Here is a 72,089-nt window from a genome sequence, read left to right as displayed (position 1 = left end):
GAGATAATATAGATGGTTAAGAGAATACACAGGAAACAGACTAGTAAGATTGCAATTTTAGTTCTGCTTCTCTTAGTTATATGACAGCAGGTAATAACCTCAGATATACAGATGACACCACCCTTATGGCAGAAAGTGAAGAGGAACTAAAAAGCCTCTTGATGAAAGTGAAAGAGGAAAGTGAAAAAGTTGGCTTAAAGCTCAACATTCAAAAAAAAAAAAAAAAGAGAAAAAAAACAAATGAAAAAAAAACAAAAAAAACCCCAAAAAGCTCAACATTCAGAAAACAAAGATCATGGCATCTGGTCCCATCACTTCATGGGAAATAGATGGGGAAACAATGGAAACAGTGGCTGACTTTATTTTTGGGGGCTCCTAAATCACTGCAGATGGTGACTGCAGCCATGAAATTAAAAGATGCTTACTCCTTGGAAGGAAAGTTATGACCAACCTAGACAGCATATTAAAAAACAGAGACATTACTTTGTCAACAAAGGTCTGTCTGGTCAAGACTATGGTTTTTCCAGTGGACATGTATGGATGTGAGAGTTGGACTGTAAAGAAAGCTGAGCACTGAAGAATTGAGGCTTTTGAACAGAAGACTCTTGAGAGTCCCTTGGACTGCAAGGAGATCCAACCAGTCCATCCTAAAGCAGATCAATCTTGGGTCGTCATTTTAAGGACTGATGTTGAAGCTGAAACTCCAATACTTTGGCCACCTGATGCGAAGAGTTGACTCATTTGAAAAGACCTTGATGCTGGGAAAGATTGAGGGCAAGCGGAGAAGGGGACAACAGAGGATGAGATGGTTGGATGGCATCACTGACTCAGTAGACATGGGTTTGGGTGGACTCCGTGAGTTGATGATGGACAGGGAGGCCTGGTGTGCTGCAGTCCATGGGATCGCAAAGAGTCAGATATGACTGAGCGACTAAACTGAATTGATATATGTATGTATATATAAATGAATCACTTTGCTATATATATATATATTTACACACACACACACACACAGATATATTATTTTCTAGATTCTTTTTCATTACCCCTCATTATAAAATATTGATTATAGTTCGATGTGATATACAGTAGGTCCTTGTTGATTATCTATTTTATAGACAGTTGTGTAGATATTTTAATCCCAGGCTAATTTATCCCCTTCCTCCCCACTTTTGTAACAATGTTTGTTTTCTATGTCTGTGATGCTATTTCTGTTGTGTAAAAAGTCCATTTGTATCATTTTCTTCTTGTGGTTTTCATTCTGTTGGCCCTCTGATGGATAAGGTTAAGAAGCTTATGGAAGCTTCCTGATGGGAGAGACTGACTGAGGGGGAAACTGGGTCTTGTTCTGATGGGCGGGGCCATGCTCAGTAAATCTTTAATCCAATTTTCTGTTGATGGGTGGGTCTGTGTTCCCTCCCTGTTGTTTGACCTGAGGCCAAACTATGGTGGAGGTAATGAAATAATGGCAATCTCCTTGAAAAGGTTCCATGTATACACTGCTGCACTGAGTGCCCCACCCTGCAGCAAGCCAGGACCCACACCTCTACCACAGACTCCTGGACACTCAGGGTCAAGTCCAGGTCAGCCTTTTTTGGGGTCACTGCTCCTTTCTCCTGGGTCCCAGTGACACAAAGTTTTGTTTGTGCCCTCCAAGAGTCTGCTTCCCCAGTCCTGTGTAAGTTCTGGTGGTTCTATGGTGGGGTTAATGGTGACCTCCTCCAAGAGGGCTCATGCCATACCCAGGTCTGCTGCACCCAGAGCCCTTGCCCCTGCAGCAGGCCACTGCTGACCCGTACCTCCACAGGAGACACTCAAACACAGTTCTGGCTCAGTCTCTGTGGGGTCGCTGGGTTCTGGTGTGCACAAGGTTTGTTTGGGCCCTCCGAGTGTCTCTGGTGGGTATGGGGTTTGATTCTAAATGTGATTTTGCCCCTCCTACCATCTTTCTGGGGCTTCTCCTTTGCCCTTGGACGTGGGCTATCTTTTTTGTGGGATCCAACATTTTCCTGTCGATGGCTGTTCAGCAGTGAGCTGTAATTTTGGCGTTCTCTCAGGAGAAGATGAGCGCATGTCTTTCTACTCTGCCATCTTGCTCCGCCATACCTAGATATATTTGTTTTTATTTACTTGGCTGCACCAGGTCTCAGTGGCAGCATGCAGGATCTAGTTCCCAGATGAGGAATGGAACTAGGCCCCCAGCATTGGGAGTGTGGAGTCTTAGCCAGTGGACCACCAGGAAAGTCCCCACTGTACTTTTAACATACATGATTGTTTGTCTGTTTTTACTTTCCTAAAATATGGGGATACCATTTACATTTTTTATATTTGTCTTTTTAAACTTAACCGTATAGTTGTGCATTTCTTCCATCTGCACATGTGAATGTAATTGTTCTTAGGTGTGCAGTATTCTATTAATTGGCTAAGCCAGAATTTATTTAGCCAGTCTGCTGTTGAAGAACATTTGGGCCATTTCTAGTCTTCCTCTATGATGCCACCATGAAATTCTCTTTCTACAGCGATGCATCAGCCAGAGTCTGAATATATAGGATTAATTTTAAGAAGTAGAAGCACTGCCTAACAGAACATGTACCTTGTAGCATTGACAAGTCTTACCTAATTGCTCACTGAAGTGGCCTCCCGATTTCCTCCCAACCCATCTCAGGAGAGACCTCAGCTGCGTCCTGTCTCCTTTCCCCTCTAACCCCTCCCTCCATCCTTGCCTCTCACTGCCAGTCTTTTGCACATTATTATCACTGCTGCTGCCCTAGGAAACCAGATGCAGTGTGAAGTTATTTTCTCAGTTATGCTTCCTAAGAATGAAGGTGAGATAGAATTCATCCTTTTAATGTATACATATGAGTCAAGGGTTTTCTTTTCTACTATTAAAAAATGTGGGGGTTTGATGCTGAAGTGATCACCACAGTCTATGTTAGAACACTGCAGTTGTCCCTAAAATTGAACAGGGCCCGTCAGTAGTCACTCCTTCTCCTCACCCAGCCTCCAGCTTCAGTTCAGTTCAGTCGATCAGTTGTGTCCAACTCTTTGTGACCCCATGGACTGCAGCATGCCAGGCTTCCCTGTCCATCACTAATTCCCAGAGCTTGCTCAAACTCATGTCCATAGAGTCAGTGATGCCATCCAACCATCTCATCCTCTGTCACCCCCTTCTCCTCCTGCCCCCAATCCCTCCCAGCATCAGGGATTTTTCCAATGAGTCCGTTCTTTGCATCAGGTGGCCAAAGTATTGGAGCTTCTGCATCAACATCAGTCCTTCCAATGAATATTCAGGAACTGATTTCCTTTAGGATGGACAGGTTGGATCTCCTTGCTGTCCAAAGGACTCTCAAGAGTCTTCTCCAACACCACAATTCCAAAGCATCTTTCTTCAGTGCTCAGCTTTCTTTATGGTCCAACTCTCACATCCATACATGACTACTTGAAAAATCATAGCTTTGACTAGATGGACCTTTGTTGGTAAAGTAATGTCTCTTCTTTTTAATATGCTGTCTGGATTGATCATAACTTTTCTTCCAAGAAGCAAGCGTCTTTTCTTTATTTGCACAGATTTGGCTGCTCTGGATATTCTATATAAATACAATCATTCAATATGTGTTTTTTAGTGAATAGCTTCTTGTATTTAGCATAATGTTTTCAAGATAATATTTTATTGTATGGATGTACTACACTTTGTTGATCGCTTCACTAGTTGATGGGTTGTTTCCACATTTGGACAATTGGGAATAATGCTGGTATAAACATTCATGTACGGATTTATGTGTGAACCTATGTTTTTTAGTTCTGTTGCCCATATATGTTGGAGTGGAATTGCTGAACCTTGTGGTAGATCGTGTTTCAATTACCTGATGAACGACTGCCAGGCTGTTTCCCACAGCAGCCTTACCATCATTACTTCCCCATCGACACAGTATGAGTGTTCCAATCCCTGCACATCTTTGCCTCCACTTGTCTTCTTGTCCCTATGGTCTGAGCCACCCCAGAAGGAATGAAGTGGTTTTGATTTGTGTTTCCCTAATGATTAATGATGTTGAACATTTTTTCAATGAACACCTTTTCATTGAACATCATTTATTTCCTTGTTGGTCATTTTTATGTCTTTGGAGAAATGTGTATTCAAACTGGTTGCCAGTGTTTTAGTTAGGTATTTGCCTACATACTATTTAGCCATAAGGGTTTACATATTCTATATACAATTTTCTGAGTAGATACATGCTTTGCACTTTCTCCCATTCTGATTGGGGAGGGGGTGGGGGGAGGTGGCTTCAATTTTCTCAATATTTACTTATTTTTAATTATATGTTTGGCTGCACTGGGTCTTAGTTGTGCCATGTGGGATCTAGTTCCCTGACCAGGGATCAAACCTTGGCCCCCACTGGAGCACGGAGTCTTAGCCACTGGACCGCCAGGGAAGTCCTGGGGGCTTCGATTTGAATGGAAAAACCAATTTACTTTCGTTTCTTATGCAAGTTTTGCATTAGAGTTGCCTTTCAAACTAACTTGATTTAGTTTTAAAGATAATCACTTTTTTTCAGTTTATCTACTGACTACAGACAATTAAGAGGTTTATTTTTATCCATAAAAATAGAGTGTAGCCATAACTCTGAAAAGAATGTTGTTGAAGCATTACTTACATGTAGACTTTTCTCATTAGTTGAATGGGAGACTTGCTTGTGATTCAAACTATTTTGTGAGGCAAATTGTTTTTCCTGACAATAAGCTCATCATCACAAGAAGAAATATTGCTTGTCAAAGCAAGCTCTTATTTTGTTAGATTACAAAGAATCGGGGCTGTGCAAAGAAAATTAAAAGAAATTAAAAGATGCTTGCTCCTGGGAAGAAAAGCAATGACCAACCTAGACAGCATGTTAAAAAGCAGAGACATTATTTCACCAACAAAGGTCCATCTAGTCAAAGCTATGGTTTTTCCAGTAGTCATGTATGGATGTGACAGTTGGACTATAAAGAAAGCTGAGCACCAAAGAATTGATGCTTTTGAACTGTGGTGCTGGATAAGACTCTTGAGAGTCCCTTGGACAGCAAGGAGATCCAACCTGTCCATCCTAAAGGCAATCAGTCCTGAATATTCATTGGAAGGACTGATGCTGAAGCTGAAACGCCAATACTTTGGCCACCTGAGGTGAAGAACGGACTCACTGGAAAAGACTCCGATGCTGGGAAAGATTAAAGGCGGGAGGAGAAGGGGACAACAGAAGATGAGATGGTTGGATGGCATCAGCGATGTGAAGGACATGAGTGAGTAGTCTCCAGGAGTGGGTGATGGACAGGGAAGCCTGGCATGCTGCAGTCCATGGGGTCGCAAAGAGTCGGACATGCCTGACCGACTGGTCTGAACTGAACTGACTAAACTGAAAAATAAAGTCTCTCACTGTTTCCATTGTTTCCCCATTTGCCATGGCAAATACCATGAAGTGATGGGACCGGATGCCACGATCTTAGTTTTCTGAATGTTGAGTTTTAAGCCAACTTTTTCATTTTCCTCTTTCACTTTCATCAAGAGACTCTTTGCTGTAAGGGTGGTGTCATCTGCATATCTGAGGTTATTGATGTTTCTCCTGGCAATCTTGATTCCAGCTTGTGCTTTATCCAGCCTGACATTTTGCATGATATACTCTTCATGTAAGTTAAATAAGCAGGGTGACAGTATACAGCCTTGATGTACTCCTTTCCCAATTTGGAACCGGCCTGTTGTTCCATGTCCAGTTCTAACTGTTGCTTCTTGACCTGCATACAGATTTCTCAGGAGTCAGGTGAGGTAGTCTGGTATTCCCATCTCTTGAAGAATTTTCCACAGTTTTTGTGATCCACACAGTCAAAGGCTTTGGCATAGTCAATAAAGCTGAAGTAGATGTTTTTTCTGGAACTCTCTTGCTTTTTCAATGACAGAATATGGGCTTCTTTTTGAAGTGATGCAAATGTGCTAAAATTGACCTTGATGATGTTTGCACCTCTGTGCAACTGCATCGATACTTGTGAGTATAATAAAAAAATCCAACTGTACACTTTGAATGAGTGAATTATATGGAATATGAACTACATATCAATAAATCTATTTTAAAAATATGAAAAGATATTCAACTTCACTCATACGTAGAGAAATGAAAGTTAAAAACAACAGTAGCAACCATTTTTCATCCATCAGATTTGCAAATATTTTCAAGCCTATAATATTTAGGACTCGGTGAGGGTGTGGAGAAGCTGTGCTCTTGTACTGTGGTGGGAGTAGAAATTGAGGGCAACCTTCTTGGAAGGAAATCTGGTAAGATCTTTCATGATTTAATATATATATATAGATCTTTTGATGTAGTCATTCCACTCCCAGGAATCTATTCCTCTGTACAGTTATCAAGTATAAAAATGATTACTGAAACATCAATTATAATAATAAAATTAAGAAACAACTAAAAGTAAATTAATAAAGAACTGAGCAAAATAAATTATAGATCCATATAAATTATGAATACCATGAAGCATTAGAAGAATAAAAGTGTAGAACCTTATGCATATATATTATGCTTCTGTTTTATACAAAAAAGGGAAGAAAATAAGAATAAAAAAATACACATATGTGTGTTTGACATAAAGAAGGATACACAATAAACTAATATAAATGTTTACCTGGTTGACTGGGGACTAAGTACATGGTAGATAGAAGCGCATGTGATATTTTTCATTGACTACCTTTCTACATTGTTCTACTTTTGAGGTTTTTGAATATCTAACTTAAAAGAAATTGAATTAAAAATTAAGACTGTGACTGAGATAAAAGAATAAGGCTTATCTACAACAAGTAAATTACAACTTGTACAAGATATGTTAAGTGACAAAAAAGTCACAGAATAATATGTACAACACTCTTTTCATTTATTTATTTAATTAACAAATACTTTTGGGTCCCTAACTTATGTTCTAGATCCTAGTGATATGGAAGTACATCAGGCAGCCAAAGTTCCTGTTATCATGGAGGTTACATTTTAGTAGTGCATAGACCCTCACAGATGGCTCAATTCTGAAGAATCCACCTGCCAATGCAGGAGACGGGTGTGATCCCTGGGTCTGGAAGATCCTCTGGAGAAGGAAATGGCAGTCCACTCCAGTATTCTTACCTGGGAAATCCTATGGACTGAGAAGCCTGGTGGGCTACAGTCCATGGGGTCACAAAGAGTCTGACATGCCTGAGTAACTAAACAACAATACAGTAGGCAAACATTTAAATAAACAAGGTTAATTTCAAACCGTGATAGAAGCAGAAAGTAAAACTAATGTTGACAGAGAGTGACATGGGCTGGGGAATAGTTACTTGATGGGTATCACAAAGACTGAGAGTCATTTCCTAGGCAGGTTGATAAGGAGTCTAGGGGTCCCCAAGGAGAGAGGGGTCTGCAATTCTCAAGGAGGAAGAAAGGACAAACTTTTTTTCTTTCTCCACATTCCTTAGGATTATATAACAATAATGTATCCTGCCTAAGGACAGTCTTTGGATTCAACCTTCTGTTATCTTAAAATGTAAATTATGGGAGTAGACCTGGTCTTTACAAGGATGTATCCTGCCTGAAGACAGTGTGGTGGATTCATTTTGATATTTGGCAAAACTAATACAATTTGTAAAGTTTAAAAATAAAATTAAATTAAAAAAAATGTAAATTATGGGAGTAGGTCTGATGAGGTCTTTACAACCTCCAGACATTCTTTGGATTCATTGGAGAGTATATAACTTCATTGCTAACACTAGCAAGTGGGTACTCTTTCTGCCCTCTTCTGATGCCTATGTCAGAAGCTTTCTCTATCTCCTTTATACTTTAATACAACTTTATTACACAAAAGCTCTGAGCGATCAAGCCTCGTCTCTGGCCCCGGATTGAATTCTTCTCCTCGGGGGGCCAAGAATCCTGGTGTCTTCGTGTGATTCAACAACAACCTTTCAAGACCTCTCTGAGGAAATGACATATGAACTGAGTCCTGAGTGAGGATAACCTGGGAGAAGTAAGCGGTTCAAAATGATAATGTAGTGAGTGCAAAGGTCCTGGAGCAGATTGGCAAGTTTGAAGATCTAGAATATTGTCTGTACAGCAGGCAGAGCATGGTAGGGGGTGAAATCAAAGTGCTAGTCAGGGGACAAATCATGGGTTTAAATAAAAGAATAATACATATGTTTGTATACAAACTGAAAACATCTGGAAAGAGACACAAAATCTTATTAACATTATTAAGTGGCTATTTTGTGGGGATAATGGTTAGTAGGATTCTAATTTTCTATACCACAGCAGGATCTGGATTTTTTTAAGGGGGAGATGGTATTCTAGCTTTTTAATTTACCCCCTTTTACAGAGAACAAAGTAGAAGAGATAATACAGGAGAATCTGGATTTTTAAAAGTATTTTAAAGTGCAAAAAAAGAATATGTTTCAAGGGAAAAAAATGTTAATAGAGTATTGAGTAAGAATCTAGGAAGGTGAAAATTGTACCCAGAAGCTTGATGATTCCTTTGGTTCTAGTCCCTCTAGCGGCAAGCATGGGGCAGTCCTGGTGACTGAGTACAAAGCACAAACATTCCATTTCCAGCTAACGTATCTTTAACAGAACTCTGAAACACTCAGACGTTTGAATTCTTGAAAGCCTTGCCAAAGGATGAATGGGAAATATCCCAAAATCTCTACAGTGATTGTTACAGTCATCTACTGTATATCCTAAAGCAATGGACAAGTAGTCTTTAGAGTTCAAAAGTAAACCATGAGGAAAACGCTCCAGTGCAGCAGTCTTACAATGGTTGTGGCTTAAATATTCAGGCCCTGATCACCATCTCTTCTGAGCCTCTGCTCAGGCCTATCTTGCTTTGTCTGTTCTCCATGTGAACAATCTGTATCTTCCACCCATCTTGGTCAGCTCATCCTTCTACAAAGGTTCCCCGACAACTCACCTTGTGTGTGTGTTAGTTGCTTAGTCGTGTCTGAATTTGTGACCCCGTGGACTATAGCCTGCCAAGCTTGTCTGTCCGTGGGATTTTCCAGGCAAGAGTACTAGAGTGGGTTGCCATTTCCTTCTGTGCCCCGTCCTTAACTCATCCCTTGGCATTTCCTAACATAAAAATAACTGATGTTTAGGGAGTTGTCATTGGGTACCAGATATCATGTTAATTAATGTTACCCTGTTCAACCCTCAAATCAACCCTGGGAGGTGGTGCTATGAGCGATTCCCTTGTACAGATGGAGAAGGTAGACCTGAGGCATTGGGCCATACGCCTACGTATGGCTGGTAAGTGGTAGCTTGGAACTGAATCCCTGTCTGACTCAAGACCACAAACATTTAGCTAGTACTTGAATATACCTGAATATAGTTATTTATTTGGATACCGAACATATAATCAGTGTAGATCATGAGGCATAAACTCAGATGTGTATAGGGACCAGGATGTGAAATACGGGGCCTTCTTGCTCTATTTTTTGTTGCTCTACATTTGAAAAATGGGGATCAAAAATATTTCACTTTCCTCTTAACTTTATCATAAAAATATGCGATAACGCCTGGCAACTGATTATTAACTTCAGTATCAGAAAGCAACAGAGAGTATGGAGACTGTGGCAAACTCAGCAGCATGGATCTCACATAAAGGAGGTATTTATTCCCAGCTCAGCTTCAGAAAAATGCTGCCATTGGGAGTGGCAAGTGAGGTGAAAGTCACTCAGTTGTGTCTGACTCTTTGTGACCCCATGGACTACATAGTCCATGGAATTCTCCAGCCTAGAGTGGGTAGCTTTTCCCTTCTCCAGGGAATCTTCTTAACCCAGAGATCAAACCCAAGTCTCCCGCATTGCAGGCAGATTCTTTACCATCTGAGCCATGAGGGAAGCCCAAGAATACTGGAGTGGGTAGCCTATCCCTTCTCCAGCAGATCTTCTGATCCAGGAATTGAACTGGGGTCTCCTGCTTTGCAGGTGGATTCTTAACTAGTTGAGCTACCAGGGACGCAAGTGAATCCCAAGTCATCAGATCTTCCGATTTTTTAAGAGAAGATAGGACCCTGGAGTTTTATGCAAAATCTCCCAATTTTAAAATGTTGGCAATGAATTCACAACATTTTAAGAACATGGTTTGGCAGGACTGATTTGATCAGTGGGTGACAAGTTCATTCTTGTCTCTAATTGCAATGCAAGTTCCTTGTGAGAAACTGCAAAAACAGATTTCTTTTCTGTCTCTCACAGTGGTAGGCACCAGCCAAGTACTCAAAAGATTTTTGCTGAGCTTTGAAACTGTTCATGAGTATTATTCTATATTTAGATTTCAGTTCCTTTTGGCAAACATACACTGTACTGTGAATTTATCAGAGCCAATGGATTCTTTGAATTTACTAAAGAGGATGATGGGGCCTATGACACGAAGTATTCATTAGAAGTTTCTTGTTTTTATTCCATTTGTACTTGGAATAATCCTGGTATCCGATTGATATCCTTAGTCTAGGTCATACCTTGATGCACATTTTAATCTCTGGTGATAGCCTTAAAAAAAAATACCCATGCCTCAACCCCAGGAAGTCCATTTTAATTGCTCTAAAGAAGGGTCTTGGCACTGTTGTGTATGTAAATGTATATACACATATGTGTATAAATATGTGTGTGTATATATATATATATATTCACCAAGTGATTATTTTTGGCCAGGTCACATGGCTTATGGGATTGAACCCGGGCCCCCTGCAGTGGAAGCCCAGAATCCTAACCACTGGATCACCAGGAACTTCCCCACCAAGTGATTTTAATGTGCAGCCAGACTAGAGAGGGTCACTGGTCTGGTATCTGGGAATCAGAACTCATAAGACCAGATAATCTTGATCTTACTGCCAGAAGTTATCTCATGAGTTATTTGGCCCAGTTTCATGCCCTTAAGTCACTATTTTCCTAAAATTGCCGTTATATCTTATTTGACTACTATACTGCTAATATGGCTTCCCTTGTGGCTCAGACAGTAAAGAATCTGCCTGCAACGCAGGAGACCTTGGTTCCATCCCTGGGTCAGGAAGATCCTCTGGAGAAGGGAATGGTTACCCACTCCAGTATTCTTACCTGGAGAATTCCATGTACATAGAGACTGGCAGGCTATAAGTCCATAGGGTTGCAAGAGTTGGACACAACTAAGAGACTAACACTTTCACTTTACTAATATATTTGTCTGTAGTTCTATTTGAGAAGAGGAGGAAAAAGCTGAAACCTCAGGGAGATATTTTAGTGCTTGTTTCCCAAACATAATTGAGTGATTGTTCATGGAATTTCTTTCTGTTTAAAAGAAATCTGTGATAATAACAGGAGGTCTAAACTAAAAACCTGGTGATTTCTGCCTCACTAACAAGTGACATATTAAGCCATTTTTCAATAATTAAAAATGAATTATTTTTTAAAAAGAGAAAGCACACATATAGTGAAATTACAAAAGTTATAGAAGTATAACGTTTACCTTCCATTCCTGTATTTGGATCATCAAGTCTGCTTCCCTGAAGGTAAGTACTCTTATGGGTTTCTTGTGTATCTTTCCAGAGACACTATAGTCTACAGTTATTTTTAATTTTCACATTTTGGCTTCAGATAGGAATCTGTACTTCAGTCATTCTCCTTTTAAACATATCTTTCCATATTTCCTTAAGAGCAAAGGTGCTAAGATTAGAGTGGAAAAGAATGATCCATGCTGAGTGTTAGAATTTAAAAGAATCTCAGAGGTCATTCTGTCCTTTGCTACTCCTGGATTAACAGGGACTTCAGCTGGGGGCGTGTCAGAAATGCAGAATCTCAGACCTCTCCCAGACATCCTGAAGCAGAAGTTGCATCTTCACCAAATCCACGTGATTCATGTGCACTTTTAAGTTTGAGAATCATTGCTCTGGTCTTGAATTCTCCTTCACAAATCGAGGTGGTGTGGCTCAACAAGGAGCCAGTGGAGAGCTGATACTAGAAATCAGGTTTCCTAACAGCCTTGTCAAGTGCATTTTCTGAAATGCTGAAATTCTGGCCAAATAATCTGATGCAGTACTTTTATGCATTATGTTCACTAAGAGCTTTGGAGTCGGACACAGCACAGTTCAATTGCTAGCTTTATTCATGGCATACAGTAGGAGCTCAATAATGGTGATTATTCTTCCTGTTGTTACTGTTATTTTATTTTTAAAATTAATAAGTAACTTTGAAGAGCAGTTTTAGGTTCACAGCCAAATTAAGCAGAGTTCCCTTTTATCCTCTGTCCCTCACTATCAATATCTGCACACATTAACAAGAGGATTACTAGCATTTGTCACTGCACTTTGCACTTGACTGAAGCTTCAAAGCAATGTTTCAACAGCCTTAAACGAATCATTTACAGATTCTATTTTACTTCTGATTTAACAGAAAGACTTTTTCTTTTCTTTTTTTTTTTAAAAATATATCCTTTTCCTGTCTCAGAATGTTCTTTTGCTCTGGCAAGCAGGCCTGAAAGAGTGAGGTTAAGGTCTTGGCAGGTTCCGTTTTCTTTCCACTGAATATTATTACGCTGGAACGGAGCAGCAGATTCTGAAGAAAAGACATTGAGAGGTAGGAGCTAGATAAAAAATGAGATTACGTTTTTAATCAGAGCGCTCAGCTGATGTCCAAACCCCAGCTTGAGAAGGGAGCAGGGGCCCGTGTTGTGGGAAATCAGAACGAATGATTGCAGGCTCTTTCTGGAACTTGGGCTTTGGCGTCTTGGAAGTTCGGGGTCGGAAAGACCGCAAGGGCAAGGTGCCGATTTCATTCTGCATAGCAGAACTTGGCGCTAGACTGGAAGGAAAACGGAGTAGCTGCTAGGAAAGCTGCTAGTCTGAGAACGACTCTCAGAGTTGTCCGCGTGGAGCCCACCTAATTTCTATGGGCTCCCTAATTTCTGTTCTCGCTCGGAGCTCCTAGGGCTTGGAAACTTTTCTAGACTTTCCGTTTGAGCTCTTATATAGCTTTTTTTTTCTCACTTAAAAGCCTCTGAAATCTGTTTTTTTTTTTTTTTTTTAATGCACTTCCGGAGGGACATTTACGGGAGGCCGGAAGTAACTGGGCTTTCCTTTGTCACTCCTTTTACACGCCAATTTCCGCGATGTCTTGTGGGAGCTGTAGTCCTGGGACGGCGATTGCCGCCTGGGTTGTAGGAGACTGGGCGGTTTTTCTGGTTCCGAGGCTGGGCCTCTCACGGGCCACATGCGAAGAGCTTTCGCTAAGTTAAAAATCTCTGTGTGATTTCTATATTTGGTATATGTATTTTTTTTAAGTTAATTTTTTTTTCTTTTTAATCAGCTTGTGTAAATTAAATTGTATTTGTTCTTTTAAAAAGCATCCCAAGGGAATTCCCTGAGGGTGCAGTTGGGTGGGGATCCCTGCTTCCACTGTAGGCGGCCTGGGTTCCATTCCTGGTGGGGGAACTAAGATCTCGAAAGCCGGGCCAGCAAAGAGATAGACACAAATTATTAAATAGAATAAAAAGCATACAGAAAACAAAAGTGGTAGGATGACTATATTGACTTCACACTAACAGTTCTGAGAGATGTAAACTGAAATTAAAGGCTTTCTGTACCTGCTCAGCACCCTCCCTTAAAAGGAATCCGTAATTTGATTTTTAAAGAAAAAAATCAGGTGCAAATGTACATATAGTTGACCCTTGAACAAAATGGTCTTTGAAATGCAGGGATCCACTTATACAGGGAATTTTTTTTTTTTTTGGTCAATAAATATATGAATTATGAAAAACTGTGCAAAAGAGGTAATGACATCATACTCTTCTTAAACTTTCTTTTTCATTTGATAATTCATCTTAGAGATCTTTCCATACTGCACAAAAAGAGCTATCTTACTCTTTTTTAAATGCTTGCATGGTATTTCATAACAAAAATACCATAATTTATTCATCCATTGGTCTCTTCTTCACCATCCCATTGAGGGACATTTTGATTATTTCCAACTTTTTTCTGTTGAAAACAATTTTGCAATGACTGCCTGGAACATTTTGGTGTAAATCCACAGGATAAATTTGTAGAGAAAAATTATCGAGCCAAGGAGATATATGCTTTATAAAAGTTTACAAATATCACCAAATTGCTAAACTGTACCAGTTTACACTGGAATTTCCAGGTGGCTCAGTGGTAAAGAATTCACCTGCCTGTCCGCCATGCAGTGGACACGAGTTCGATCTCTGGGTCAGGAAGATTCCCTGGAGGAGGGCATGGTAAGCCACTACAGTATTCTTGCCTGGGAAATCCCAGGGACAGAGATGCCTGTTGGGCTACAGTTTGTAGGGTTGCAAAGTCAGACACAACTGAGCACGCACACACACACTGATTTATAGTATCCGGCAATGTATGAAGGTGTTTGCTTCCTCCCTTCTATTCTAGCACTGGGTATTATCAACTTTAGAAATTTTGCCTCTCTGAGAAGTAAACAATGTATCTTCTTTGAATGATTAGCAGTTTCATAATTATGAATGAGGCTGCACTTTTCTTGATCCATTTAATGGCTATTTATATTTCTGAAAGTAATCATATCCTTAATCCAGTTTTCTCTTGGGTTGTTAATCTTTTTCTTACTGATTTTTTGGTACTTTTTGTAAAGTAGGGAACTCAGCCTTTTGTCTGTTATGGGAATTGTGAAATTTTTTTCCTTGTACATTATTTACCTACCTTCTGATTTTACATTTGTATTTTTTTTTTTTTGCCACTACACATCTGCATAAATTTTGTACAGTCATGTTTATTAATTTTATCCTATGGCTTCTGGGTTATTTGGTTATCTGTAACTTACTTTGGTGTAAGTAGGAATGGCTCTACCATCATTATTTTTTCAAAATACTAGCCAATGGCCCCAACATGATTTTTATTACCTTTATCATTAGAGAGAAAAACCCAGTGAACATGAAAAATATACCCTACCATAAGATGCTGCAGCAAGTTTAGAGGTTAGTTTTGGGGAAAAGAGTGGAAATAAATAAGTGGTACTCTACTTTTCTCCAAATACATACTTACCTTATATTATTGCTTTTTCAAACAATACCCCAAAAAGGTTGCTATTATGTTTATACTATATTTATATAAAGTATTATTTATTTAATATTTATTAAAGTAATGAAGATTTATAATCATTATACAACCTGAAAAATAAAAAATATGAAAATGATTTTTAAAATTATGAATGATTGAAGTAGAATTCCCCAATTGAGAGAGGGTTATGTATGTTCAAATATAAAGGAAACTTTTCCCCCAAATCATCCTTTAGAAGAAAATGTAGATACCTTATACTTGTAACCTTACAGAGTTTCTCATACAGGGAGAACAGCACTATTCTTAATACAGTTTTTCATAATATAGTATTTTAAATATATAGGTTTAAGTAAATTTAAAAAGCTGAATATTATAGGTCATTGGATCATTTTACATATAGCTAAATAATGAAAATTAAGTATTACATGTAAGCATTTGACTATTTTATATAAATGTAGACACTATATTGGAGAAGGAAATGGCAACCTACTATAGTACTCTTGCCTGGGAAATCCCATGGATGGAGGAGCCTGGGGGGCTACAGTTCATGGGGTCTAAAGAGCCGTCACAACTGAGCAACTAAGCCACCACCACTACCATATATACTACATTCACATGTAATATATACAAATATGACCCCAAAGTCAACCTTTTGGGGGGGGGCAGATTGTCTCACTGGTGAGACTTAGGCTTTTATTCAGGCCTGGATAATGTATTCTTGTCATTTTGCTATTGTCTGATCAAGACTTTAGTGTGGATACAGTGGTGCAATATGTTGAACTTAAAAGAAATTCTGAAGTGTAAACATCATTTAAAAACATGGTGAAAAATACAAGAAGAAATAGCTAAATGTTTTACCATATTTGCCTCTAGGCAGAGGGAGATACGAGGCAAGTCTTCTGTTTTCTGTTAAAACCTTAGAATATTATGTCCTGAGGCATGTGGGCTCAATAGTTGGATTCTCAGGCTCTAGAGCACAGGCTCAATTGTTGTGGTGCATGGGTTTAGTGCTCTGCGGCACGTGGGAACTTCCCAGACCACAGGTCAGACCCGTGTCTCCTGCACTGGCAAGCAGGTAGTTTACCACTGAGCCACCAGGGAAGCCCATTTTTATAATAAGAAAAACATGAGGATGTATGGTTGGGCACTCCCTTTTAAGATTTTCTTTTTCTCTGATTATAAAATCACATTGTATTCATTTTCATCAAGACTTATCAAACTCAACATTTTATGTAAAAATAGGAAAAGGAGTACATCAAGGCTGTATATTGTCACCCTGCTTATTTAACTTATATGCAGAGTACATCATGAGAAATGCTGGGCTGGAAGAAGCACAAGCTGGAATCAAGATTGCTGGGAGAAATATCAATACCTCAGATATGCAGATGACACCACCCTTATGGCAGAAAGTGATGAGGAACTAAAAAGCCTCTTGATGAAGTTAGTGAAAGAGGAGAGTGAAAAAGTTGGCTTAAAACTCAACATTCAGAAAACGAAGATCATGGCATCTGGTCCCACCACTTCATGGGAAATAGATGGGGAAACAGTGGAAAGAGTGTCAGACTTTTATTTTTTGGGGCTCCAAAATCACTGCAGATGGTGATTGCAGCCATGAAATTAAAAGATGCCTACTCCTTGGAAGAAAAGTTATGACCAACCTAGATAGCATACTGAAAAGCAAAGACATTACTTTACCAACAAAGGTCCGTCTAGTCAAGGCTATGGTTTTTCCAGTGGTCGTGTATGGATGTGAGAGTTGGACTGTGAAGAAAGCTGAGCGCCGGAGAATTGATGATTTTGAACTGTGATGTTGAAGAAGACTCTTGAGAGTCCCTTGGACTGCAAGGAGATCCAACCAGTCCATTCTGAAGGAGATCAGCCCTGGGATTTCTTTGGAAGGAATGATGCTAAAGCTGAAACTCCAGTACTTTGGCCACCTTATGCGAAGAGTTGACTCATTGGAAAAGACTCTGATGCTGGGAGGGATTGGGGGCAGGAGGAGAAGGGGACGCCAGAGGATAAGATGGCTGGATGGCATCACTGACTCGATGGACGTGAGCTGGGTGAACTCCGGGAGATGGTGATGGACAGGGAGGCCTGGCGTGCTGCGACTCATGGGGTCGCAAAGAGTCGGACACGACTGAGGGACTGAACTGAACTGAATATAGGTGGTGCTAGTGGTAAAGAAACTCTCTGCCAATGCAGGAGACATAAGAGACCAGGGTTTGATCCCTGGGTCAGGAAGATTCCCTGGAGGAGTGTATGGCAACCCACTCCAATATTCTTGCCTGCGGAATTCCATGGACAAAGGAGCCTGGTGGGCTACAGTCCACGGGTCACCAACAGTTGGACACGACTGAAGCAACTAAGAACACATATAAATATACTAATATATATTTAAATATATACAACTAAGTTATTTTACTAATATATATTTAAATATACAGTAAATTATTTGTGACATGCAGTGATATTTAGTTTCAAGTGTACAACATAGTGATTTGACTTTTTTTTTTTTTACCATACTGTGTGGTTTGTGGCATCTCAGTTCCCCAATCAGGACTGAACCTGGGCCAAGGCAGGGAAAGCACCGAATTCTAACTGCTAGACCACCCGGGAACTCCCATGATTTAATATTTTTATATAATCACCACAGTAAGTCTGCTGCTGCTGCTGCTGCTAAGTCGTTTCAGTCGTGTCCGACTCTGTGCGACCCCAGAGACGGCAGCCCACCAGGCTCTGCCGTCCCTGGGATTCTCCAGGCAAGAACACTGGAGTGGGTTGCCATTTCCTTCTCCACAGTAAGTCTAGTTACCATCTATTGCCATGCAAAGTTGTTACAATCAATATTTTTATTTTTGGGATATGATCTTGTAACCAAGTCATTCAGTACTATTATTAATAAAAATAACAAAACCTCAGAGGCTTAAGACAAGATGGGAAGGAGCTTTTCACTGAATTCTGACAGTGAAAATAAATGTGGAAATATAAAAATGAGGAAAATAACCAGTACAGCCATGTAAAACTGTAACCTCACAACATAAAGGACACCTTCAGCTGGGTACTTATTGAATTATGAGCTCTTTTTAATCCTTACCTTTATCCTAAGGGGTGCTGTGAGTTGAGGGCACTAAGGAGGGAACCATTCAGAGCCAAGGTGGCAAACATGTAGGCCACAGTTTAGTAAATAATATGATAAATAACACAATATGATGCAGATGTATTCTATTTGTGCTGCTGCTACTGCTAAGTCGCTTCAGTCGTGTCCGTCTCTGTGAGACCCCATAGATGGCAGCCCACCAGGCTCCCCCATTCCTGGGATTCTCCAGGCAAGAACACTGGAGTGGGTTGCCATTTCCTTCTCCAATGCATGAAGGTGAAAAATGAAAGTGAAGTCGCTCAGTCGTGTCCGACTCTTCGTGACCCCATGGGACTGCAGCCTACCAGGCTCCTCCATCCATGGGATTTTCCAGGCAAGAGTACTGGAGTGGGGTGCCATTGCCTTCTCCGGTGTTCTATTTGTAGAACTGCTTAATTTTAGGTGATTAAAGAAAGGAATGAAAACCTTTAGTTGATTTTATTCTGCCACATACATTATGCTTACATGAAATAAAAATATTGATAAAACTCAGCTATAGGATGTAGGGAGAATAAAAGAAATTATCAGAGTTCTTTGGAAAAAAAAAAAGCGCAAAACTACAGGTACTGTATAAGTGTATAGACAATAGGCTCTCAGTAAATCCCTACTGACTTACATATATGTCAGCTTTCTTTTCTAAAAGATGTGCAAACAAGAGTGAAAGAATCTAAGAACAAGAGTATTCAGTGCAGTATTTTTTATTAGAGCTGAAGATTTGAAGTGTCTGACACTAAGGAATTGAGATTAAAAAAATACATATATACATACACACACACACACACACACATATATTTACCAAAATGCATATAATGAATGCAAAAACGAGACATTGTTGGCAGTGGTTATCTTGGTTACCTCCAGGGAATAAAACTGGTGGCTGGAAGACCCAAGGAGGGAGGGACACTTACCTTTCATGTCTACCCTTTTATAACTTTATTTTTTTTTTTTTTTTTTTTTTTTTTTTTTTACAGGGAGGGAATACAGCTCCACTCATCAATAGAAAATTGAATTAAAGATTTACTGATCAAGTCAAGAAGTATGACAAAGCTGTATATTGTCACCCTCTTTATTTATATAACTTATATGGAGAGTACATCATGCAAAATGCCGGGAAGGATGAAGCACGAGCTGGAATCAAGATTGCTGGGAGAAATATCAATAACCTCAGATATGCAGATGACACCACTCATATGGAAGAAAGTGAAGAACTAAAGAGCCTCTTGATGAAAGTCAAAGAGGAGAGTTAAAAAGCTGGCTTAAAACTCAACATTCAAAAAACTAAGACCATGGCATCTGGTTCAATCACTTCATGGAAAATAGATGGGAAAACAATGGAAACAGTGACAGACTTTATTTTGGAGGGCTCCAAAATCACTGCAGATAGTGAGTACAGCCATGAAATTAAAAGACACTTGCTCCTTGAAAGAAAAGCTATGACCAACCTAGACAGCATATTAAAAAGCAGAGACATAACTTTGCCAACAAAGGTCTATCTAGTCAAAGTTATGGTTTTTCATGTATGGATGTGAGAGTTGAACTATAAAGAAACCTGAGTGCTCAAGAGTTGATGTTTTTGAACTGTGGTGTTAGGGAAGACTCTTGAGAGTCCCTTGGACTGCAAGGAGATCAAACCAGCCAATCCTAAAGGAAATCAGTCCTGAATATTCATTGGAAGGACTGATGCTGAAGCTGAACCTACAATACTTTGGCCACCTAAGGTGAAGAATTGACTCAATGGAAAAGATCCTGATGCTGAGAAAGACTGAAGGCAGGAGGAGAAGGGGATGACAGAGGATGAGATGATTGGATGGCATCACCAACTCAATGGACATGAGTTTGAGAAAGCTCTGGGAGTTGGTGATGGACAGGGAAGCCTGGCATGCTGCAGTCCATGGGGTTTCAAAGAGTCGGACACAACTGAGTGACTTAACTGACTGAACTGAGCATGGCCTCACACATCAGAACAAGACCCAGTTATATCCAATCTCTCCCATCAGAAAGATTTCATAAGCCTGTTACCCTTGTCCATCAAAGGGGGTCAGAATGAAAACCACAGTCACAGAAACCTAACCAAACTGATCACATGGATCACAGCCTTGTCTAACCCAATGAAATTATGAGCCATGCCCTGTAGGGCCACACAAGATGGACAGGTCACAATGGAGTGTTCTGACAAAACGTGGTCCATTGTAGAATGGAATGGCAAACCAATTCAGTATTCTTGCCTTGAGAACCCCATGAACAGTATGAAAAGGCATAAAGAGAGGACACTGAAAGATGAACTCTCCAGATTGGTAGGTGACCAATATGCTATTCAAGGAGAATGGAGAAATAACTCCAGAAAGAATGAAGAGATGGAGCCAAAGCAAAAAACAATGCCCAGTTGTGAATGTGAATGGTGATGGAAGTAAAGTCCCATGCTGTAAGAGCAATATTGCATGGGAACCTGGAATGTTATCTCCCTGAATCAAGGTAAATTGAAAGTGGTCAAACAGGAGATGGCAAGTGAACATCGACATTACAGGAATCAGTGAACTAGAATGGACTGCAATAGGCAAATTTAATTCAAATGACCAATATATGTACTACTGTGAGCAAGAATCTCTTAGAAGAAATGGAGTAGTCCTCATAGTCAACAAAAGACTCTGAAACGCAGTACTTGGGTGTGGGTGCAATCTGAAAAATGACAGAATGAACTCAGTTCGTTTTGAAGACAAATCATTCAGTATCAGAGTAATCCAAGTCTATGCCCCAACTACTAATGCTGAATAAGCTGATGCTGAATGGTTTTATGAAGACCTACAAGACCTTCTAGAATTAACACCAAAAAAAAAAAAAAAACTGTCCTTTTCATCATGGGGGGCTGAAATGCAAAAGTAGGAAGTCAAGAGACACCTAGATTAACAGGTAAGTATGGCCTTGGAGTACAAAATGAAGCAGGGCAAAGGCTAACAGAATTTTGCCAAGAGAACGCAGATTGTGGAAAACGCCCTCTTCTAACAGCACCAGACACAACTCTATACATGGAAATGATCAGATGATCAATACTGAAATTGGATTGATTATATTCTTTGCAGCCAAAGTGGGGAAGCTCTATAGTGTCACCAAAAACAAGACCAGGAGCTGACTGGGGCTCAGAATATGACCTCCTTATTGCAAAATCCAGACTTAAATTGAAGAAAATAGGGAAAACCAATAGACTTTTCAGGTATGACCTAAATCAAATCCCTCACAGTTGTATACTGGAAGTGATAAGTAGATTCAAGGGATTCAATTTGATAGAATTCCTGAAGAACTATGGATGGAGGTGTGTGACATTGTACAGGAGGCAGTGATCAAGACCATCCCCAAGAAAAAGAAATGAAAAAATGCTAAATGGTTGTCTGACAAGGCCTCTCAAATAGCCGAGAAAAGAAGGGAAATGAAAAGCAAAGAAGAAAGGAAAAATAAATCTATCTGAATGCAGAGTTCCAAAGAATAACAAGGAGAGATATGAAAGTGAAAGGTTGTTGTTGAATCACGCGAATACACCGGGATTCTTGGCCCCCGGAGGAGAAGAATTCAATCCGGGGCCAGAGACGAGGCTTGATCGCTCAGAGCTTTTGTGTAATAAAGTTTTATTCAAGTACAAAGGAGATAGAGAAAGCTTCTGACATAGGCATCAGAAGGGGGTAGAAAGAGTACCCCCTTTTATAACTTTAAAACTTTGTTGTATGTGCATGTAGTGCCCATTAAGATCTTCCCAAGTGCCTCAGTGGTAAAGAATCTGCCTGCCAAGCAAAAGACGTGGGTTCAATCCCTGGGTCAAAAAGATCCCCTGGAGAAAGGAAATAGCAACCTGCTCCAGTATTCTTGCCTGGGAGGTCCCATGGACAGAGGAGCCTGGTGGGCTACAGTCCATAGGGTCTCAAAAGAGCTGGACACAGTTTAGAGACTAAATATCAAACAGCAGTGCCCATTAAAAATATATAATTCAATTAAAATTAAATTTAAATTCAAAGTGATGGTTAAGTCATATTTGTCAATGTTTTCCGGTTTTCCTTCCTCCAAATGCACACAGCCACCAGATTAATCTTAAACCTTCACTTTTAACATGTCACATGCTTAAGAAGCTACAGCAGTTCCCTGTTGCCTCCACACTTGTTCAGTGTCCTCTGCCTGATCCTCAAGGCTCTCCATGTTCTGGCCCTCATCTTCAGTACTGGTCTCAAATGTTATTTTCTTCAACACACTCTGCTGTAAAGTTGTTTTCTTCACTTTTCCCTGAATATTTTTCCTACAACAGCTTATGCATTTTGTTCCTTCCTCCTTCTCTCCATTTATTCTGGAAATGCTTCTGTGGATTTCTTTTAAGTTTTCCCTCTAAACCGTACAGTTTAACATTTGATTAGGTAATATGCTGGGCTTCCTTGTGGCTCAACTGATAAAGAATCCGCCTGCAATGTGGGAGACCGGGGTTCGATCCGTGGGTTGGGAAGATCCCCTGGAGAAGGGAAAGGCTACCCACTCCAGTATTCTGGTCTGGAGAATTCCATGGGCTGTATAGTCCATGGGGTCGCAAAGAGTCGGACACGACTGAGTGACTTTTACCTCACAGGTAACATGCTAAAGCTTAGTTTGAGTTAATCTTGCATTCTCAGCTAAATTAATTTTCTGATATGTCAGGTGTAATTAGAGCATAGTTCTATTCAAGGAGTAAGGAGCAGGGTTCAGCAATGTCTTCATTGCCCTGTGACTCCTACAAGATCATAGGAAAGGATCACTCAAGACAACAGTTGACCTACAGTGAGCAAGACACACATGAGGGGGGAGTTCTCTGATGGCTGGATTAATTTCCTTCTTTGTCCAACTGCAGCACCGTGTAGGGTGCTTCAAGGGTGAATTGTTCTTGTTGTTTTAGTTTCTGGTTATGTCTGACTCTTTTGCGACCCCATGGACTGTAGCCCACCAGGCTCCTCTGTCCATGGGGTTTCCAGACAAGAATACTAGAGTGAGTTGCCATTTCTTTCTCCAGGGAAACTTCCCGATCCAGGGATCAAACCTGGGTCTCCTGCATTGGCAGGTAGATTCATTACCATTGAGCCACCAGGGAAGCCCTCTTGAAGAGTGAATAAATTGGCTTACAACATGCAGTAGAGCATGCAACAAACCGAACCAACTGAAAAACAAATTCTTGAATAGGGCCCTCTGAATTGTCACCCCTTCTAAATCAGTAAATAATAGCTATGTGATACTTGGCATTTTGCAGTTTTTACTGACTTGTTTTTTGTTGCTTTCTTCTTATTACTAGAATAATATATGTTTATCTTAGAAACTGTAGATGAGGAAAAAGAATAAAAAATCACCTGTGACTCCAAAACCTGGTGTATATGGTTTTGCATGTTTCATAAATATACATACCATATACAGATGGTCCCTAATATACAATAGTTCAATTTAGGATTTTTCAATTTTATGATAGTGCAAAAGAAATATAGTACAATAAAAATGGTACTCTGAATTCTCAATTTGGATCTTTTCCTGGGCCAGGGACATGTGGTATGATATTCAGGTATTTAATAAGTTATATGAAATATTCAACACTTCATTATTAAGTAGGCTTGTGTTAGATGCTGTTTCCCGCTTGTAGGCTAATGTAAGTGTTTTGAGCACATTTAAGGTAGGCTAGGCTAAATTATGATATTCAGTAGGATAGTTAGGTTAAATGCATTTTTGATTTAGGATTAGTTTATGGTGTCAAAACCCCATGCTAAATTGAGGAAGAGCTGTATATTTATAAAACAGGAATCATACCATACTTCTAAAACTTAAAATTTGTATTTTTTCCTTTTTAAATTGAGATATAACTTATGCCCAGTAATTTGCATAAATCTCAATGCTCAGTGAATGTTTACATAATTGCTTGTTACCTTTTTTTCACCTAACAATGTGTGAACATTTCCCAGGTATTAAATATGTTTCTACATTTGAAAAGACCCTGATGCTGGGAAAGATTGAAGGCAGGAGAAGGGGACGACAGAGGATGAGATGTTTGGATGGCATCACCAACTCAACGGACACGGGTTTGGGTGGACTCCGAGAGTTGGTGATGGACAGGGAGGCCTGGTGTGCTGCGGTTGATCGGGTTGCAAAGAGTCGGACACGACTGTGCAACTGAACTCAACTGAACTACATCTTTTAAAATGACTACATGATATACTACTGTATGTGGATCATTATTTAAATGATTGTTGGACAGTTAATTTTTCTACAAAACTTTCATTATTGTTAATTGGTAATGATAACTATCATTATTGCTGTATCTTTATACACATTCTTTTTTTTGGCTCCACCATGCAGTATGTGGGATCTTAGTTTCTGGAGCAGGGATCAAACTCTCTTCTCCTGCATTGGAAGTGCAGTCTTAACCACTGGACTGCCAGGGAAGTCCCACAAGTCACTGTTTTAAATAATCCTGTTTGTGTCTTGTCTGCCTCTCTCCGTTGCACTGTAAGCTCCCTAAGAACTGTTTACCACATCTTTTTCTACAATCATGCTGAGCACAAAATAGGTCCTCAATAAATATTTGTTGAATGACTAGATTATCAAATGAATTATCAAATGATCTCTTAGTCTATTTCTTTCTACTCTCGTGTGTGTTAATTGCTTAATCGTGTCTGATTCTTTGTGACTCCATGGACTGTAGCTCTCTAGGCTCCTCTGTCCATGGGATTTTCCAGGCAAGAATACTGGAATGGATTGCTATTTCCTTCTCCAGGGGATCTTCCCGACTCAAGGATTGAACCCCATCTCCTGCATTGCAGGCAGATTCTTTACTGTCTGAGCCATCATGGAAGTCTGTCTACTCTTAAGCTGTTTTAAAAATTATGAAATATTCTTAACACTCAGGAAAGTGCTCACTACTCATATTTAACAAATGCTAAGATTTTACCATAATGCTTCAAATTTTTTTCTATTCCTTAAAAAAAAAAAAGAGGTAAAAATATATCAGAGGTGAAAAAATGGCCAATTTGAGGAGTATGTAAAAATGGATATTGTTTATCAACTTCTAAAAGGAATGGTTCATTTACATCACTTACATAAACTCAAACTACAGATCCCAGCCAGCACTGCAACAGTTCCGCATGTGGGCTATTCTTTTCTCTTGTATAAACAGCCAATGAAAACTAGAGTTTACAAAGGTCTAGGATGACAGCTGGTGTGTTGACTGTGGCCAGCCTTAAATCTAGTTAACTGCCGTTTGGAACGCGCTGCTGTAAACCAGATCTCAAAAGGCGTTTCCTGTTAATTCTCAGTTCATTGTGCCTCTTGTTTCAAAGGGAAGAAAAACTGGTTTAGTCATCTCAATGGATGCGATACTGAATTACAAGTCGGAAGATACTGAAGATTACTACACATTACTGGGATGTGATGAACTGTCTTCGGTAAGCAATGAATAGTGCTGTTCTTTTTCACAACAGTATTTCAAGTTTTATTTAAGGTTTTAAAATTTTGAACTTTAAGTCACATTGCCTAAAAACCTAATCATGTATTATTTTAAAGCTCTTTTGGCTCAGAGAAAGTTAAGGACTTAAAATAGAGTGTTGGGTCTTTACTTGAATAGTGTCCTCTTTCAATTTTCTGGACACTTCTGATTGAATATGTGTATTCTGACACATGGTCATAGACTGTTTTTCAAATATACTAAAAATGTATATTTGAAATTTTATTGTAATTGCTATTGGCAGTGTTTCATAGTATATACATAAGCTATATCTTTATTATGGTAATGTACACTGTAATTGAGATGAAATTTAATTTTCTAGTAATGATTTAAAAATGTTTCATGAAAATATGTAGTCTTACATGAACACTTAAATTATTTAAACCAAGAAACATCCTTTTGGGTTAATAATTCAAATTGTGTAACAGGAATTACTTCTTTAAACTGTGGCTTCTGGAACAAAATATGTGACAACTCTGTAATTGTTCATTTGATCTACAATGGAACAATGTTTTAAAGGTCCCTATGGATAATTATAAGGTCATAAAAATTTTTCACATTATGAAAAGTTCATTTATAATTTTACCTCCCAAAGGTAACATTCTTAATGTTTGGTAAATTAGTCTCCAGACTCTTTCCTATGTATGTATTTTTGAAGAACATGTTTACTTTTTACCAATTAATATTATAATAAGGATTTCTCCATGCTACTAAAGGTTCTTCATACGTGGGTTAATGATTGCATAATATTTTATTTTACTATTGTACCAAAACTGATTAGTCTCTTATTGTTAAACATTTCATTTACAGTTTTTTTAGTATTTTAAATATTGTTTAGATGAGTATGAAATATATTTTATTACATTATTAAATATATTCACATTGTTTTATATTTATGTAAGTATTAAAATATTTATTTTATTACTAAAATATAGCTATTAATATTAAATGCTTTAAAGCGAATTAGTTTTCTATTTATCTTTGTTTTATAAGGCTGGAGTTAAGTAATAAAATGTACTTAGTTTTGTTTGGCAAATAGAATGCAGTATTGGACACAAAGATTAAAATCTCTATCTTCATCAACCTGAGGAAGTTAGCTTAGGTACCTTGTAGTTAAACACCCACACACAAAAGAGGTTATAATATTCTCTTAATTGCATATTTCTTCTTTAGGGTAATATGTTACTTTTGTTTTCTTTAGGGGTGGTTTACTTATATTAATTGAGAAAGCTTATCATGTGTTATTCGTACTTTGAATTATACTCTTGCCAAATAATTTTTTGAAGGAACTATTTAAATCAAAGGAACATAATTTAATTTGAAAAGTTTCACAATTCGGATTTTTAAAAAATATTGTTATGCTAGGTTATAAAGTAAAGGTTGTAATATCCCTTAAATAAATCTCTTTAGTCAGGCTTTTGTAGTTATGTTATTGTCTTTTCAGTTTACAAAAAATGATCCCATTGTTTATTTATAATGTTTATAACAATTTCATTTTGTCGTGACCAGTTATAATCATACTTCTCTGTGTATACTGTGGCATATATTAAAAGAAGAATATGTCAAAAAAAAAAAAAAAGGTGAATGAGAGCTCTTGACATTCCTTCTTCTGGATATATTTTACTAATTCTGTCGTTGCATAGTATTTGTAGATAACAGTCACTTATCTAAAATGAAATGACCTGTCGCAATTTTATCCATTCCTTTTATACATTATCTTTCTCCTCTTTTTATATGTATCCTTCTCATTTACAAACATCTTAATGCTTTTCGGAGAAGGCAATGGCAACCCACTCCAGTACTCTTGCCTGGAAAATCCCGTGGACGGAGGAGCCTGGTAGGCTGGAGTCCATGGGATCGCTAGGAGTCGGACATGACTGAGCGACTTCACTTTCACTTTTCACTTTCATGCATTGGAGAAGGAAATGGCGACCCACTCCAGTGTTCTTGCCTGGAGAATCCCAGGGATGGGGGCGCCTGGCGGGCTGCCGTCTATGGGGTTGCACAGAGTCGGACACAACTGAAGTGACTTATGAGTAATGGTTTTTTAAACTATTATTGTGACATTTCCTTTACTTGATTTGTGTTGTCTGGATTTTCTTTACTTCAAATATTCCTTGATTTGATACTCTAAAAAATTAACCAGAACTGTTTCTATCCAAAAGCAATTTAGCAGTTATAATTTCAAAGCAACTTGATATTTTGATACTACTTAAAACAATTGAGACACACACATAATTCTTTTGCTTAGTATACAAAGTTCTTACACTTTAAAGCTTGTGTTGGAAATTAATAAATGACATAAGTAAGGCCATGGAAGAATTTCCATGCTGTTGAGTAGAAAACAAATACTCCCTGTTCAGAAACATTTACCAAAATTTAAGGAAAGAATATCTGAAAAGACTTCGGAGAAGAGATGGGGTGTGCAGTCAGAATGGCTGCGATCCAAAAGTCTACAAATAATAAATGCTGGAGAGGTGTGGAGAAAAGGGAACCCTCTTACACTGTTGGTGGGAATGCAAACTAGTACAGCCACTATGGAGAACAGTGTGGAGATTCCTTAAAAAACTGGAAATAGAAATGCCTTATGATCCAGCAATCCCACTGCTAGGCATACACACTGAGGAAACCAGAAGGGAAAGAGACACGTGTACCCCAATGTTCATCGCAGCACTGTTTATAATAGCCAGGACATGGAAGCAACCTAGATGCCCATCAGCAGATGAATAGATAAGAAAGCTGTGGTACATATACACAATGGAGTATTACTCAGCCATTAAAAAGAATACATTTGAATCAGTTCTAATGAGGTGGATGAAACTGGAGCCTATTATACAGGGTGAAGTAAGCCAGAAGGAAAAACACCAATACAGTATACTAACGCATATATATGGAATTTAGAAAGATGGTAACAATAACCCTGTGAACGAGACAGCAAAAGAGACAGTGATGTATAGAACAGTCTTATGGACTCTGTGGGAGAGGGAGAGGGTGGGAAGATTTGGGAGAATGGCATTGAAACACGTAAAATATCATATATGAAACAAGATGCCAGTCCAGGTTTGATGGACGCTTGGGGCTAGTGCACTGGGACGACCCAGAGGGATGGTATGGGGAGGGAGGAGGGAGGAGGGTTCAGGATGGGGAACACATGTATACCTGTGGTGGATTCATTTTGATATTTGGCAAAACTAATACAATTATGTAAAGTTTAAAAATTAAATAAAATTTAAAAAAATTAAAAAATAAAATAGCTCAAAAATAAAGAGAAAAATGGACTTATAAAAAATAAATAAAACTATTTTTAATTAAAAAAAAAAGAGATGGGGTGTGAAACGATTCTGCATCAAAATTTAGATGCATGGAGGGAGACACAGAGGGCATTTGAGTGGCCAGGGGAAAGCTGGAGAAGATCCTTTCAAGTGGGAATCAAATTAGTCCCTATTGCACATGAGTATTTCCTGGCGCAGAGCAAAATACTATGCTATTAGGATATGCAAAAGATAAGCTTTTAAGTTTTAAAATTTAATTTCTAAAATTATATATGTTCAATAAGGAAATGAGGAGTATAAAGAGAGCATAGGGAAAAATGCCAACCCAAACGCTTAATGTTTGAGACTATGATATATGCATGCCATTTTATGCATGCATATATATATATAATTTTGTATAAATAAGTACATGTACATATGTATACATATTTATATGTTTATCTTTATATGTGGGTTCCCCATGGCTCAGGTGGTAAGAATTTGCCCGCAATGTGGGAGACCTAGGTTTGATCCCTGGGTTGGGAAGATCCCCTGGAGAAGGGAAAGGCTACCCACTCCAGTATTCTGGCCTGGAGAATTCCATGGACTCTAGTATAGTCCATGGGGTCCTGTGTCTGGAGTCAGACAGCCTGAGTTGAAATCCTGGCTCTGCAACTTACTAGCTCTGTGACTGGGAAAATTACTTTCCTATGTTTCGTTTCCCTAATCTGCAAAATGGGAATGATGATAGTACCCACCTCATAGAGTTGCTGTGGGAATTGAAAGACATGCTATATTTAAAGTACTTAGAACAGTACCTGGCACACAATAGGTCTCAATAAACCTTAGCCATTATTTATAATTATTTTATTTTATTTATTTGGTGTAGCTCACAGAATCCTAGTTCCCCAACCAGCGACTGAACCCAGGCCCATGGCAGTGAAAGCATGGAGTCCTAATTACGGGACTGCCAGAGAATTTCCTCATTGTTTTACATATACACACATATACACATATGTTACATAATTCCTTTTGAGTAAAACATTAAGATTTTATACCTCACACAATGCTGTGTAGCTTACCTTTTTCTCATAGGATGTTTTATATAAAATTTCTCAGATTATTAAAAATCTTCTACTACAAGAAGATTTTTTTAATGACTGCAAAGTATGCCATCCTATAGCCCTATTACAATTAACTTTAGCAATATCCTATTACTAGGCACCCAGGTTTTTGTTTAAAATGTATAACTTTTTATTCATTGAACCTTCTTATAACTAAATCCATTCCCTACCTTCAATTATCCTCTTAGCCAAATTCCTATAATTGAAATGGTTGGATTGAAAAGTATGAAAAAAATTAAAGGATTTATATATTTTGTTGTTGTTGTTCAGTCGCTAAGTCATGTCTGACTCTCTGTGACCCCGTGGGGTATAGCATGCTAAGCTCCTCTGTCCTTTACTATCTCCTGGAGTTTGCTCAAACTCATGTCTATTGAGTAAATGATGCTAACTAACCATCTCATCCTTTTCCACCTCCTTCTCCTTTTGCCTTCAATCTTTCCCAGCATCAGGGTCTTTTCCAATGAGTTGACTCTTTGCATCAAGAGGCCAAAGTATTGGAGCTTTAGCATCAGTCTTCCAATGGATATTTAGGGTTGATTTCCTTTAGGATTGACTGGTTTGATCTCCTTGCTGTCCAAGGGACTCTCAAGAATCTTCTCTAGCACCATAATTTGAAAGCATCCATTCTTTGGTGCTCAGTTTGCTTTATGGTCCAACTGTCACATCTGTACATGACTACTGGAAAAATCATAGCTTTGAGTATATGGACCTTTGTCAGCAAAGTGATGTCTCTGCTTTTTAATATCCTGTCTACATTTATCATAGCTTTATATATGTATATCTCAATTGATTTATAGAAAATTTGCTAAAAATGTTAAAAGAACATTTAAATTCTTCACAGGAAAGCACAGGTGAGTTCATTTCCTTGTACCCTCAGTGACACTGGTTATAATAATTCATGGATGTTTTGACTTTTTGATTATGAGTAAAGTTGATGTTTATTGTATATTATTGGCCAGTAGAATAGACAGCTTTCCAGATCATTGGACATTGTGTCAGAAACGCAAAATTCAGTGGACTTTGACATGAAGGGCCTTAGTTGTCCATGAGCTGCACTTGGCACCAGGAACATGGGGTGGTGAGGCCAGGAGATAAATAGAATGTGCCCAAGACAAACTAAGCCACTTTATTGGTTAGTTTTCCCAGAACCAGCCCTACACAGAAGATCTGTAATTAATTCTGTGGTAGTAAAATATGAAAAGTAATGATAGACTGATATGCACTTTTCTTAACTTTTAAAAATTGGATAGGAATGAAATAAACAACAACAAACCCCCCAAACTCTCTACTTTTGATATATAGGTATAGTTTTTATCCATTTGTGCTATTAATTTCCCCGAGATAGATACATAAATATGTAATGTGTATAAAAATGTGTTTTGAAGGATTCTATCATCTTAGGGGAAAAGGAGAAAAAGTGTTTTTAAAATTTTATTATGTTATGTTTGGCTGCACTGGATCTTCGTTGCTTTTTGGGGTCTTTTTCCAGTTGCGGTGAGCAGAGTCTACTCTTTGTTGTGGTTCAAGGACTTCTCATTACTGTGGCTGCTCTTGTTGAGAAGCGCAGGCTCTAGGCATGTGGGCTTCAGTATTTGTGGCACACAGGCTCAGTAGTTGTGGTTCGCAGGCCCTAGGGCATGGGCTCAGAAGCTGTGGTACACCGCCTTAGTTGGTCTGAGGTATGTGGAATCTTCTCCAATCAGATATCGAATTGGCAGGCAGATTCTTATCCATTGCACCACCAGGAAAGTCCAGGAATAAAGGTTTCTTAAAAAATATTCTGTATTGATGGAAATCTTTTCAAAGAGAGTTTGTGAGTACTTATAAATTACTTGTTAATTAAAAAATGCTATTAGATTCTTTAAAATATTTAATATTTAAAAATTTTAAAATCTCAATTTTCTTTGTTTTATTAGCAGGTTATGGTGACAGGTAAAGGGAGCACCCAGGAAGAGGAAACATAACTCTAGTTCTTACTAGGAAATCTATCTCTTCCTGTTATTCCAAGGGTCTCCCAGAACATACTTAACAAGGAAGAGAACAGAGATATCAATCTGGGCTTTAAACATACTCATATCTAATACTGTCTTTGATTGTAAAAGTGAAGATTTTTTTTATGAGAGTTGATTAAGGATGACAATAGAGCTGATAAAAATATTTCTCCCATGATTCTTATGACAATATTGAACTGAACTGCTTGAGAATTTAATTCTCAAACGAGGTAATTTGCTATCATGAATTTGTGCATAGTAAATGTGGAACTTGTTAATAGGTCCTAAACCTGAAGAACTGGCCCATGTAAAACAGTGGTTAAGATGATGGGATTTGGGGATTTCCCTGGCAGTTCAGTGGTTAGGACTCCTCAATTTCATTTCATGGTTTGATCCTTGGTTGAGGAACTAAGATCCCACAAGCTGTACAGCCAGCCAAAAACCAAAAAGAATTATTGGATTTGAATTCCAACTGCTTAGTTAACAAAAAACTCAGCTTTTTTTCCAGTAACAAGTTAAATGAGTTCAAGGAACTTAACCACTGATGCTTAATTAATAGCTATTAAGTTCTTACTGTGATCAGGTTTTGTGTTAAGTGCTAGAGTTACATTATTCATGAAATGTAAAGATGAGGAAATCTAAGCACATGGAAATTATATAACTTGCCTACACTGACAGGGCAGAACTGGGATTTAAAACAAAGCAATCAGATAGTCGGACATGACTTAGCGACTAAACAACAACAAAAAGTCAGATACTAAGAGCCACGCAAACACTTTTGCATTCTGCTGTTGACATTACAATTATAATTAATAAAGCCAAGTCTTGATAATTCATGATAATAAGGATTAGATGGGTGAGTGAAACCCAATAAAATCATAGATGGCCCTCAAACCTCATTTTAGTTTGGGCGGAAATCTCTGTTTTTTCAATCAAAATGTCTAACCAAACTGTTTACTGGTAACATAATGATCAAGTTTATCCTTTTTTTTTTTTTCTAAATTGTGAAAAATTTTTTTTCTTTCCAACTTTATGGAGATATAATTGACATACAGTACTGTAAGTTTGAAGTGCAGATTACCACAAGTTTACTGAACATCCATCATCGATATAAATAACAAATAAAATAGAAAATTTTTCCTTGTGATGAGAACTCTTAGGATTTACTCTTTTAACACCCTTCATATACTACGCATAGTAGTGTTAATTATATGTATCATTTTTTACATCACTAATACTTATTTAACTGGAAATTTGTATCTTTTGACTACCTTTATTTAACCCCTCCATCCCCAATTGTGAAATTCTTTGTGTGTGTGTGAAATTCTTAATAAAAAAGAAAAGGACAAAAAAAGAAGAAAGAACTTTATAATGGGTAATTTATAAACTGGACAATCATCTTGAATAACAGAGGTGGCTAAACATCCTTTGAAGAACTCAGGTGTGTAAACACACCTTTTATATATTGTTAGGATAAACCTATATGACCACTTTTAATGTTTAAATATACTGAACTCATAGGTGTCTTGGGCCATCATCTGAATACAGTAGCAAGTTCAATTGTCATTACATACTACTATGTGAATAGGAATGTTTATTGGATACTTTCTGAATTTTGTGATTGAGAAAATAATTTCTTAGACTAAAAAGTCAAAATGCAAATAGGAATCAAAATAAAAAGGTAAGTGTTCATGGTGGCTTTTTTTGGGAAGGACTGACACCCTACTTTTCCCTTTATGTCATTCAAGTTGGATGCTTCATTTTAAACATTAATTTCTGTTTTAGGTTGAACAAATCCTTGCAGAATTTAAGGTCAGGGCCCTGGAATGTCACCCTGACAAGCATCCTGAAAATTCCAAAGCTGGTAAGTATTGAATAATGGTTGCTTTTCGTGAAAAAGTATAGCATATAGACCTAAAAAGCCAGTGAATAGTAGCTTCATTTTCTTTTATCTATTTATGTTCAAAATTATTCTTTCATTTAATGCCAAAGAGTGTTTTTGCACTATTGGATGGAGGCTGAAGAGGAAACCGGGTAGGGTCTTTTTTCTAATAGCAGTCATTTAACATTCATTTATCTTTCTGCTATAATGTGCTGCTTCATGGTTTACAATTTGTCCAGTTCGGACTTCCCTAGTGGTCCAGTGGTTAAGACTCCATGCTTCCAATGCAGAGGGTGTGGGTTTGATCCCTGGTTGGGGAACTAAGATCCCACATGCCAAAATAAATAAATAAATAAATAAATAAAATAACAATAAGAATAAAAAAAGTGTGTCCAGTTTTATGCTTCCTTTCACCAATTTTTAAATGTTAACAGTGACTTCCATTTGTAACTAGGTGGTTATCTTAATGAGAACCTTGCTGTGTTTTCTTCTGAATAGGTCTGTATATATTATATAATAATATATTCATACATTTGTTTTTTCTTTATCATATTTTAAATTTCATGACCATAAATTTATACATAAATGCTTTTGTGTATCTCAGCTTGAAAAAATACAGACAAAACAATAATCCTTTCTTAACCTGTCTCCCTCCTGCTTCTTCTCTATCACTGTACTTCCCTTTAGAGCCAGTTTTCCTGAAAAAGAAGGTCATAGTTGGTATCGCTACTTCCCTTTCAGCCAGTTTTCAGTTTATCCCATTTTGACTTCCTCCTCACCTTTCTAGGAAATGGCTCTTGTAATAGTCACCAAGAACTTCTTGGCTGCCAACTCCTTTTAGTCCTTATCTTCCCTGAGCTCGCATCAGAATTTGAAACTGTTGATCATGCTCATCTTCTTGACACTCCTTTTTCTTAGCTACCAGGATATGCCCTTATGCTTTTCCTCCTACTTCTTGGGCTACTCTTTCTGTCTCTTTTGTGACGTCTTCCCTTCTGTCCTAAGGTTCCCTTCTAAAATCTCTTCTGAGGACTTCCCTGGTGGTCCTGTGGTTAAGACTTGGCTTTCCAATGCATGGGGTATAGATTTGAGGCCTGACTGGGGAACTAAGATCCCATATCCCTTGCAGCCAAAAAAAGCAAAACATAAAACAGAAACAATATTGTAACACATTTAGTACAGACTTTAAAAATGGAACACATAAAAAATCTTTAAAAAAGTTTTAAACTCTCTTCTGGGCTTACTCCCCACTTTTTCTCTAGAATTTTGTTGAAGTCTGTGGTTTTCAATCATCAGTTATTTGTTGATGGCTTCCCATTTTATCCTTAACTCAGTTCTCATTCCTCAGTTTCAGACTGTGGCTTTGCTGCTTTTTGAAAATATCCTTTTGAGCACATTTCAATGTCACTCTGTCAAAAACTGGCCTTATTATTCATCCTTCTCTCACCTCTTATGTGCATGCTCAGTCGCTCAGTCGTGTCCATGTATGTACCACCCAGCTTAAAACTTCACCAATGCAGTTCAAGTCTTTTGTATATTCCTACCATGATTTTATTCTCAGAGTAGGTAATACTATCTAAAACTTGATGACTATCGTTACTATAATATATGTGTATACTATTGGTATATGTCTAGTATGTGTATACCTATGATTTTTTTTTTTTTTTTGCCGTGTCTTGGAACATATGGGATCTTCCCTGGGCAGGGATTGAATCCTCACTCCTCTGTAGTGGAAGAGTGGAGTCTTAACCACTGGACCATCAGGGAAGTACTATATGTGATTTTTCTGTAAGGAAAATATGATTAAGACATGTCGGCTGCTGTTTAGTCACTAAGTTGTGTCCAACTCTTTGCAACCCCATGGAGTGTAGCCTGCCAGGCTCCTCTGCCCATGGGATGTCCCAGGCAAGAATACTGGAGTGGACTGCCATTTCCTTCTCCAGGAGATCTTCCTGACCCAGGGATTGAACCTGCATCTCCTGCATTAGCAGGCGGATTCTTTACCCTTGGAGCCACCAAGAAAGCCCATTAAGACTTATCTTTAACTCCACATTTCACAAATGGTAAAACTCAACTCCTTTTCATTAAAAAAAATTTCCCTTATCTTAAAGCTCTTAATTAATTTTCTCTAGAAATCACTGATCCCTTTGATTGTATAAATGGGTTATTTTCCAATGTTTAGAGTCATCTTTTGTTAGATACTTAACTATTACCATTGCACATTTGATTTTTCCCCTTTTTATTAAGACATAACTTACTTAAAGCAAATGTGAAAAAACCATAAGTATAAACTTGATAAATTTTTGTCTACATATAACCAGTTTAACCACTGCCCAGATGAAGACGTAGAACATTTCTACCACTCCAGGAAAAGTCCCTTTTCATGTCCCCTTCAGTGTCAGCACCCTTTCCCATTGTTGGATCTTTATCATCATGGATTAGTTTTGCCTAGTTTAAATTTTATATACGTGGAATCATATGGTATGTACTCTTTTGTGAAGCTTCTTTTGCTTTACCTTATGTCTGTAATATTTACACCTTGATTGTACATGTAACAGTGGTTCATTCTTTGTCATTGCTGGGCCTTGAGGCATAAGCCCCTTCATGTTGTGCCCCTCCCCACATCTCCAGTCTCATTTTCTCTTCACCACCATGCTTACAACCCTATGTTTCAGCCACTCAGCACTACTTTGGCTCCTAGGGACATTCCTGGTGGTCCAGTGGTTAATAATCTGACTTCCAGTCTTATGGACTCTGTGGGAGAGGGAGAGGGTGGGAAGATTTGGGAGAATGACATTGAAACATGTATAATATCATATATGAAACGAGTCGCCAGTCCAGGTTCGATATACGATACTGGATGCTTGGGGCTGGTGCACTGGGATGACCCAGAGGGATGGTATGGGGAGGGAGGAGGGAGGAGGGTTCAGGATGGGGAACACATGTATACCTGTGGCGGATTCATTTCAATATTTGGCAAAACCAATACAATATTGTAAAGTTTAAAAAAAAATTCCTGAAAAATTAAAAAAAAAAAAAAAAAAGAATCTGATTTCCAATGCAGGGGACATGGGCTCAATCCCTGGTCGGGGAACTAAGATCCCACATGCCACAGAACAACTAAGCCGGAGTGCCTCAACTAGAGAGTCTGTGTGCTGCAAACCAAAGAGCCCACATGCTCTGGAGCCTACGTACCACAAATAAAGGGAAGCCCATGTGTCACAGTGAAGAGCCTGGGTACTGTAACTAAGACTCGACTCAGCCAAAAATAAATATTTTAAAATATCCCAGGATTTAAAGAATTATTTAAAAGAAAAAAAAAAAAAAGAACTACCTTGGCTCTTTAATGTATCCTGCTGTCTACTCTCTAAACCTTTATACTTATTGCTTTTTCTGCCTGGAACATTCCTGAGGCCTGCTTACCTCCCTGCCCTGCTTTTGATTGGCTGGGTCGTGCTCCCAAGTCAGGTCTCAGCTTGGCCATCACTTCCTCTGGGATTCATGTGTGCTCCAGCTACCCAGAGCCCCCTATACATATGTCAGGTGGCCGACTGTATATTATATTGTTAGCTTGTTAACTGTTTGCTTATTAGTTATACTGGAGGCTCTGTGAAGCTGGTCTTGCTTATCTCATTCAAAATGGTATGCCTTGCACCCAAAATAGTATGAACAGCACCTGCCATGGACGACAGCTACTTTGTGCACAAACTTTCTTGAATGAGTGGAAGAATGAATTCATGAACATTTCTGTAGGAGACATATATTAGTTACCCTTCTAGAATTAATATTAAGATAGGTATCCTAGCATAAAACTGTAAAAATTTGATAAACACTTAAAAAAATCACCACTACAGATTATTCTTTAACTGGGTTCTCTCCCAGTGAAGCATGGCGTTGAGTTGTTTTTCTGTCACGGCAAATGATTTCCATTAAGGATACATGATGAATCATTGTGCAGTCATTGCCATTCTAGTTGCCATAGTGATGGGAGTTTTCATGTACGGGTGTCTGAAGGTTTCTTGTTCAGAGAAACACTGGACTGTGTAAATACTGTTTAAAATGAAAAGATACACAGACATTAATATCTTCCTTTGTCAGGCTTGCAATAGATAGATGATTCAACCTTTGGATAGAAATTGTTTTCAAACATGTTCAAGCATCTGTTTACTTAATTTGGATGAACATGACTTCCTGAAAATTTAAGTTGTTCTTTACATACTTGCAGAAGGGTTAAGGTTACTGATAAAAATACTTTAAAATGTGAAACAAAAATTCACCCTGATGCTGGTTTTAGCTTGACTGAAATCCAGAATATATTGGACAGATTTTGAAACACATTTCATTAAGGTAAAAAGCTAAGCCTGTAGAGCAACTGCAGGTAGAAGAAATTAAACTTGTGTAATATGCCTTTTTGGCTTGCTAAATGTAGTCTCAACCATTGCCATTGAAATGACTGATTTGGTAGTATGATGGAGTAGTAGATAAGAACACAGGTCTGTCTGTCTGCATTGCTTCTAGCTCCTATTTATGAACTAGTTGATTTTTGGCAACCTTTTTGAGCCTCAGCATTCTCCTAGGCAGAATGGGAGACGAATAGCATATTATCACCTCTTCTGTCTCTTTGTGCTCAGTTGCTCAGTCGTGTCCAACTCTTTGTGACCCCATTGCCTGTAGCCCGCCAGGCTCCTCTGTCCATGGGATTCTTCAGGCAAGAATACTGGAGTGGGTTGCCATGCCCTCCTCCAAGGGATCTTCCTGACCCAGGGATCAAACCTGAGTATCCTGCATCTCCTGCCTTGACAGGCAGATTCTTTACCATTGCGCCACCTGGGAAGCCCATGTATCTGCTGTGAGGATTAGAGGGATTTTGCATGTGGGAAGAACTCAATGGATGTCGGCAATTATGATTCAGTGTACTTTTCTTTTCTATGAAGCACTGCAAGATAAAAATCTAACAAAATGGGACATTTTTTTGTAAATAAACATTAGCTATTTCTCTCATTAAAAAAAATCTAAACCTAAGGCTTTTTGAGATCCTCCTTTTGCAGTAGGTGATGCAGGCAGGACTGGTCGTGCTATAGAAATTGAGTCACTGAGATCAAAAGCCGCTGGTTGGTGCTCATGCCAGTCCTGTGTGTGTGTGTGTGTGTGTGTGTGTGTGTATGTGTGACAGCAGTGGTTTCAAGTCAACCCTTTATTAACTTCCCTTTGACCCTGAAGAGATTTCAGACTAACTTAAGGACCTGTGAAATGGTATTTTTGTTATTGATTTACAGGCTTCAGAGACATCTGAATATTTGAAGAAGGGAAACTCTTTGTCTTTTACTAATTGACATCTTTCAATGTCTCAATGTTTTCCTACTTTAAAAACTCTTTATTGCTTTTTTTTCCCCTTAGAATAAAAATAACATACAGTATTAAATAATGTTGAAAGTGAAAGTCTGCTCTTATCTCTTTGCCAGAGAAACACTGTTAACAGTGGATATATTTTCCTCCAGATTGTTTTCAAAGCATGTCCTGACTTCTTCTCATTATTATTTCTCAAGTAATTTTAAGTGGCCTACAGTTAAAATGTGGCTATTATAATAATATAATTTTTATTGTGAAATATGAATTAAGAGGACCTCTGTATTTTCAAAGCAGACCTGGAGTTAAATTGGAATGTTTCTTAAGTATTCCATCATCATTTTCTCGTATAAGCTTATAAAATGAAATCTCTCTTCCCAGAACTGGTACATGTTTATCTTGTATGATTCATTTGATTAGCTGGTATATTAAAGGACAAATATAAATCCAAGCACATTTTTTATTAAATGTGGTGAAGGTGTGGAACAAAGAAAAGGCCACCTAACAGGAAAGGTAAGGTCTCTTTTGCTTTCTGCTTATCATCTGCTGTTGAGGGATTGACATAAGAATAATTTCTTTCATTCCGGAAACTCTGAAAAATGAGGCCAACAATAATGTGCAAAGAGAAGGTGAATTGTAGATAAAAATGTAAATTTTTACAACCTCTGCTCGAGTAGTCACTGGTGTGTGCATCCATGGTAATAATTTAACGAGCTTTTTATTTCTGTTGGAAAAAGTGACATCTCATTTATACACTGGTACATTTACATTGTCGTCAGCAACAGGAAGGATTACTCACTCAAGCTGGCAGCTATTGCAAGATGTTTTTTATGTATTTGTTTTCCTTCGCTTTCAATAGCCCCACCTTTAGGATTTTCCTTTTAATCCATCGATTGCTACTACCTCCAGCGGTGATATCAAATATTTAATGATATATTAAGCACCTGTGCTGCCCAGCTTTGGACAGGGCCCAGGAGGAACCCTGCCATGCTGGGCAGTATCTCTGGTTGCTGAAGGAATAGTTGGAGTAGTGGTTTTGGGGGATGAGAGCTTAGGAACAGTAGCCCTTTACCAACTGGGGAACAGAAGTATTTCAGTAGTTTCACGATTGGGATGGTGGTACCATCAGTACTGACTGTACATTGTCCTAATGTCTTTTGTTTCAGAGGATATTGACTACTTCTCATGAGCTATTTTTAAGCACTGTCAGGATAATTTTAATTATTTTTCCCACTAACACTATTAAAAGGTGCCTAATTCACAAACTGTTTTAAGGGTATGTCACTTTTTTGGTGCTTGGAGCTCAGGTAACAGCATTCCATGAACATCTTTATATTCACATTCAAATTGGAAGCATTCGCTCATTCATTCATTGAACAAATACTTTTTGAGCACCTGCTACACTGCTTTAGTACAAGGGATGCAGCAGAAAACAAAAGTCTCTGCCCTCATGGAGTTTGTATGCTCATGGAGGATTATAAACAAATAACTGTACATAATGTCAGGGGGTAGGTGCCAGGGGGCTTCCCAGGTGGCATTAGAGGTAAAGGACCCCCCCTGCCATTGCAGGTTAGACATAAAAGATGCCGGTTCAATCCCTGGGTTGGGAAGATCCCCTGGAGGAGGAAATGGCAACCCACTCCAGTATTCCTGCCTGGAGAATCCCATGGACAAAGGAGCCTGGCAGGCTATAGTCCATAATGTTGCACAAAGTCAGACATGAGTGAAGTGACTTAGCACACACTCAGGTACCATGAAGAAAAGTAAAGCAGAGTGAGGGAGACAAAGGAATGGGGCTGATGGGGTGGGCAGCTATTTTATGTAGAAGGTTGGAGAAAACTCCATCAACAAGACAATACCCAAGCTGACATCTGGAAGAAGTAAGCTGTGTGAGTGCTTAGGGTAAAGTGTTCTTGGCAGAAATGACAGCAAGTTCCAAGTCCTGGGGCTGCACTGTGCTTGGTGTACTCAAGGAACATCAGGGCGGCTACTATGGCTGTAGCGAAGGAGATGGGAAAAGTAGGAGGAAATGAAGTTGGAGAAGGAAGAGAAGGCTAGAGAGCAGGCAGAGCATGCCAGACCTAATAGCCATGATGAGAATTTTCAGTTTAATTCCAACAAAAATGAAAGTAAAAATGGAAGTGATTTTGAGTAGAAGAGTGATATTATGTGACTTCTTTTACTTTCTTTTTTCTTTAAGATCATTTAAAAAAATATTTAATTTTATTTATTTATTTGGCCGTGCTGGGTCTTAGACGCGGCACACGGGATCTTTAGTTGCAGCATGTGAACTCTTGGTTGTGGCATGTGGGATCTAGTTCCCTGGTCAGGGAATGATCCCAGCCTCCTCCATTGGGAATGTGGAGTTTTAGCCACAGACCACCAGTGAAGTCCTTCTTCCTTTTTTTTTCTCTCTTTTTTGGCCATGCTGTGTGGCTTGCAGAGTCTTAGTTGAACCCAGGCCCTCAGCTATGAAAGCGTAGAGTCCCAATAATCAGACTACCAGTGAATCCCCTATGTAAATTATTTTTGAAAAGACCACTCTGACTGCTGTGTAGAAGAAAAAGCAAGGCAAAGGCAGGGAGTTGAGCAGCTAATATAATCATCCAGCCAAGAGAGGATGGTGGCTTGGACTAGAGTGACGGCCGTGGAGGTAGGGGCAAGAGGTCAAAGCTTGGGGATAGTTTAAAGATATACTGACTCCACAGATAGAGTCAACAGGACTTGATGAATTAGAAATGAGATGTGAAAGAAAGAGAAGAATCAAGGATGACCCCAAGTGTAGAGGAAACTAGTGAAGTATTTCCTGAGTCCTCAAGCACAATCAATCTTACTTCTGTATTTCTCTTTAGCACACTGTATTGAAATGATTTGTGTATATGTCTGCTTCCTTACTAGACTCTAAGTTTCTCAAGGGCACAACCTGCATCTTAGTGATGAATGTTGACATTTTCATTATCCTCAGAGATGAAGGAGAAAGTGGGGATTCGAGGGTAACATGTACTGTAGGAAAATGGAAGGGGCAGGAGGCAGGCAAGTGTAGCCTGGTGAGCACCAGCTGGGGAGCCTGGCAGGCTTGGGTTTGAATCGTGGCTCCATCACTTGTACCTTAGGACAAGTCACATTAACCTCCTTTAGCTTTAGACCATGTAAAATGTGAATAATACTAATATTAATAATATCCACTTGATAAGGTTGTTGTGAACAAGAAACTATACTCATCCTGCCCCTCTACGTAGTCACAGAGTAGTCACCAGAGTCCTGGTTTGAGTTCCAAGTCACACAGCAAATTCACACTGGCTATTTATTTTACATATGGGAGTGTGTATGTTTCCACGCTACTCACTCCATTCATCCCACCGTCTCCTTCCCCTGTCCCCTGAGGGTGTCCATAAGTCTGTTCTCTATGTTTGCACCTCCATTGCTGCTCTGCAAATAGGTTCCTCAGTACCATCTTTCTAGATTCCATGCTGCTGCTACTTAGTCGTGTCCGACTCTGTGCGACCCTATGGACTACAGCCTGCCAGGTTCCTCTGTCCATGGGATTCTCTAGGCAAGAGTACTGGAGTGGGTTGCCATGCCCTCCTCCAGGGAATTGTTCCAGACCCAGGGGTTGAACCTGGATCTCCTGCATTGCAGGCAGATTCTTTACTGCTTTCCAGTATCCTTGCCTGGAAAATTCCATGGACAGAGGAGCCTGGCGGGCTACAGTCTAGGGGGTCACAAAGATTCAGAGATGACTGAGTGGCTGAACACACACACACACACACACACACACACACACAGAAAAGACTGTAACTTATCCAATGTTTGTAAATGTCTATCCCATGAGATAAATTATGTCTGTTGCTCATATCTGCATCATCAGCACCTGGGATAGCACCTGTCACATCACTGGAGCTCAGTAAAGGGAGTGGATAAACTGTGAGCCAGGTACTTTGCATACATTATCTCACTTGTCCTTACAGTACACTTTATAAATGAGGAAAAGAAAGCTTGATGAAGTGAATTGGCCCAAGGTTACATAGCTGGTAAATAACAGACACCTATTTCAGTGAGATCAGTTTGGGCGTTTAAAATAACTCCTCCAGGGCATGCTCATTTTTTGATTTGTTTTTCAGTGGAGACTTTTCAGAAACTGCAGAAGGCAAAGGACATTTTGACTAATGAAGCAAGTCGAGCCCGCTATGACCACTGGCGAAGGAGCCAGATGTCAATGTCATTCCAGCAGTGGGAAGCTTTGAGTGACTCGGTGAAAATGGTAGGTTTCTCTCTGGGATGAAGGGAATTTATGAAGCTCAGGCTGCCCTGGATTAGACTCACATAGTAGCTTAAAGGGGCTTCCCTGGTGGCTCAGATGGTAAAGAATCCACCTGCAATGTGGGACACCTGGTTTCGATCCCTGGGTTGGGAAGATCCCCTGGAGGAGGGCATGGCAACCCACTCCAATATTCTTGCCTGGAGAATTCCCATAGACAGAGGAACCTGGCAGGCTACAGTCCATGGGGTCGCAAAGAGTTGGACATGGCTGAGCAACTAAGCACAGCACACAGCACAGCAGCTCAAAGTATCAACAGACAAGAGGAGAGAGAAGACCAAGAAGCTGGTAGAATCTGGATACAATGCAGTATCCACAAAATCTTGTGAAAGGAAATTCAATACATCAGGGTCAGAAGAATCTCCGACTGTGCTTTTCAGTCTCTGGCTGTTTGTATATGTATATGTAGATATGTATACATGTATATATATATACATATGCTTCCTGTTAGCATCTACTGTTTGATACATTCTGATAACTGTGCTTCTCAAGTTGCTCATATAACACTGCTGAATTTTGAACCAATGCATATTCATATGCTCCATCTTTTTAGTTCATATGAGCCTGTTCTCTTCTCAAAGCTTAATAAAGTCAATAAAAACAGGACCTGATTAATCAAAGAAATCTGTACATTATTCCTGTTATTAATTTTGGTAAAAGAATTATTGGATAGATGCAGAGAGACTTTTAAAACCATCCTGTTATTTTCTTCCATGCCATTAAAAAACCAAATATAAAATAATCTCTATAATTTTTATGTTATATATTTATTTTGTTCTTCCATGGACCATTGTAGATTGCAGAGAGAATGTAATTTTAGAGGTTTCTACATTCTTAGGCATAATTTACAGGATTTTTAAAATCTGCTTTATTTTTTTCCCTACAGGGATACTTTTCTATAACATGAAACTTAAAAATGGAGAAGTTACCTTATAAGGAAGTGTTCAGGGACATGTTAGAATAAGTGTATAAAGTGATTCACATCTCTTAAATTCTGGTTCTTCAGGTTTCTTCTTAATAGTTTTTATTTAAACAATACTTGATCAAATTATTTTTTCACTGATATATGACCTGTACCAGTGAGGGAGGATCTTTGAAGTAATGGGGAAGAACAATGCAAAACTCTCAAAGTATATAGTTAAAGCCACTCTACATAACATATAAATGCTTTTCTTCATTTCATTTTAGAATGCAGTATATATTCATATGATTTGTTTACGGTTGGTTAATTATTTATGAAGGACTAACTATAAGACTGTTGAATATACATACAGAATAACTAGAGAGAATCTTTAAAAAAATAGTGACTTAGCTTCACATACTCAAAAATAGGATTTTTCTTCTACATTGTGTATATCCAAAATTCCTTAACTCTGACTAAACATTGTTCTGCCACCTCTATATAACCATATTTCTATTCTCTTGAGTATTACACACTGTAACTGCTACTGAATTAGTGACCCTTGCTATTTTAATGCCTTTCGATTTATAGTTCATTTTTCTTGATGATCCACTGAACTGTATTACTTAATTTTAACTGCTAATATCAAGTTAGTTGTGGATTTTTCAAAAAGTCTTCTCCAAGTCCCTGTTCTAATTTATATTGCAGATGTCTTTCCATTAAATACTAATGTCCTATCTCCAAACACATCATTTCTGCTTAGAATTTAGTTTAATTATGAACTGTTTGAGGGCTTACAATAATAACATTTCACATCTTCAGTTCAGTTCAGTTCAGTCGCTCAGTCGTGTCCGACTCTTTGTGACCCCATGAATCACAGCATGCCAGGCCTCCCTGTCCATCACCAACTCCTGGAGTTCACTCAAAGTCATGTCTATCGAGTCAGTGATGCCATCCAGCCATCTCATCCTCTGTCGTCCCCTTCTCCTCCTGCCCCCAATCCCTCCCAGCATCAGACTCTTTTCCAATGAGTCAGCTTACTGGCTGCATTATTGGTCTTGTCAGCAATGTTGAAATACTATGCTGGGCTAGCGTTTGGTTTGGGATTTATTTTTATTAGTAGTACAAAAATGATGAAATGCATATCTTTCCACTTTAAATCAGCAGTGATATTTTTCCTTGCACAGTCTTCTTTGTTTGGGCTCAACCATGCTGTTTCTGTGTTTCTTCCTCAGTGAACTTTGAAATCCCTACACCAAGTTTCATGTGTTTTGTACCTCACTGGATAGACTTTCTTTTTTAAAAAATTTTTTATTTATTTATTTATTTTTGGCTGCACTGGTCTTTGTTGCTGTGTGTGGACTTTCTCTGGTTGTGGAGCACGGGCTTTGGGGCACACGGGCTTCAGTAGTTGAGGCACATGGGCTCAGTGACTGCGGCACACAAGTTCAGTTGCCATGTAGCACCTGCGATCTTTCTGGACCAGAAATTGAACTCGTGTCCTCTGCTTTGGCAGGCGGATTCTTGACCACTGCACCACTAGGCAAGTCCCAGATAGACTTTCTGTAACTTCCTTTCATTCCTTTCTGTTCTAATTCTCATAGTGATTTCTGCATGTGAAAACATCACAGCAGAAGTAAGGTTCTCTATAACATTTTAGTTGTCGTTTTTTTTGTGTGTGTGCATTTTTTTATCCATCCTTTCACACTCACTACTCTAGAGAAATTAAAACAATTGTCATACCTAGTTTTGTTCACCACCTATTATATCACTACCATTGTGTAGATAAATATCATCATTAGGGTATTTGGACTAGATATACTACATATGCCATTCTGACAATAAAATGGTTATAATTCAGGACTTGAAATTTTAGGTGACATTTATCTGAAACACATCTGCATGTTTCCTTGCCCTAAGGACAAATCACAATGCACTTTTGCAGCATCACACAGGTTCCTAACATGAGAATCTCCTAGAGCAAATTCCTCACACAGCTTCAGGGATGATACATTTCTATCATTCAACGGTGATGAAACTCTAATTTGTATTTTTTTCCCCCACTGCAAGTCCTTGTCACTTAACCAGCTATTGATTTTACTTTTTCCTTTTTAGAAGCTCCTCCTGATAGTTTAATTTGTAAAACTTTTGATAAATCAATCACCAAGAGGGAGGGGATGTATAGGTATGAATGGCTCTTTCATTTTTCTGTACAGTAGAAACGAACACAACATTGTAAAGCAATTATACAACTAAAAAAGTGTTCGATCAGGTCAATGAGTATGTTGGAAATTTAAGTCTAGATATGTAATATAGGTTTAAAAAAGGGAAATTTAAATCTAGATATGTAATGTTGGTTTAAAAAAGGGAATATGAAGTGGGGACTTCAGTAACTGTGGCCTTCACATCTTGGAATAACTTGAAAACAGATACCTTTCCAGCTTAAAGAATCTTAGGGAAATCATTGCTATCTTGTTAAATGGTTTTACCCCAAGGAATCCACGGTGTGAATGGTTCTTCCTCCAAAATGGCTTGAGGATGGTTCTGGGGAAAGGGTTACAGCGAAGCCATAGTGAAAATAAAATTCTGAGAAAAACATTCTCATAAGCTGTTAAAAATGTCCCATGCTGTATCAGTTACTACAAATGCTTTCAGAGTATTTACTATAGGTCAGTCATTAATCCTCACCCTGTCATCTAAGGCAGACTGTAGGCGCTTTTATTCTGAGAGAGAAGTACTGAGACAGAGAGTCAAGATATTGTATACAGGCCACCTAGCTGACCTGTGACACATACAGCTCACGTTTTCAGTTCTCTGAGCCCTGAAAGCTTGCATTTCTTACTCTCAGTCTTTCACTAAGTTTCTCAGTATCCTTTGCCCTCCACAGACAAAGCCACTGGCCAGCCTCCTCTATTCCTTGCACATGCAAAAAACCCAAGAAACTAAGCAAATAAAACAATAACAACAGACTCAACCCAACCAAACTAAAACTAGATTATATTTTACACCAGCTGAAGCCATTGCCTCTTTTTAAAATTAACACTTTTATTTTGAAATAAAACCTACAGAAAAATGCTCAACACCTGCATTTATAATTTAGCAAACAGTTGTGAAGTGTATACTTGTAACTTCTCCTCTCCCCAACACACATATTACTGGTACCCAGAAACTCCCTCCTTAATATATTTTGGCAATCATAACTCCATCTAATTTTTATTTTGTTAATTTTTTATTTTTGGCCACACCCTTTGGCATGCCATATCTTAATTCCCCAACCTGGGATCAAATTTGTGTCTCCTGCAATGGAAGTGCGAAGTCTTAACCACTGCACCACTGGGGAAGTCCTTAATTAAAATTTTAAAACCTAGTTGTACATATATATAGACTTGTCAGAGAAAATTTAGAAGACACCAAAATATAAAAAGAAAAAAAAAAAAGACTTTATAATGCTGCCATGCCAAGATAACCCCATTAGTATTTTGATGCATTTCCTTCCAGTGTTTTCTGCCCATCATTTGTTAGTGTGAGAGCCAGTTACATTGAATGATGACTTTGCTTTATTGGTTCTTTCTTTGGGGAAGAGGAATTAGGATGATGCTCCTTTGCAGTTGAGGAGAGACAGGTTGAATGTGGAAAGAAGTGAGTTCTCTGGTTGGATCAAGGCAGAAGGCTTGAATATCGTTATGGTTTTAGGGTGTGCACAAGGCTATATTGCCCTCTAGTATGTATATTTTATGTATGTGTATCTACATATATATTTATTTATCTATATTTGAATGTATCTTTGTACCTTTTAATTTAGTTGAGCTCATCCATTTGTCATCATGTGTGTGCTCAGTCACTTCAGTCATGTCTGACTCTTTGTGGCCCCATGGATTGTAGCCCACCAGGCTCCTCTGTCCATGAGATTCCCCAGCAAGAGTCCTGGAGTGTGTTGTCATGCCCTCTTCCCAGCATCTTCCTGACCCGAGGATTGAACCTGCACCTCCTAAGTCTCCTGCATTGGCAGGCAGGCTCTTTACCACTAGCGTCATCTGGGAAGCCCATTTGTGATCATGTTGGCTGCTATTCATAAACACCATATTATTAGCATTTCTAAATTCTCTTAAAAAATGATGATGAACAGATTTATTTAAGATTCCAAGGAAGCATTTTACCAGTTTGTACTTTCCCTTTCTTCTGATGAGGTGCTTCTCCTGGTTCCTGTCTATGTGGTCAGTGTTAGTGCTCCTGAGACAAGTGGTAAGAAATTATGGTATCACTCTAAGTTCTGTAAGATGCTGATGATCCCTGCTGCTTCCCGGCCCCATCCCCCTCACGTTGCTTGGGTAAGCAAACATGGCCAAGTCCACATGTAATGGGCCACTGCCTCCCCATGTTGCTTTGTTCAAACTGGCAAATAAAGTGGTGCTCTGGGAAGGAGTTGGCAGCTGCAGTATTTTGAGAGAGTTCAGACTTCAGTGCATTGCAGATGAAAAGCCTGAAGTCCCTTGCATCATGGGATGTGTGTGTAGCAGAGGCAGTGGCCCCTTCTGTGAGTTTTGGCACAATTTTTAAATGTCACAACTTCTGAATTTATTCACTAAGCCTTGGACTTCAGAAAATCAATGTTTTTGTTTTGTGCTCTTGCTCTGCTTTTATTCTTTTTTTTTTTTTTAGCACAGGAAAACAATATCCTCATTATTAGGAAAATAATTTATTCTGTGGTTTTAATTTGCCCCAATACATGGCTTTTGGGTTTTTCTTGGGTTTCTGAGTAACAGAGGTTACTGTTCAGTAGTGCTTTAGGAACAGCATCCCACAGTATCAGATGAGATTTCAAGAAACAGTTATGTTTATTGTTTTGCTTATGCCACAGCTAATTATTCTACTTGAATATTCTTGATACAGCAAACTCTCTCTCTTTCTTACTCTGTATTCATCTATTCTGCCTTTAATTTATCTACTCATCCATCCAGTTTTAAGCATCTTAATAGGAAATACAGAGAGTTCCCTGAAAGTCTCAAGGTTAGGACTGGACACTTTCACTGCCATGGTCCAGCTTCAATCCCTGGCCAAGGAAATAAGATCTCAAAAGCCATGTAGCTCGGCCAAAAAAAAAAAAAAAAGAAGGAAATACATATGTGGGACATATGTGAAAAGGGTACAAAAGTATGCATAGGTAAAAGTAATGGTTTCTTACCTTTGCTCCATTTGGAAGATCCATTTTTCATTTTTTCCTCACTCCTGACATCACCATCAGTAGCCAGAGCTAGGTTGGAAAAATTACACAGTTAAATTATTTGGCAAAGGACCACTATCAAGTATATTGGACACCATTCTAGGATATCAGGTATCTGGGGAGAGTTTTCAAGTGTTTTGAATCTTGTGTTTGTCTAAAAATATAAAAGTTTTAATATAGACATCAATGAGGAAATGCCCAACATTTGATTTATGGTCCCTGATTTTTCTGAAACTGTAACTTAAAAAATAATAAAACACTTTTGTTTTTTAAAAAACAAACTAGTACAATAGGATATGTAATAAAAAGTGAGTCCATCTTTATTTCATACCTCAGTGCTACTTCCCTCTCCCAGAAAGCCACCATTGTAGTTTCTTGTGTTTTCTTTCAGAAACCTTCCGTAATGTATACAGACACATCCCATAAAAAGTCTCCAGAATAATTCTATTAATGAATGGGAGGAAAGTGCAGTCACTCAGTCATGTCCGACTCTTTGCGGCCCCATGGACTGTAGCCCTACCAGGCTCCTCCATCCATGGGACTTTCCAGGCAAGAATACTGGAGTGGTTGCCATTTTCTTCCTCCAGGAGATCTTCCCGACCCAGGGATTGAACCTGGGTCTCCTGCATTGTAGGCAGATACTTTACCATCTGAGCCACCAAGGAAGTCCATGTTGCTGCTGCTGCTGCTAAGTCACTTCAGTCGTGTCCGACTCTCTGTGACCCCATGGATGGCAGCCCACCAGGCTCCCCCATCCCTGGAATTCTCCAGGCAAAAACACTGGAGTGGGTTGCCATTTCCTTCTCCAATGCATGAAAGTGAAAAGTGAAAGTGAAGTAACTCAGTCGTGTCCAACTCTTTGCGACCCCATGGACTGCAGCCTACCAGGCTTCTCCATCCATGGGATTTTCCAGACAAGAGTACTGGAGTGGGGTGCCATCGCCTTCTCTGAGGGAAGTCCACAGTATCATTAGAAAAATCAAATGGAAAGATATTTTAAAAGTTCTAGTTATTTGATGGTAACTGGACTTGAAGTGAATTCTCTTAAAATTAGGACAGATATTTCACAATAAATATTGACTAATTTCCTGCTTTGTGCCATGAGTTTTCTTAAAGAAAACTCCTCCAAAACATGTATGCAGGTCAAGAAGCAACAGTTAGAACCAGACCTGGAACAACAGAATGGTTCAAAATTGGGAAAGGAGTACGTCAAAGCTATATTTGTCACCTGGCTTATTTAACTTATATGCAGAGTACATATTGTGAAATACCTGGCTGGATGGAGCACAAACTGGAATCAAGATTGCAGGGAGAAATATCAATAACCTCAGATATGTAGATGATACCACCCTTATGGCAGAAAGTGAAGAGGAACTCAAGAGCCTCTTGAAGGTGAAAGAGGAGAGTCAAAAAGCTGACTTAAAACTCAACATTCAAAAAACTAAGATCATGGATTCAGTCCCATCACCTTATGACAAATAGATGGTGAAACAATGAAAACAGTGACAGAATTTATTTTCTTGGGCTCCAAAGTCACTGCAGATGGTAACTGCAGCCATGAAATTAAAAGATGCTTGCTTCTTGGAAGAAAAGCTATGACAAACCTAGACAGCATATTAAAAAGCAGAGACATTACTTTGCCAGCAAATGTCCATAGGGTCAAACCAATGGTTTTTTCCAGTAGTCATGTATGGATGTGAGAGTTAGACTATAAAGAAAGCTGAGCACTGAAGAATTGATGCTTTTGAACTGTGGTGTTGGAGAGGACTCTTGAGAGTCCCATGGACTGCAAGGAGATCAAACCAGTCGATCCTAAAGGAAATCAACCCTGAATATTCATTGGAAGAACTGATACTGAAGATCCAATACTTTGGTCACTGATGTGAAGACCTGACTCATTAGAAAAGATCCTGATGCTGGGAAAGATTGAAGGCAGGAGGAGGAGGGGACGACAGAGGATGAGGTGGTTGGATGGCATCACTGACTCGATGGACATGAGTTCGAGTGAGCTCCAGGAGATGGAGAAGGACAGAGAAACCTGGCGTGCTGCAGTCCATGGGGTCGCAAAAAGTTGGACACGACTGACTGAACAACAACTGCTTGTGCCATGAGTTTTCTTAAAGAGAAGATGTATAACCCAGAATTCTAATATTTGCCAGCTCTGCATTGATCATGGCTGGAAGGAAGGTCACAACAGTAGTAGGTTTAATCTCTGGCACGGCTCAAGGTACACAGTCCAGTTGTTTGTTTTTTGATAGTAAAATACACATAAAACCTACCATTTAACCATTTTAAAGTGTACAGTTCAGTGGCACTAAGTACATTCCCAATGATGTTCACCCACCATCACTATCTAGTTTGATATCTTTTTCATCACCCCAAAAGGAAACCCCTGTCCTTGTTAGCAATCATTTCCTATTCCCCTCTCACCCAGCCTCTGGTAACCACTAATCTGCTTTCTATCTGTATGAATTTGTCTATTCTGGAATTATATAAAATGTGGCTTTTTATGTTTGACTTCTTTTACTAAGCATAATATTTATAAGGTTTATCCATATTGTAGTATTTTCTTCCTTTCTTATGATCAAATAGTATTTCATTGCATGGATGTGCCACATTTTTGTTTATCCAATGAATTGATGGACATTTGGATTATTTCCATGACTGCTATGAATATTTGTGTCTAAGTTTTTCTTTGAACACCTGTTTTCAATTCTTTATATCTAGGAACTGAATTTCTTGGACATATGGTAATTTTATGGCTAATTTTCTGGGTAAACGTCATTATTTTAATTTATCTGATGCTGGTCCCTTTCCTTTATACTAGGATACAAATTTCTTCTCATAGTCTTAGTTTTCCAAATCAGTGAGGATTAATTGATTAATATCTGAATTAGTTGATTACTATCTGGCTAATAGTCAAGTCTAACATTTTGTTAATCGGCACTATAATAGTAGGTTAATTGTTACTACATATTGAACTTTAAATATAGAAACTATATAATATGGATGTTATATTATACATCTGCTTTCAATTAATGTAGTCAATGCACTGGGCTGTCAGAGGAAAAAAGGATCTGATGTTGGAAGAATCTGACCAGACTCCTACTGACAAAATTGAAAATGAGGAACAGGATGAGCAAAAAGAGATAAAGAAAGAGGAGTTTGGTTCAACCACAGAGAAAATGGAGCAGAAAGAATCCAAATCTGTGGAGAAGTCATTCTCCCCACAAAATCCAGATTCTCCAGGTAAGTCATGTCATGTAGTTTGTAGAACAGCTGCTGCTACTGCTGCTAAGTCGCTTCAGTCATGTCTGACTCTGTGTGACCCCATAGACAGCAGCCCACGAGGCTCCTCTGTCCCTGGGATTCTCCAGGCAAGAACACTGGAGTGGGTTGCCATTTTCTTCTCCAATGCATGAAAGTGAAAAGTGAAAGTGAAGTCGCTCAGTCGTGTCCGACTCTTAGCGACCCCATGGACTACAGCCCACCAGGCTCCTCCATCCATGGGATTCTCCAGGCAAGAGTACTGGAGTAGGGTGCCATTGCCTTCTCCATTGTAGAACAGAGAAGGTCTGAAATTAAAAGGCCCATTTTATATCGTATGTATTCTCAACCTTTCCAATTACTTAGTAGTACCAACTATAAATGTTGTTTCAGCACCTTGAAAGATACTTAGCATCAGCACAGAAACTAGATATATTCCTTAACACATTCCTTGCAAGCGAAAACTTGAGACATTTCTGGGATCATCTTCTGGTTTACTGAAATAACACTAGCTAGCTTGTGTTGGGTATATATGTATATATTTATTTATTTTAAAACTTTTAAAAAGTTTTTTGATGTGGGACCATTTTTAAAGTCTTTATTGAATTTGTTACAATATTGCTTCTGTTTTATGTTTTGATTTTGTGGCCTTGAGGCATGTTGGATATTAGCTCCTCAACCAGGAACTGAACCCACACCCCCTACATTGGAAGGCAAAGTCTTAACCACTGGACCACCAGGGAAATCCCTGTGTTGGGTATTTACTGTGTGCAGTTCTTTATGTATATTACTTAAAATCTATCATCTTACTTAATATTAATTTTACATGAGTTAATTTATTTAATCCTCATTACAAGTATTATTCTCATTTTACAGATGAGAAAACTGAAGCCTTGGGAGGCTGAATAATTTTCTCAAGGTTATCCAGCTTGTATGTGGCAGGGAAGGGGTCTGAGATGAGACAGTTTGACTGCAGAGTCTGCATTCTAAGGCACTGCACTATCCTCAGAAGATACATTACCTGTAGGTAGCTCTGTAGACATCTGACCCACGTATAGGTCCACTGAAGCAGGGTATTACAGAGGTTAAACTCTTGGCTCCTTAGCTAACCCACCTGGGTTCACATTCTGTGCTAAGTTGCTTCAGTTGTTGTCCACCTTTTTGTGATCCGACGGACTGTAGCCCTGTAGGCTCCTCTGTCCAGGGGATTCTCCAGGCAAGAATACTGGAGCGGGTTGCCATTTCCTTCTCCAGGGGATCTTCCCAACCCAGGGATCAAACCCAGGTCTCCTGCATTGCAGGCAGATTCTATACTGTCTGAACCATGAGAGAAGCCCCTAAAAATCCAGATGCACATGAAAGAGCTCAAGCAGCAAGGACCAAGTTGGGTGCCAGGTGGTGGTCCAAAGGCCCAGAGCCATGCATGCATCCAGAGGCCCAAAGTCCTTGGCTAGAGACACCGAAGGAGACCATGTCAGCTCACATTCTAGCTCTACCATTTATTATTTATATTACTTGGAATCAAGATTGCTGGGAGAACTATCGATAACCTCAGATATGCAGATGACACCACCCTATGGCAGAAAGTGAAGAACTAAAGAGCCTCTTGATGAAAGTCAAAGAGGAGAGTGAAAAAGTTGGCTTAAACTCAACATTCAGAAAACCAAGATCATGGCATCTGGTCCCATCACTTCATGGTAAATAGATGAGGAAATAGTGGAAACAGTGTCAGACTTTATTTTTCTGGGCTCCAAAATCACTGCAGATGGTGATTGCAGCCATGAAATTAAAAGATGCTTACTCCTTGGAAGTAAAGTTATAACCAACCTAAACAGCATATTAAAAAGTAGAGACACCACTTTGTCAACAAAGATCTGTCTAGTCAAGGCTATGGTTTTTCCAGTGGTCCTGTATGGATGTGAGAGTTGGACTGTAAAGAAGGCTGAGCACCGAAGAATTGATGCTTTTGAACTGTGGTGTTGGAGAAGACTCTTGAGAGTCCCTTGGACTGCAAGGAGATCTAACCAGTCCATCCTAAAGGAGATCAGTCCTGGGTGTTCATTGGAAGGACTGATGTTGAAGCTGAAACTCCAACACTTTGGCCACCTGATGCGAAGAGCTGACTCATTGGAAAAGACCCTGATGCTGGGAAGGATTAAGGGCAGGAGGAGAGGGGGATGACAGAGGAAGAGATGGTTGGATGGCATCACTGACTCAATGGACATGGGTTTGGGTGAACTCCGGGAGTTGGTGATGGACAGGGAGGCCTAGCGTGCTGCGGTTCATGGGGTCTCAAAGAGTCGGACATGACTGAGTGACTGAAGTGAAGGGAAGTGAAAGTTATTTAACTCCTTCACACTTTAGTTTCCTCATCTACAAAACAGAGATCTAAGTGGTACCTTCTTATAGAGTTACCAAGAGGATTAAATGAGGTGATCCATGCAAAATGCTTATGACAGTGATTTGCCTATACCAAGCCCTGGGCAATTGTTAGCTATGGTTATCATTTCTTTGTCTATCTGGCCATCCCACTGTGTTTATCTTGTATAGGTGTGTTATGTATCCACACTCTAACTACCTTCAACACCCCAGTAGAATTTAGCCTTTAAGTACAATATTGCTTCTGTTTTATGCTTTGGATTTTTGGCCATGTGGGATCTTAGCTCCCCTACCAAGGATCGAACCCACACCCCTGCATCGGAAGGCAAAGTCTTAGTCACTGGACTGCCAGGGAAGTCCCTAGCCTTTAAGTAGAAGTTTCCTGAATGTCCTCAAACACTTCTTATAAAAAAGAAGGTAATTAGACAGGTTATGGTAAACTATAGTCTTTCTAGAAATAGTCACTTCTAAACTCTCTTTGGTGAGAATTTTTACATGCTAATTTCTTGTTGGGAATAAAGATTCTTGGTGCTTCATTCAGATGCCTCTGCTGGTTTTCCAAGAGATCCTTTCGTAGAGCCTGCAGTTGATTGCATCAGCCTCATAACTGGCAACGGTTATAATATAACAAACGGATCAAAGCAGAAGGCCAGATGTCCCAAGAAGTGTTTCAGGGAAACATACGCATATAAACACCCCCCCTGCCCCCCAATAGTTTGCATATACAGGCAAACACGTGACTGCTTCCCCATTTATCCTTGGAATATTCAGATTTGTGCTTCCTGAACCTCTAGGCCCTCCCTGTGACTTTTTATTTCAGATTCAGGCCTATTCTGAGTTCACCAGACTTGAGGGGGTTGATCATGTCAGAGCCTCACACTAAGGCCACACTTAAATCCCTTTCATAAGATTCTATAAAATTTTCTCTTTTTTTTAAAAAAGTTATTTAGATATTTAAAAGCCTCAAAGTAATATGAGCTTACCATTGAAAATTCAAAGAATCAGGACATCCCTGGTGGTCCAGTGGTTAAGACTCCCCACTTCCAGGGGGCAGGGAGCTCAGGTCTGATCCCTGGTCTGGGAATTAAGGTCCCACATCTCGAGCAGTGCAGCCAAAAAATAAAAAATTTTTAAAAATTCAAAGAATCATACATAGACAATAACTTAGTGTCTACCCTAGTGTCTCATCCTTCTCTGCTTCTACTTCTTGAAAAAACAGTGCAAATGCCCAGGTGTGTCTCCTTCTACACTGGTTCTCTATGTTAACAAAGGCATGCATAAGCATATGTTCGTTTGTGAGGGTTATACTGTGCACATTCCTCTCTGTTATACAGTAACTAAGAGTACAGACTCTGTAACCAGAGCCTGGCTTTTTCCACTGCTGAGTTGTGTGACCTTGGGCAAGCAAATTAACCTCTCTGTATTTATATCTTCTTATCTCTCTATAATGGTTAAAATATTAGTGTCTACCTTATAAGGTCTTTTTGAGAAGTAGATAATGTATGTAAACTATTTGGACCTGGTACATGGCCAGTACTTCTTTAGTGTTAGCTTTTATTACTATGGGGTTTCTCCTTAGACCCTTATATTTAGGATGAACTCACTGGTTTTAACAATTGATAAATATTCCATAGTGTAGATATATTGTAATTGACTCTAAACAAGTTGTGATGCCAGTTTTGATACCCTCACATCATGAAGTATATTATACTATGGTTGAGGAAGGAAGTGAAGGGGGTGAGAGGGGGAGAGGATCACTGTTCTGAAAGCTACTACTGAAGAATAAGAATTAGGAAATTTTGCTGAAGGCTGCATATACCAGTATTTTCTTAATGTTATTTAAGAGATTATTGGCTGTTCTGAGTAGTGCCTTAAAATTGGGTTTTCATATGCCAAAGTACAGTTGCATGCTTATTTATAATTTCATTTGACGGCAATGAAAATTTTTATAATGTCAGCATTTAAGAAATATTATTCATGTCAGCTTTACCAAGTCCCAAGTGGCTTCCCACATAACTTTTCAGCATTTTTGTTGATTTCCTTAAGCAGTGCTTGGTATTTACTTTGAAGTTTGCCTTATGATGCCTCTTCTGTCATAAACATCCATCAAATAGCCCCCATCATTTCTGACTCTTCACTGCAACCAGGAAAAAAAGAAGCACAGCATCTGAAAACCCACATGCGAGACAATCTAATGTTTACTTTATTTTCATTTAAATATGCAATAAATGTGCCTTCTGATAAATACAGTTCTAGAATCAAATAGTATTGCATAACATCCTGGAGTTTAAAAAAAAATCAAACATAGCAGATGCTGTTGATGTGCCAACATATCCTCTGGGCATCTGCCTTCCCAGGCATTGCCAACCATACGGCTCCCACCAGAGGGCTTTCGCTGGCAGTGAATCTGGTTTGGCAGCAAGTGAGCGGGCAGTTAAGTGCCAGGGAGTAAACACCCTGTGGATGTAGCCATCAGATAATGAATGTGAGTGGGAGGATAAGTTCTCCAATACCTTCACCCCTCAAGTGGAACAACTCTGGAGTTTTTTTTTTTTTTTTTAATATTGTCTCCCAGGGCTCCCCAGGGGATCAAACCCTAGTTGTCCAGAGTAGTAACTTCCTGAAAATGTACCTTTTATAGACGTGGCTCCTTTCCCTACTTCCCTACCAGAGTCTCTTGGGATCACCTCCCAGATTAGCCACTTGCATTCAAATTCTTGTCTGGGGTCTATTTCTAGGGTAACCCAAATGTGAAAACATCTTTTTTAAACTTCAAAAATAACACATATTGAATGTAGAAACATGAGGAAAATACAGTCAAGCAAATAACTTGCAGTCTTACCACTTAGGGAAATATTTATTACTGCTATTTTGGTATATTTTTAAGATATGTTAGTATACCTAACTGAGGAGGCAATGGCACCCCACTCCAGTACTCTTGCCTGGAAAATCTCATGGATGGAGGAGCCTGGTGGGCTGCAGTCCATGGGGTCGCTAAGAGTCGGGCATGACTGAGTGACTTCACTTTCACTTTTCACTTTCATGCATTGGAGAAGGAAATGGCAACCCACTCCAGTGTTCTTGCCTGGAGAATCCCAGGGACAGAGGAGCCTGATGGGCTGCCGTCTGTGGGGTCGCACAGAGTTGGACATGACTGAATCGACTTAGCAGCAGCAGCAGCAGCAGCAGCAGCAGCAGCAGCAGCAGTATACCTAAAATGAAAAGAATATCACTGTACATATTTTTTGTGTGTCTTCCAATTACAGGTTGTCAGAAACAATTTTCTTTTTGCCTTTTCCCCCAAATGGAAATTCTTCAGATTTTTTTATCTGATACTTCTGAAGAAAGTGCAGATCCTATTTTCCTGGGATAATCACTGTCAACTATTCTGTGTATATTTTTCCTGCTAGATATTTAGATAATATTTTAAATATCAGTGAAGTATGTATTATTTATTATTCTGTATTTTATGTATTATTCTGTAACCTGTTTTATTGGAAATATTTTAAACATAAAAAATAATATAAAGCATACTTGTTCATTGTAGAAAAATAAGAAAATACAGATGAACAGAAAAAGAGTATAAAGAATGAAAATCATATGTATTGCAACTCTTCAGGAATAGCTACTATCAACATTTAGGGGTAATTCCTTGTAGACTTAAAAAAGCTTTTATATAAATATCCGTGTAAATAATGAATTTATGAATGAGATCATGCTGTCTAAATTATTTCCTGCTGCTGCTGCTGCTAAGTCGCTTCAGTCGTGTCCGACTCTGTGCGACCCCATAGACGGCAGCTCACCAGGTTCCCCCATCCCTGGGATTCTCCAGGCAAGAACACTGGAGTGGGTTGCCATTTCCTTCTCCAATGCATGAAAGTGAAAAGTGAAAGTGAAGTTGCTCAGTCATGCCCGACTCTTAGCGACCCCATGGACTGCAGCCTACCAGGCTCCTCTGTCCATGGGATTTTCCAGGCAAGAGTACTGGAGTGGGGCGCCATTGGCTTCTCCAAAATTATTTCCTAACTACTAGTTACTTAGCAATATATTATGAACATTTTTCTATAATGATAAATATTAAAAAATTGTTAATGACTATATCAAAGCCTTTTAATCAATTTTCTGTTACTAAAGATTTAGATTGTTTCTTTGAAACATTTATAAATGGTATCACAATAAAATCCTTATAGTTAAACTCTTGGGCACATCATGATTATTTCATTAAGAGAAATTTCTACAAGTAGAATTACTGGTTTAAAGGTTTATACATTTTAATGAGTCTGATAAATATTGCCAAATTACCTGCTAGAAGAATTTTGCCAATTTACCCTTCCTGTAGTAGAGAATGAACATAACTTTTTTCTAGTTTTCAACACAGTTGTTTATTAAAATAAAAAAATCTTACTGTTGTAGAATAAATTATTTGTATTTCCAGGGATTCTTTCCATTGACCTTTTACTTTTGGCAGCTGTTTGAAAGTAGTTTCCAATTTCTTTGCAGGTGAATTGTCAAAATTCCTACCACTGGAAGCATCTATAAATATCCTTTTATTCTTAAGCATTTAAACATGTGAACTCCTCTCATCCATATAAACCAATTCCTGTTCATAAGGATTCAAAAGTCTGCTTATCCATTTATGTAAGATATTAAAAACTGATACCAAAGACTCACCCTTACATTCATTTATTGTTAGGAAATCTTTACTATGATAAGCTTGACTTTTCCTACCTTTGATTTTAAAATATCCCCTTCTCTCTTCTACAGGTTTTGCAAATGTGAACTGTTGGCACCTTCGTTTCCGCTGGTCTGGGGATGCTCCTTCAGAACTCCTGAGGAAATTCAGAAACTATGAAATATGAAATATCCGTGTTCCATAGAGGAGAGACAGAGAGAGAAAGAGAGATCATTTCTTGTGCTGCCAACTTGCAGTCTTTCTTCAGATCTTAAAAATGTCATATTTGTGAATTGCTGAGTACCAAATCATTCTTCCATCCTTGAACCCATTCTCTCAATGTGTTTTTTAAATGAGAAAATCTTCAGACTAGTTTCTTTCAATATTGAAGTAAATTAAGGCCCTTAGATCCAGAGTAGATTGTATTATGTGTATTTTCCTGTTAATGTTATTTATAGAGATCTATTAAAAATCAATCCCTGTTGTTAAATATTTCATTGATGTACCATGATCTTTATTAGTGCTGGATATACAAGAAATGTTTTGTGACTCTGAACTTGAAATGTGAAATTACTTGTGTAAATTGAATGAAATAAATAATCTTTCCAAAGTTCATAATGAATTTTTTACTTAAAAAATTTATTTATTTGGCTGGATCAGGCCTTATCCCTTGGAGAAGGGAATGGCAACTCACTCCAGTATTCTTGGTTGGAGAATTCCATGAGCAGAGGAAGCTGGCAGGCTACAGTCCATGGGGTTGTGGAGTTGGACATGATTGAAGTGACTGATCATGCACACACATTGGGCCTTAGTTGCATCATGAGAGATCTTTTGTTGCAGCACTCAGATTCTCTAGTTGCGGCAGACGGGCTCTCTAGTTGTGGTGCTTGGGCTTAGTGCTCTGAGGCATGTGAGATCTTAGTTCCCTGACCAGGAATTGAACTCGCCTCCCCTGCATTGTAAAGTGAAAGTGAAAGTGAAGTCGCTCAGTCGTGTCCGACTCTTTGCGACCCCACGGACTGTAGCCTATCAGGATCCTCCGTCCATGGGATTTTCCAGGCAAGAGTGCTGGAGTGGATTGCCATTTCCTTCTCCAGGGGATCTTCCCAACCCAGGAATCAGAACCCGGGTCTCCCGCATTGCGGGCAGACGCTTTACCGTCTGAGCTATCAGGGATAAGGCTGATTGTTAATCACTGAACCACCAGGCAAGTCCCCATAATGAATTTATAATTCAGTTGTATTCTGAAAATAATTTAAAAAAATATTTCTACTTCAAGTTTAATAATTATAAATTTAAAACATTATTCATTTGAGAAAACGTTTTTACAAGATTTCTTTTATTATATAGCAGGTGATACATTTATAAACTATATTCTAACTATGAAAATGGACCTATGAGGTAATATGTCCTTTTTAGGTTGGAATTACTAGGTTTATCATGAGTGTAGTTGATGGTTACTTTTTATTGTGGAAAAAAGTGAATGAAAAATTAAGAAGAAAAATGATTTTAGAGCAGGAGTTCTTTGTTCAAAACAGAATTTTCACTGTTCTATAGCAAAGTGAAAAAAAAAAATTTAGGAAGATTTTTTTTAAAGCAAAATAATTTAGAAATTATGTCCTTCCTACCTTTGTGACTTAAAATGTGCTTTCCTTTTATGAAATAATGTCATAGTAGATTGTATTGGTTTGTTGGGATGCCATAACAAAATATGACAGACTGGGTGGCTTAAACAATAATTCTCAGGGTTCTGGAGGTTAGAAGTCCAAGGTCAAGGTGTATGCATATTTGGTTTCTTTTGAGGCTTCTCCCTTGCCTAGCAGATGGCTGCTTTATCCTCACAAAGGCCTTTCTTCTTATGAGCATTAGTCATATTCGATTAGCACCCCATATTCGAAAGGAGGCCTAAAAGCATCCTTTAACTTCATCCCTTTAAAGAGCTCATCTCCAAATAAGGTTACACTCTGAGCTACTGGGAGTTGGGACTTCAATAAATGAATTTTAAGGGAACATAATTCAGTACCTAACATAGATGAAAACTTTTTTTTTTAAACAAATACAAACCTGTATTGGTTCCCTTAATATTATTTGAAGTTCTGTTGTTTTGTCAAATCCAAAAATCAGGGCCATCCATTTAAATAATTATTTCTATCAACATTTACCACTTCAGTAAAATGTATTTTGACATTGTTAACATATCTACAAAGTTTATTTCAAAAACAGTAAATTCAAAAGAGGATGCATGTTAAATTAATAAAATGAGTTTTTGGACTATAGTTGCCTGTCATAATGCCTGCCTGGCCCAAATAGGCACTCGAATAAATACCAGATTGAATAACTGAATTTTTGAATCTAAAGAATCAGGGTTTTAATTTTTTCCTCTTTTTCTCGCCTAGACCGTCTGATTTACAGCACTGATAGCTTTTAATGACTTGTGGAAGGGAAAAACATTCTTACTCACCCGGTCTGCTCTGCTTTTGTCACAGACATATTTCCCAACTGTTGATAAGACTGAGCATTAGCTCTTGTTTACTTTCCTCTCCCATGATGTTTGAAGCCTCTAAATAAGAAATAGCCTCTAAAGAAAGAGTGCCACTTGAATAGGGATTTTGGATAGGTCAGCCTTGTGCTAAGCACTTTATTTACTTGATTCCATCTAACTTAGTAGGAGATCTTTCACATTAAAACAGTTAAGAATTCTCCTGAACTCAAGACTTAAAAAGGGAGGTGACTATACTTTGATAATACAATCAAAAGAAAGAGTGTTTCTCTTTGAATAAAAAGTAAGAAGAAAACTGGACAACTTTCCTCAGTAATTTGTTTGAATTCCCCAGTGTGTCCAGCACAATCACAATTGTATGTATGTGTAACAGCACATTTTCAAAGCCACTTATTACTGGATTATGGCTTGAATTCATGGCATAGCAAAATGATTATGAAAAGATAATTTTACATAAAAGTGATTAAGCTCTTAAGTCATCTCTAAATGGTAAAGATAATTAGTTTCTCTTATATTTGATATTGAATGAGTGAATGAATGAGGCACATATTTCTTGAGAAAATTATTATGTTATGTACTAGCAATTGGGGCTTCCCTGATAGCTCGGTTGGTAAAGAATCCACCCGCAATGCAGGAGACCTTGGTTTGATTCCTGGGTTGGGAAGATCTGCTGGAGAAGGGATAGGCTACTCATTCCAGTATTCTGGCCTGGAGGGGAGTCACAAAGAGTCAGATACAATTGAGCAACTTTCACTTTGTGTAGGATATAAAAATACTTTAGGTGGTGCTAGTGATAAAGAACCCGCCTGCCAACAGGAGATGTAAGAGACATGGGTTTGATCCTTGGGTCGGGAAAATCCCCTGGAAAAGAAAATGGCAACCGACTCCAGTATTCTTGCCTAGAGAATCCCATGGACAGAGGAACCTGGAAGGCTACCGTCCATGAGTTTGCAGAGTCAGACATGACTGAAACAACTTAGCACACTGAGCACAGTTGATAATTTAGTGAAGTAAGACAGATACTGGACTATCTCGTAGTTTAAAAGGGGCATGCTGTATTAGTTTAGGTATGTCATATGATTAGTACATGCCTGGCACATAGTAAGCACCAAGTGTACTATTACTATTCTTACATATTAAACCTTTTGATAATCAGTTAACAGAATTGTGGCCTCTTTCTCTCCTCGTTACCTTTCCTCCACTTCTCCATCTCAGAAGCACTGTTTCTTGTATATCCTTCCAGATGTCCTGTGCATTACACACATACATGTGTTTCTGTTCTTTTCTCTACTCAAATGGGAACACTATCCTGTGGCATGCTGCTGCTGCTGCTGCTAAGTCGCTTCAGTTGTGTCCCACTCTGTGCGACCCCATAGACGGCAGCCCACTAGGCTTCCCCATCCCTGGGATTCTCCAGGCAAGAACACTGGAGTGGGTTGCCATTTCCTTCTCCAATGCATGAAAGTGAAAAGTGAAAAAAAGTGAAGTCGCTCAGTCGTGTCCGACTCCTAGTGACCCCATTGACTGCAGCCCACCAGGCTCCTCTGTCCATGGGATTTTCCAGGCAAGAGTACTGGAGTGGGGTGCCATTACCTTCTCCATCCTGTGTCATACTTTTCATTTATTCAGTTTCTATGTCTTGGAGATTTTTCCATGTTTAGTATGTAAATTCTACCCTTTTTTTTTTCTTAATCTGCTACATGGTTTTCATTGTGTGAACCATAATTTATTTAATTTGCTATACTTGAGCCTTTCCAGGTTATTTCAGTTTTCCCTTGAAACACAAAGAGCAATGTAGTGAATAGCTTTACATACAGTTTCTTGTATGTGAAATATACTGTAAGATAAATACTTCTTATTGGAATGGATCAAAGAGTGTATATGTACATTTAGAATTAGATTGGGTTTCTCTGGTGGCTCAGATGGTAAAAAATCCACCAGCAATGTGGGAGACCCTGGTCTGGGAAGGTCCCCTGGAGAACGGAAGGAACAGCTACCCACTCCAGTATTCTGGCCTGGAGAATTCCATGGACAGAGAAGCCTGGTAGGCTACAGTCTATGGGGTTATAAAGACATGACTTAGTGATTTTCACACACACATAATTAGATTATCATATAGTTCAGCAAACAACAGATGCAATTTGGTAAGTTGCAGATCTTAGGGCCACTGAATTGTAAAACCCAGAAAATAGTTCATGTTCATTGGGATTCTTGTGTTTAGTCTTTTCCACTCTAGGATAGACTTTGTTGAGTACCTCAGTTTGAAGCTTATAGAACAATTTACCAGCTGTCTGTGACCCCCTGCCATACCAGGGATTGCCCAAGATATAAAGCAAAAATAAAATCAGAGTGTACTTTTCTTCTAGTATCTTCCACAGAGACAGGATGAGCTCAGGATATTCTTTTCAGTGTTATGGCTTCTGGGTGTCCTGAAATGTTGAAATACAATTCTAAAACATTTTTGCTCTTTTAAGTAAAGGGCAACTCAACAGAGCAAATCTTGAAAACTTGGGCAGAATTCACAATTTCCTATGATCCCCAATAGTTCCTAGTCGCCCATGGACATATACCAGCCTGTCAAAAACATGCCCTTTGATGAGCAAATTAGAAACCCAAAAAAAAAACCTTTGCAGATATTTCTCGTAAAGAGAGAGCCAGATCAGGGGAAGATAAGGTTGCTTTCCCGCTTATGAATTTTCATATCCTTTCCGTGCCCAGATCTGATTGTGGTTACAAGATCAATCATAGCAGCAAGTGTGGATGACTAATGCAGTTATTGAGAGGGGTCTTTAATTTCCTGAAGGCAAACACCATTACCTACCACCTCCATATCACAGACGAGGAGATGCCAGGGCTACTGGGGACTCAGTGATGGAAGAAATTATAAAACTGATGCAATTACTGAGAAAATGATGAAATGTCTCACAAGAAAGGCTTCAATTCCCTTCAATTTGAGGTTTTGTGATACGAATCAGTGTGGCTGTGTGTTTAGTATTATTCTCAGCTCCCTCTGTCGTCTTACCCTCGTGGTGGAGAACATTTTGCATCAGGCAGGTCATCCTCACACTTTCTCCTCCCACCTTGGCTCTCATGTATTCCAGTGTTTCTGTTTTGATGACTTTTGTATTAATTAGCAGCCAAGAGTAAATGTTTTCACAGCGGAATCTAGGTTAGGTTGAAGGAGAATTAGATCTTTCTCTGGTTCTAACCTATCGTGAGATTTAGGGTAAATGACTTGAATTCTCTGATCCAGTTTTTTCTCCCTGAGGCTGGAATTAAGCATCTCCCCTTTATAGAACATAGACTCTTGGCTCAGGACCAGGTTCAGAGTTGGCCTGTCCAGGGCTCTGGTGGGAGCCAGGAGAGTGTGGAAACATATGAAGTGTGTAGTCCAGAAGAGGAAGTCAAAGATTAGTGAGGACAGGAAAGGCAGAGGAGAATGTTCCTTCTCCGTCATTTTTTCTAATAACTCTTCCTTTCTGACTGTTCATTTAAGTAAAAGGGCAGAGATAGAAAAGGAGAGATTACAATTAAGTATGTATTAATATATCTATCTATATGTACAGCCTCGAACACCTCAATTATTTTTTTTTACATTCATTTGAGTTCAATGCCATTCTTGATAACATCCCATCTCTGAAGACAATGGTGACTTGTTTTCAGAGTATATTAAAGTATTTAAATACTTTTCAGCCACTAGACTATCAGGGGAGGTTCTAATAACAACAATAATAATAACTCTTATCTTTACCAGTTTCCAAGGCATTTTCTCATGTGTCGTGTTTAAATCTCACAACGAATTCCATTTTCTGGAGGAATTTGTAACTTTTTTATATCCTAAAAACTACAATAAAATGGAAAACAGATTTTTAAATTTAATTATTTTTTGTGTGTGTGTATGAAATCATTTTTGTCAGTCTTGCAATCTGCCTTGGGAATATGCACCCCTCGATGTCTGGGTCTCAAACTCAGAGGCTCTGACTTAACTGGCCTCTATGTCTATCCCAAGGGCGCTGGGTTTTCACAGCTCCAGGTAATACTAAAGTGCCACGTGTTGAGGACCACATAGCTTAAATAGGTTACAGATGAAATGATTAACATCTTGATGGCTCTACCTGCATACAGGAGATTAGAGTTCTCCTTTCCGTGTCACTGGTCATTTTTTGGGTTCCCCTGGCCCCAGAAGCACTTCATTTGGGCTCCCAACAGGTCTGTGAGAGGCAGTCACCATCGAAGGCAGTTGCCTTCGCCAGGGTTCTCTCTGGTTTTCACCTCCAGCCGAGGAGGCTGCTTGGAGCGCCCCCTGCTGCCGCTGCCGCGCGTTGAGTACCTGCTGGCGGGAAGACGGGCCTCCTGGGGGCCTGTTCCGGAGGCTTGTTCTCTCTAGGCTCCTTTTAAACAATTCCTCAGCTGCTGAGACTTGCCCTCGCCTGACTGGGAGCACAGAACTGGCTCTCCCAAGACCGTCCTTCTCCTCTTTCACCTTGGCCTCACCCCAAATGCCTTTCCTCTGCCAGCTGGAGAGGAGTGGGTGAGGGACCGGCAGGGGGAGCCGTGGGTTCAGAGGTCTATGGCTCTTGCTTCAACAGTGTTTGGACAGAACAGATCAGGGGACACCCCTTCAAGCCTTGACCCCCTCCAACCTATTTTCCAGTCGCAAGCTTTGGAATCAGTTATTTGGCTATCCTCAGCCGCCAGGACATGCTAACACCATTTTTTTTTTTTTTAGCTTAACTCTTTATTACCGATCAACCATGAGCTCCCAGATACCTCAGAATTATCCCACTGAGACGGAGTTGTCTTCAGCCGCCTGGTCAACAGGGATCTGCGGGCCTCCTACACCTATCTCTCTCTGGGCTTGTATTTCCACCATGAAGGATATGGCTCTGGAGAACTTGGAACACTGTTTTATGGAAATTGGCTGAGGAGAAGCACGAGCGTGAACCTCTCTTGAAAATGCAAAACCAGCGGCAGTAGCCACTTGCTGGAGTTGGGTAAAACCCAGGACTCTGTGGAAGCCGCCATTCTGATTGTCCGCGCAGACTCCCACCTCTGTGACTTCCTGGCGACCGGCTTCCTAGACAAGAAGGTGAAACTCATCAAGAAAATGGGCAGCTACCTGACCAACCTTCACAGGCTGGCTGGTTCCCAGGCGGGGCAGGGCGAGTATCTCTTCCAAAGGCTCACCTCCATCATGACTAGTAGCCTCCGAAGCCCAGCAGCCTTTGAGGAGCCCCTCTGGTGACAGCGCTTCTGCCTGAAGCCCCTCTCTGCAGCCACTAAGTAGCTTTTTAAGCACTCTGGAGCTCTCTCCCAAGCCTTGGACCATATGGAAACTGTAAAGCTTTTTGCAGAAAAAACAGAAGGAAAGGAAAGAAAAAAAGCCTGCATGAAGGTTATTTATCAGATCATACTTAAAGGGAAGTGATTAGTTGTGTGGCCTCAGGCAAGTCCTTTATTTCTCTGAACCCATTTCCTTTCTTAAAATGAGATGGGTAGGAAAGCAGGAAAATTGGGAATCCAAAGTAGACTGTTCTGCTTTTGATGCTTATCTTCTAGTTTAAATTCAAGGAATTATGAAGTCTTTACATCAAGGCAGGGACAGTACACGGGGCAACATCCATGGTGGCATCATCCATGGTGAGAAAGGTGTGGTTAAGAAGGTCATTCTGGAGAGAGCAGTTACCTTCACAGTAAGCTTAGGTAAGTTCATTACCCTCCCTGTGCCTCAGTTTCCTCATCAGTAAAATGGGATAATAAATATCAAACACAGATATTAACTATTAATAGTAATGACTGGGGAAGAAAATCAGAAAGTGACTAAAAAGATATTTTGCCAGCACCATCCCGTTCCTTTGGTAGTCCAGCATCACCCAGTTGCTTGTTACCAATGCAAACTATTGGACCTCACCCCAAACCTACTCAGTCAGAAACTATAAGCGGCAGGGCCTAGGAATATGTTTTGGAATCTTTCTGGAATCTCCAGGTGCATGCCAAAGTTTGAGGAGCACCGTTCTAAAATCTTCCTTCCCAAAGTGTGGACCAAACCCCAGAATCATTAGCATCATTTATGAACTTATTAGATAGATAGTCAGAATCTTGGGCTTCACTCTGGAGCTGCTAAATTATCATCTGTGTTTTAATAAGATCTCCAGGTTTGTTTGTTTGTTTTTTTGGCCACACCAAGCAACTTGTGGGATCTTCGTTCCCTGACCAGAAATTGAACCTATGCCCTCAGCAGTGGGAGCTCAGAGTCCTAACCACTGGACCGCCAGAGGTTTCTTGCTCCCAGATGCCCCCTCTCTCCCCAGGGTATTTCTATGCAAGTTAAATCTCAAGAAGCTCTGCCCTAGAACCGCATCTCTAATACAGTAGTCACTGGCCATTAAAATGAAATTAATTAAAATGAAATAACATTAGAAATGCAATTCTTCAGTCACACTAGCCATATTTCAAGTGTACAAGAGCTACATGTGGCCAGTGGTTACAGTATTACAGTATTGGACACTGCAGATTATAGAACATTTCCATCATCTCAGAATGTTCTATTGGACAGTGATGCTCTAGAATAATTATTGTTACGTAATTATTATTATTTTTTGTAGCCACAGAGCATCTAGATGAAGCAGATTACCTGGGACAAGGGTGACAGACTCTAAAAGTCAAGCAAGTGACATAAATGAATGAAGCAGGCCAATTATAAGAGAATCAACAGCACAAGTGCAATGGTAAGTGGCCAGTGATACTCCAGGTCCGTGGCAGGACTCCAATTGGGAGTGCTGGGGACTGTGGTAACTTGAGAAAAGCATATTCAGATTCAGCCAACGTTGCCGTGGAAGAGGCTAAGCCTAGGCTAGGATAATTGTTTCATTTTTGTTTAAAAATCTAGACATCTGGATTTTATGTGATTCATAAATTTTGATTACTAGCCACGCATGGCTCTTATGCACTTGAAATATAGCTAGTGTGACTGATGAACTGCATTTCAATGAAATATTATTTCATTTTAATTAACTTTAAGTCAAAATTAAAAAAATGTTTTGCTTCCCTGGTGGTTTAGTGGCTTCCGTGGTGGTCCTCTGGCTAAGACTCTGCACTCCCTATGCTGAAGGCCTGGGTTCAATCCCTAGTCAGAGAACTAGATCCCATATGCTGCAGCTTAAAGGTCCCACATGCCACAACAAAGATCGAAGGTCCTGTGTGTACCTCGACTAAGACCTGGTGCAGCCAAATAAATAAATAAAAATTAATATTAAAAAAAGATGAATTCAGTTCTGAGGATCCAAGTATAGTATGGTGATTATAGTTAATAATACTGTATTATATACTTGAAAGTATATGAGAGTAGATCTTACATTGGATCTACTCTCTAATGTAGAATTGGAGAGTAGAACTGGCAGTTGTGTGAGTTGGTGGAGGTATCAGTTCAGTTCAGTTCATTCGCTCAGTCGTGTCCGACTCTTTGCGACCCCATGAATTGCAGCATGCCAGGCCTCCCTGTCCATCACCAACTCCCGGAGTTCACCCAGACTCACGTCCATAGAGTCAGTGATGCCATCCAACCATCTCATCCTCTGTCCCCTTCTCCTCCTGCCCCCAATCCCTCCCAGCATCAGAGTCTTTTCCAATGAGTCAACTCTTCGAATGAGATAACTGGAGTTTCAGCTTGAGCATCATTCCTTCCAAAGAAATCCCAGGGCTGATCTCCTTCAGAATGGACTGGTTGGATCTCCTTGCAGTCCAAGGGACTCTCAAGAGTCTTCTCCAACACCACAGTTCAAAAGCATCAATTCTTCAGCGCTCAGCCTTCTTCACAGTCCAACTCTCACATCCATACATGACCACAGGAAAAACCATAGCCTTGACTAGACAAACCTTTGTTGGCAAAGTAATGTCTCTGCTTTTGAATATGCTATCTAGGTTGGTCATAACTTTCCTTCCAAGCAGTAAGCGTTTTTTAATTTCATGGCTGCAGTCACCATCTGCAGTGATTTTGGAGCCCCCAAAAATAAAGTCTGACACTGTTTCCACTGTTTCCCCATCTATTTCCCATGAAGTGATGGGACCGGATACCATGATCTTCGTTTTCTGAATGTTGAGCTTTAAAGCCAACTTTTTCACTCCTCCCCACTTTCACTTTCATCAAGAGGCTTTTGAGTTCCTCTTTACTTTCTGCCATAAGCTAATGCAAAATGATGGTAATCATTTTGCAGTGTATAAATGTATCCAGTCAACTCTTTGTACACCTTAAACTTTCACAGTGTTATACCTCAGTTATATTCAGTAAAGCTTGGAAAAAAAAGGAAAAGGGGAATTTGGATGGAGACACTTAGGGGAAATGCCATGTGACTGGCAGAGGCAGAGACCAGAGTGGTACAACTGCAAACCAAGAAACACCAAGGATTGACGGCTATCCCCAGACTAGACAGAGGCAAGGAAGGATTCTCATCTGATGACTCATCAGAGGGAGCATGATCCTAATAACACCTTGATTTCTGGCCTCCAGGACCACGGGACAATAAATGTTTTTGTTGGCTCAAGTTATCTACTCTCTGGTTCTTTGTTTTGGCATCTCTAGGAAGCGAATGCATTCCATACTAAAAAGTCAAAAGAGTAAATCTTTAACTTAAACTCTTCTTTTTTGTCTTTGCTTCTTTTTTCTACCACAGCATAATCTAAACATCTTCAGTATATGTTCATCTTGGGAACGATCTTCTGAATAAGGAGAATGACAGAGAACTGTCAATCTAAACAAGAGGGAGAGGTTGAGGTGGAGGGAAGGAAGGTGGGATTAGAAATCTAGACAAATGCATACGCTGCCTTACCAATCAACACAGCCTTATGAGACATCGTTGAATTTCCTGAACAAGCCAAGCTTCTGGGCCATTGTTAGTTCCTTCTTGGGAATCACGGACGTGGCTTTTGGTCTTGGAGCTGCCATTTACTAACTCAGAAACATTGGGCAAACCATTATATACAGATGATTTAGTGAGTTGGCCAAAGAATTTGTTTGGGTTTTCATAAAATGTGATGGAAAAATATGAATGAACTTTTTGGTCAACTGAATATTTTTCTCCTCAGTAAAGTGAGGGAGTTGGGTTATACCAGGAAGCTTCCCTTGCTTGCCCTGCACTGAACAGCATCTGAACCAATCTGCACCTGCTGTAGCGTGTATCAGTCACTTGCTTGTTCTTGGTTATTGCGTATGGCTGCCATAAGACTGTGAGCTCCTTGAAGCAGGGACCGTCTTGTTCACCACCAGATCTTGTTGAGCCCCTGACGTCACACACAGCGGATCAACAAAAAGTAGTCTGTTACAATAACACTGTATTTATGATAATCCTGTACAAATCTATGGTAAAAATTTTCTTTCAGAGAGCTAGAAGAAAAAAAATCTGTGTGCATGTAACTGTTTAACTCTTTACTGTGAGAGCTGCCAGGGACTGCTCTTCCATTTTCTATTTGGCAATCAGTCTCTGAGAGTCCCCCTCCCCGCGGTGGCTTCCTCACTGAGCTCTGACACTATTTGTGCATTTGGTACAGTGCCCAAAGCTGTGCTGAGGA

General features: G+C 39.2%; 1 protein-coding gene across 1 annotated transcript; it reads left to right on the top strand.

Annotated features, from left to right (window-relative positions):
- Positions 1-25,388: 25,388 nt before the first annotated feature.
- On the top strand, positions 25,389-60,640 carry DNAJC12 (DnaJ heat shock protein family (Hsp40) member C12). The gene is made up of 5 exons (NM_174096.2): positions 25,389-25,614; positions 33,825-33,903; positions 43,389-43,528; positions 52,752-52,956; positions 60,118-60,640. The coding sequence occupies exons 1-5, from the start codon at positions 25,537-25,539 to the stop codon at positions 60,210-60,212; spliced, it is 597 nt and encodes a 198-aa protein (NP_776521.1). The 5' UTR covers positions 25,389-25,536; the 3' UTR covers positions 60,213-60,640.
- Positions 60,641-72,089: the final 11,449 nt, after the last annotated feature.

This window comes from Bos taurus, chromosome 28 (assembly GCF_002263795.3).
Source record: "Bos taurus isolate L1 Dominette 01449 registration number 42190680 breed Hereford chromosome 28, ARS-UCD2.0, whole genome shotgun sequence".
NCBI lineage: Eukaryota > Metazoa > Chordata > Mammalia > Artiodactyla > Bovidae > Bos > Bos taurus.
Note: the sequence above shows the minus strand (reverse complement) of the source record. Positions and strands in the feature narration are given on the sequence as shown.

Excerpts from the sequence above, each read along its gene's own strand:
- DNAJC12 (NM_174096.2), top strand. The coding sequence starts at position 25,537 with ATGGATGCGATACTGAATTACAAGTCGGAAGATACTGAAGATTACTAC. Across the intron at positions 33,904-43,388 it reads TCCTGAAAATTCCAAAGCTG|TGGAGACTTTTCAGAAACTG; the intron begins GTAAGTATTGAA and ends TTTGTTTTTCAG. Across the intron at positions 43,529-52,751 it reads TGAGTGACTCGGTGAAAATG|TCAATGCACTGGGCTGTCAG; the intron begins GTAGGTTTCTCT and ends CAATTAATGTAG.